The sequence below is a fragment of the Chelonia mydas genome, chromosome 6, assembly GCF_015237465.2.
Source record: "Chelonia mydas isolate rCheMyd1 chromosome 6, rCheMyd1.pri.v2, whole genome shotgun sequence".
Classification (NCBI taxonomy): domain Eukaryota; kingdom Metazoa; phylum Chordata; order Testudines; family Cheloniidae; genus Chelonia; species Chelonia mydas.
In genome coordinates this window covers 1,141,757-1,202,704 of record NC_051246.2, presented here as the reverse complement: position 1 = coordinate 1,202,704, position 60,948 = coordinate 1,141,757, and the positions used below count along the sequence as shown (strand labels likewise).

The following is a 60,948-nucleotide window of genomic DNA, read 5'->3' as shown; positions in this document are numbered from 1 at the left end:
AGCAGGACGCAGTGCCGAGCCTCATACACTTTGGACAGACAATATCAAGGTTTATTTGGATCCATTTCCTTGTTCACCGCTGCCTGGGGGCCACAAAGGGGCCAGACACTGATTCCCTGGTTCAAAGCATTAGCGCTTTACAGCCATTAAACCCCAAATGGTCATGGTCCCGTGTCAAAATCTACAAAGGCGACTCCCTTAAAGCCAACTCAGGGGCGTTTGGGTCTCTGCGCCCAGCTGCCCATTTCAAAGACCGATGGCGACGTTTTTTGCCTGGGTTTGTGTGAGTGCAGAGACACTGGGGGACCAGAGACCACATGTGAACCATTGGGACAGGGCGGGGGGACAGGGTCCTATATAAGCCAAAGCCCCCAACTCTGGGGGGAGCCGATATAATTGGGACATCTGGTCACCCTAGATATTTTTATATATAAGCAAATATGAATGTATTTCCCCACTAGGGGGCGCCAGCTCTGATCTGGCCCCAGGGCACGGTGGGACTGGCTGGCTGTGGGGGGCGGGGGAATGGGGAGCGGCCTTTCCCCTCTAGGGGACGCCGGCTCCCATCCAGGTGCAGGGAGCAGGCAAGGGCTCAGCAGGGAGCACCGTGGGGCAGGGACCTGGGGCCGGATCAGCTGGATCCCCCAACCTCCCCCCTTGCCGGGGGTCCCAGGCCCCCCAAATATTAACCCCCCTCCCACCGACATTTGTGTCCGACAGAGTCGGTGTCAATAAATCAGCAGCAATTTGGAACCAGCACAAATCCTCTCTTCCTTGTGTCTTTGGGACACTCGCCCCGCAGCCACCCCATAATGGGGGAAAAGCCTCCCTGCGCCCCCTTCCCACATGGGGGATACACCCCACGCCATCTCCTCTCCCACCATATGGGATACAACCCCCCACCTCCACACAAACCCACACTTCTGTGTGAGATGCACCAGGGTGAAGGACCCCACTCCCCTCCCAGAGCTAGGGAGAGAACCCAGGACTCCTGGGTCCCCCACCACTACCATCCATCTGCTCCCAGCACAGAATAACCCCAGCTCCTTAAATCAGCTTCCTTGTGCGTCCGTGTCTCTGCTAGGGACTGGGGCCCATGAGAGGTGGAGAAAGGGCTTAATATTGCTGTTAAATCCGGAGTCACCCCTGACTGCAATGGGGTCAAGGCCGGGTTCTGATCTCAGCTCCCCCAGGGTCAATCCGGAGTCACTCCTGACAGCAGCGGGGTCAGGGCCGGGTTCTGCTCTCAGCTCCCCCAGGGTCAATCTGGAGTCACACCCTGTTACTCCAGCCTTGCCAGAACCCTGAAGGTCAATAAAAGACCCCGGCATTTCACAGGCTGACAGCGTGGTCGGGCTGAAGGGGCCTCAGGAATCTCCCCGAAGACGTGTTGCTTCAGCCCTCCCGGGGTTTGCCCCAACGCTCATGGACTTTCACCGGGAGGTCAGAAGTTTTTCTGCCCCATTTCAGGATTTTTAACCCCCCCAAAAATCCCCGGGTTTCTCAGCACCCGGCCTGGCAACTGTTCTCCTCCTGGGCCGTGTCCCCCAGCGGCTCCTGGGCAGCGCCCCCACGCTTTGCCCGCAAGCAACAGAGATCGTGTTTGTCCGGAGCTGTATCTTGAGCCAACTTTCCTCCTTGTTGCTCGGCGCTCGGCAGGGAGGGACAGGGCCCGAGGCCGACCCAGCCTTCAACCTCCCTCCTCCCGGCGAAGGACAGCGGGGTCTGGCGCGTTAGCCCAGGGGTGGGACCCGGGGTCGAGGTGGGTTCGTTTGGGCTGCCTAGGGAGACGTCTCCCTTTGTCTGGGGAGCCCCCGGGCGTGGGTTTTGGCTGGGTTGCAGAGACAGGCCAGGGAAGTTGCCCGGTTTGGGCGAAGGGAAAATCCCCGGCGTGTGTGTTGCGAATGGGGCCCCGCCGCAGGGCCAGACTCCGGACAGCCGAACGAGGGTGGGAGCCGGCTGGGCGGGAAGAGTCGCCCACCCGGCTCCCAGAGCCAGCAGCCGTTGGGGGCTCCAAGCAGTTCCCCAGGGCGGCTCCTGGCTCGTTCGCGCCCCTCGCCCGGGTCTAACGGGTCTTCGTGTACCTGCGACCCCCGGGCCGAAGGTGTGATACTAACCCCGTCCCCATCCCAGACGAACCGGTGTTCAACCAGATCCGGGCTTCGGTACCCAGAGTTCCCACCTGCTCAGCCCCACGGCAAGGCCCCGCTCAGCACCCTTGGGCCGGGATCCAGCCGGCGGAGGTGGTGGGATCACCTGGGTCCCTCTCTGTGGCCCCCTCTCGTCAGATCAGGTGCCCCCTCCTTCTTTTGTCCCCCAGCTAGGCCCGGTGCCCAGCTCGGCAATTTGGGGTGGTGAGAACAGACCCATGCCTGACAGAATAAACAGCCCACAATGACGACGGCTGAGAATCCAAGATATCGGAGAGCAGCATTTCATGCTTTAGGGTTTTAATTAGCACCTCGCTAGCCCAAATAGGCTGCAATTAATCAGCAACTAATTATAGAAAAGCATTGGTATCACAGTGCCCTAAGGGGAGGGTACAAGGAGGTAAACACACCGCGATAGGGGTTACCTGTGGAACTTCCTACCACTTGATTTTGCTGCTTGTTAATTTCATGAGATCATATAACCCTCTCTCCCCTCGCTGCCCCCCAAACCCACCGACCCTCCCCCCAATCCCTCACCCCCCTCACTGCTAATTCATCAACTGCTACTTCTAGTAAGGAATTGGCTTCATGATCTCTGGACTGCAAGCTAAGAAGGGTAAATGGAGAAAAGCTGCCCTTAGCCTGGGGAACTCCCTGCCACTGGGATCCCGCCAGGGCGTTCTCACTCCTGGTTCCTCGGTTCGGCCCAGTGCATGGCGATGCCCGTGAGGGACGCCCCGCTGTAGTGCCCGGTGAGGAAGGCCAGGTACTCGGTGCAGGACAGGGGGACGGCGTTGAAGGAGTTGCCATACGGCTGGCCGAAGAAGAAGATGCGCCCCTTGTTGGTGGAGACGATGAGCTGGTAGATGTAGGTGTACTGTTTGCCCGAGACCTGCGTGATCCGCTCATCGTCGAGCAGGGTCACCTCGAGCTGCGCCTTGGTCTCGGCCCCGTACACCTGGCCCCACGTCGGCCCGAACTGGAGCTGGATGCTGGGGGGCAGGGGAGAGGGGTGAGAGCAGCCCCCCAATATCTGGGTAGAGCCCCCCAAAGCCACCAACCCTCCCCCCAATCCCTCTCTCCCCTCACTGCCCCCCAAACCCGCCGACCTTCCCCCCAATCCCTCTCTCCCCTCACTGCCCTCCAAAACCACCGACCCTCCCCCCAATCCCTCTCTCCCCTCGCTGCCCCACAAACCCGCCAACCTTCCCCCCAATCCCTCTCTCCCCTCGCTGCCCCCCAAAACCACCGACGCTCCCCCCAATCCCTCTCTCCCCTCGCTGCCCCACAAACCCGCCAACCTTCCCCCCAATCCCTCTCTCCCCTCGCTGCCCCCCAAACCCGTCGACCCTCCCCCCATCTCGCCCCCGCCACGCACCCACTGATGTAGCTGTTACAATGCTCCCAGATCCGTAAAGCCCTGATGGGGCCCCATCGGTCCGGCCCTGAGTAGGAAAACGGGGTCCCGGAGGCCGAGCCGAACTCCCCGGAATATGAGTGTCGGCGCTGGCCTGGAACGAGGGAGCAAGAGAAAGACAGAGTGAAACTGGATCAGAGCCAGATTCATACACTGAATCGGGAGGGGCTGCGGGTCGGGAGTGAGGGGCGCCGGCAGGGCGGGGGGCTGCGGGTCGGGAGCGAGGGGCGCCGGCAGGGCTGGCGGGGGGGCTGCGGGTCGGGAGTGAGGGGCGCCGGCAGCGTGGGGGGCTGCGGGTCGGGAGTGAGGGGCACCGGCAGGGCTGGCGGGGGGCTGCGGGTCGGGAGTGAGGGGCGCCAGCAGGGCTGGTGGGGGGGCTGCAGGTCGGGAGTGAGGGGCACCGGCAGGGCGGGGGGCTGCGGGTCGGGAGCGAGGGGCGCCGGCAGGGCTGGTGGGGGGCTGCGGGTCGGGAGCGAGGGGCACCGGCAGCGTGGGGGGCTGGTTCTACTTACGTCCCTGTTCCCCGGCCGACTGAGCCAGGAGCAGGAGGGTCACGCCGAGGATTTGCAGGAGCAGCATCCTGTGCGGGAGCCGGCGAGAGGCTGAGCGCCCCGCATCTCACCCCCGCCCTGGGGCCTGCAGCCCTCCCAGGGGTGCCCCAGGAGGTGTGCTCCCCACCCCCCGGGGTGGGTGCTGGTGGATGCCCGAGGCTGAGAAGGGGCCCGTTACACGGTGCCAGCTCCCGGCTGAGGCCAAAGCCAGGCGGGCGGCTGGGAACCGGGCAGGGAAAGGCCGGGCGGCTCCAGGACAGGGGCCGGGAACCGGGCAGGGAAAGGCCAGGGGGCTCCGGGACAGGGGCTGGGAACCAGGCAAGGAAAGGCCGGGCGGCTCCGGGACAGGGGCCGGGAACCGGGCAGGGAAAGGCCAGGGGGCTCCGGGACAGGGGCCGGGAACCGGGCAGGGAAAGGCCGGGAGGCTCCAGGACAGGGGCCGGGAACCGGGCAGGGAAAGGCCAGGGGGCTCCGGGACAGGGGCCGGGAACCGGGCAGGGAAAGGCCGGGCGGCTCCGGGACAGGGGCCGGGAACCGGGCAGGGAAAGGCCAGGGGGCTCCGGGACAGGGGCCGGGAACCGGGCAGGGAAAGGCCGGGCGGCTCCAGGACAGGGGCCGGGAACCGGGCAGGGAAAGGCCGGGCGGCTCCGGGACAGGGGCCAGGAACCGGGCAGGGAAAGGCCGGGCGGCTCCGGGACAGGGGCCAGGAACCAGGCAGGGAAAGGCCGGGCGGCTCCGGGACAGGGCAGCCTGCGGCTGCCGGCAAAAGGGTCCCCAAGCGCCCCCCACCCAGAGACGTGGCAGGGAGGGCGCCGGAGGCAGCCTGCACCCTGGGAGGGGGAACCCCCCACCCCCGCGAGCTGGCCAGAGGCTCCCCCCCCCGGCGGACTCACGCGAGCAGGGCGAAGAGCCGGGGACGAAACCCAGCGAGGGGCGAAGCCCTGGGGGCCGCCGAGCCGCTGGCACCAGGGGGGAGGGTGCGAGGAGCCCTGGGGCGGGAGCTGGGTACCCCTGTGTGCAGACGTGCCCAGGCGTGTGCCCACGGGGCGCTGCCCCCCAGTTATCACCGGCTCAGCGCCCGCCCACCACTGCCCCCAGCGCTGATACCCAACGCTTGCGCCAGACCCGGACGGATGGATATCAGTCCCTTGCAGTGTAACGGCCCCGCTGGCCCCTCGACCAACGGCCCAGCCGAGAGCCCCCCGACTTATCTCGGGGGAGGCTGCGAAATCAGCACTTGGGGGGGGGGCACAACCACGGCTAACAGGCTCCCTGCTGACACAGCAAATCCTGCACCTAGCACCTCTGCCCCGAACCCTGCACCCAGCGACCCGCCCCCAGGGACTGGTGCCCCCCACGTACCCCCAAACTCTGCACCCAGCGACCCACCACCCAGGACTGGTGCCCCCCCACGTACCCCCAAACTCTGCACCCAGCGACCCACCGCCCAGGACTGGTGCCCCCGCATGTAACCCGCAAACCCTGCACCCAGGGACCTGCCCCCGGGACTGTTGCCCCCACGTACCCCCAAACCCTGCACCCAGCAACCCGTCCCCAGGGACTGGTGCCCCAACGTATCCCCCAAACCCTGCACACGCTGCCCCTCCAGCCGGCTCTGATCCACCTGCCCAATGAGCCCACGAGACGGGGTTCAGTAGCGAACGCGCCCGGCCATGTTCACTGTGGACGAGGCGCGGAGCTAACGCCCCGGCTCCGTGGGTCCAGGTCCCACTAGCCCAGTGCTCACCAGCTGGCCTCCTGTGCCCCGAACATTCTGCCCCAGCCCTGAGCCCCCTCCCGGAGCCAGCACCCTGTACCCCCTCCACACCCATGCCCTCTCCTGCACCCCAACCTCCCCTGCATCCCATACCCCCTCCTGCACCCCGAACCCCCCCGCACCACAATCCCCAGCCCTGAGCCCCCTCCCAGAGCCAGCACCGTGTACCCCCTCCTGCACCCCATACTCCCTCCTGTACCCAAACCCCCAGCCCTGAGCCCCCTCCCAGAGCCAGCACCCCAAACCCTGCACCCAATCCCAGGCCGTGAGCCCCCTTCCAGAGCCAGCAACTCGAACTCCCTCCTGTACCCCAACCCCCAGCCCTGATTCCCCATCCCAGAGCCAGCACCCTGTACCCCCTCCTGCACCCTGAACCTCCCCTGCACCCCAACTCTCTGCCCCAGCCCGGAGCCCCCTCCTGCACCCAAACTCCCTCCCAGAGCCCAGACTCCTCACCCCCTCCTGCACCCCAATCCCCTGCCCCTGCCCTGCCCCCCTTCCCAGAACCAGCACCCTGTACCCCATCCTGCACCCTGAACCTCCCCTGCACCCCAACTCTCTGCCCCAGCCCGGAGCCCCCTCCTGCACCCAAACTCCCTCCCAGAGCCCAGACTCCTCACCCCCTCCTGCACCCCAATCCCCTGCCCCTGACCTGCCCCCCTTCCCGGAACCAGCACCCTGTATCCCTTCCTGCACCCCAACACTCTGTCCCAGCCCAGAGCCCCCTCCCAGAGCCAGCACCCCAACCCCCCCCGCACCCCAAGATAACACTGTTATCTGGCCACCTTACATTACCACCCATCCCTTCCTGCCCCATCTGTCCCTTGAGCCGCCTCTTCCCTGCTACGAGGGACGGGCAGACGTTATTGTCCAGTTGTGTCCATGCCGGGCGGTGGGCCCGGGGCTTTGACGGAGACCTGTCGCTTTACGGTCGCGCTTTGGGGGCCCTTCCCAATAATTAGCACACATGGATAATATGGGAGGTGCAGGGGTCCTGTATATGGGTAGATAGGTACAGTCTGTGCGTGCACCCATGACACCCCCTGAGCGCCAAGCCCTGCCATCCTTTCCCAGGCTCGGGGTGTCCTCTGGCCCTTGGGTGTCGCAGAGAGTGACACACCCTGCCGGGGCCCTCGCCTGGCCGTGGCGAGCTGCGGGCCGAGCCTGGGACAGCCATTGTTCCCGTCTGCCCCACAGCGCTCGGGGCGCACAAGGGAAACCAGGGCGGTGGAGCAGGGACGTTACACGCGAGGCCTGGATAGAAACCTCTTGTCACGAGTGGCGGGCTGATCCCCCCAGCGCACGGCAGGGTTCAGTGACCATCCTGCGACACCACCCTCGTAACTCCGTCTGCGTTCGCGGCACGCAGCTCTGGACAGAGAACTGACTTCCCGCCGATCACGGCCTCTCCCCCGGCGCCTTCCCAGGCCTGCTCTCTGTGCGAGGTCACGAGGCTCGGAAACGAGGACCGTGGGGGTTGCAGCTCGCTCCCCCAGGCGCAGAAGGTCACAATTACCTTTGCCTTAATGACGATCTTCCCCTGACGTTTGTTCTCTTTGCCTGAAAAGCCCCCGTGATTAATGAAAGACCCCTTCTGTTCACAATTGCACTGTTTGTCACGGCAGAAACAGATGGGCCCTGGCTGTGTAACTCAGACCTTGTCTCACCTTGGCAAAACCCATTGGTCCAAATACCATGGTGATGGTTACACCGGCCGGAAGGGTAAAAGAGAGCAGTACCGCATCTGCTTCGAAAGTACAAAATTGACTTTTGTTGCAAGAAGAGAAGCACCGTAAAATCGCCGTCACGTGACACGTACGACCTACGACGCGGGACAGACTTACACCTCAGAACAAATGGCCCCGGAAGCCTGGTTATAACGATACAAGATACAGCATCCAGAGCTTAATTCCTGAAACAATGTGTTTAAAAAAACCAGACAGGGAAGCACGAGGATTAAACATTGAAATAAGCAAGTTATTACCTTTTTAGTTAAAACTTTTAATAACGATTGCTAAAAAATCAGATGATTTGCCTGATTTGTTGTATTAATTTAGTAACCAAAGGCATTTCCCATGACTTTATATTAACTTTATTCTCAGCCCTTGCTAGATGGAAATAAGGGAAAGCCACGTTGCAGACATTCGTCAGTGGTTGGGATGAGAAGCAGAGTTTGCATTTCTGTTGTTCGTATCTTCACGACCGTGAGGAGTAACTCCAGCTCTTGCGTTCCGGGGAGGTTAAATTAATTAATTCACTGGAATGATTTAAAGTCAAGTTTTGATCTTGTTTTCTCTTTGCTTGTTGTTCTGTTCAGGGCTTTGTATCTTTGGGAGGTTCCTGTAAAAAGCCACCTGAGCCAAGCGAGATTAACTCCGTCAAGGGATCTTAAGGTCCAGGCAGCTGTGAGTTTGGCAAACTGAGAAAGGACACACGGGGAAACGTAGCCGGCAGGTATCAATAGTTGAGAAAGAAGGCTGGATTTTGAGCTCCGAGCGAGGAGTGCAGCTTTGTGGGTTCAAGCAGTTGGGAACCTGCACCCCGGGTTTCTATCCTGGCTCTGAGAGCGAAGTGGGGGGAGTTACCTGTTCTTGCCAAACCTGCATTTGTCCCCCCAGGGCCTGTCGCTGTCGTCTGCATGCCCAGTGGCTGGCGGGAGGGCCCTTGAACTGGTTTGGGGCAACTCCGTGTCTTCACGCATCCGTTCTCGGCGTGAACCGGCTCAGGCTCGGTTTTCACGTTGAAATTCTTTTTTCTTCACTCCCCTGCGTTCGAGTCCCAGCTCCCGTCTCTGATTGTGTTATCCACGACTTCTTCCTCCAGGCACGCACGTCTCCTGTTCTGACAGGCGCCCGCCCGGTCCAGCCGTCACCGGAGCCTGGCTTCTCCCGTACGGTGCTGGTTGAACGGCAGTGGCCCCTTTCATGTCTGAATTTTGCTCAGGCCACCTTTTCCCATTTCTCTCCCCACTCTTCAGGCACGGGGGGGCTACCTGAAGCCCGCTGGTCACCACCAATATTTATAACAGGGGATGGCCCAGCTCTGGTTTTGCAGATTTTTTATAGCTTTTTCCAGTGTTTTATTCTGTTCCCGGGCTTGCTGTCTCCGGGCTGCTTGCCCCCGGGCTAGGAGAGCAGCAGCCAGTCCCAGGCCTCTGGGGCTTCTCCTGCTTCTTTTAACTCTTTTTGTGTTTCTGTTACTTGCCCCGCCAGTTTTGTGGCGTGTTGTCTTTCCCATTTAACAGCCATGGGCATAGTTTGCAATATTGTGCATTTCTGACTCTTCTTTTTCAAGGCTACAGTCTCTGCCTTACAGATTCTGTTCCGTGTTTCTTCCCCGCTCTCTTTTTAAAATTCACATGGACCTCTTGTGCTGGCAACCCAGCGTGACATCCAAACCTTATCACACGTGAGGCTTTTCAGGATGGGGTTAAGGGGTTTTCCTAGCTCGTAGCTTTCTGCCCTGTTAGACCGCGATTCCGACAGAGGGCAGCTCGCTTAGGTGACAAAGTTGGGGATTTTGGTAGCGTTTTACATGAATAGCGTGGACGTGCCTCAGTTTCCCCATGCGCTGCATGTGTAACAAGGTGGTGGGAGAGGATGTGTTGTTGCAGAGGAACAGGTGTGACCTCGCCTGGCAGCCGGGATCCCCAGACAACGGCCTGGAGATGGGGAACCCCAACAACGGGTGACCTGGAGACTACGAGGCCAGCCCAGCTTGGCTGTCAGAGGGGTCTGGCCAGTGGAAGGACAAAGGGCTGCGGAGAGACCCCGGTGACCTGACCAGCCGGTTCCAGCCAGAGGGAAACAAAGGACGGAGGAGAGAGGGCCCCAGCGACCTGGTTACCTGGGACGGAGGACAAAGGACAGGGGAGGAGCTGTTGGGGCCGGTGAAATCGGATGCCCAGCTGGGAAGCAGGGGGGCTCAGGACTGGGGGGAGGGAGCAGCCGGAGCCCCCTGGATGCAGGGGAGACTTGGATGTGCTGGGCCGAGGGAGGCCAGGCCTGAGGGCCCTGAGGGTTTCCTGTGCTGGGTTCAGACTCTCAATAAACCCTCCTGTTTTACGCCGGCTGAGAGTCGCTCCGGTCTGGAGAACAGGGGGCATTATCCCCTCTGGGAGTGGAGGCCCCGGGGGCCCAGAGCGAGTGGACCCTCTGAGGGGGCCCACGGGCGAGAGGCAGGCCTGCTAAGGCTCAGAGAGGTCCGGCTCCAGGAGGTGAACGAGCTTATCCCCCGGGAGAGGGGATTCGTTTACCTCCCTGGCCCCCTCTTCCAAAGAACGAGGCCTCCCCCCATGAGTCAATTACCATGTCAGGCCAGGCCCCAGCTAAAAACAGACCAGATCGGGGCCAGCGCCCCCTAGAGGGGAAAAGCCCCATGTCCCGATCCCCACCCCGATCCAGCCAGTCCCACCCAGGAGCGGGTCGGGGCCAGCGCCCCCTAGAGGGGAAAGGCCCTGTGTCCCGATCCCCACCCCGATCCAGCCAGTCCCACCCAGGAGCGGGTCGGGGCCAGCGCCCCCTAGAGGGGAAAGGCCCCATGTCCCGATCCCCACCCCCGATCCAGCCAGTCCCACCCAGGAGCGGGTCGGGGCCAGCGCCCCCTAGAGGGGAAAGGCCCCATGTCCCGATCCCCACCCCCGATCCAGCCAGTCCCACCCAGGAGCGGGTCGGGGCCAGCGCCCCCTAGAGGGGAAAGGCCCCATGTCCCGATCCCCACCCCCGATCCAGCCAGTCCCACCCAGGAGCGGGTCGGGGCCAGCGCCCCCTAGAGGGGAAAGGCCCCATGTCCCGATCCCCACCCCCGATCCAGCCAGTCCCACCCAGTAGCGGGTCGGGGCCAGCGCCCCCTAGAGGGGAAAGGCCCCATGTCCCGATCCCCACCCCGATCCAGCCAGTCCCACCCAGGAGCGGGTCGGGGCCAGCGCCCCCTAGAGGGGAAAGGCCCCGTGTCCCGATCCCCACCCCGATCCAGTCAGTCCCACCCAGGAGCGGGTCGGGGCCAGCGCCCCCTAGAGGGGAAAGGCCCCGTGTCCCGATCCCCACCCCGATCCACCAGTCCCACCCAGGAGCGGGTCGGGGCCAGCGCCCCCTAGAGGGGAAAGGCCCCGTGTCCCGATCCCCACCCCGATCCAGTCAGTCCCACCCAGGAGCGGGTCGGGGCCAGCGCCCCCTAGAGGGGAAAGGCCCTGTGTCCCGATCCCCCCCCCCGATCCAGCCAGTCCCACCCAGGAGCGGGTCGGGGCCAGCGCCCCCTAGAGGGGAAAGGCCCCGTGTCCCGATCCCCACCCCGATCCAGTCAGTCCCACCCAGAAGCGGGTCGGGGCCAGCGCCCCCTAGAGGGGAAAGGCCCTGTGTCCCGATCCCCACCCCGATCCAGCCAGTCCCACCCAGGAGCGGGTCGGGGCCAGCGCCCCCTAGAGGGGAAAGGCCCCGTGTCCCGATCCCCACCCCGATCCAGCCAGTCCCACCCAGGAGCGGGTCGGGGCCAGCGCCCCCTAGAGGGGAAAGGCCCCGTGTCCCGATCCCCACCCCGATCCAGCCAGTCCCACCCAGGAGCGGGTCGGGGCCAGCGCCCCCTAGAGGGGAAAGGCCCCATGTCCCGATCCCAATATCTGCGGCCGATGGTTTCTTTTGTCGGCTCCTGCTGCCGCCTAGTGGCCGATGCAGTTCAACGCCCTGGTCCTGGCTCCCAGCCCCCCCACTTGCCTCCTAGAGCTGGGGAGAGAACCCAGGAGTCCTGATTCCCAGTCCCCCTGCTCTAACCCCTGGATCCCACTCCTCTCCCAAAGCCAGGGAGAGAACCCAGGAGTCCTGGCTCCCAGCCCCCTCGCCCCCACTCCATCCATCTAGCTAGCTAGCTCTCTCCCGCTCTCCATACGCCCTATCTGCCTGCTGACCTTTACGTGCCGGGCTAACACCGACCCCGAGGCAGGGAGATCCGTAGCCCACCCTGGGGAGGGGCTCGTCGGGACCCCGCACTCAGCGCCCGGCGGTGTTACTCCGACCCGCAGAACAGCCCCGTGGAGCTCGAAACTCGTCTCCGGCGCTCCCCGACAGCCACTGGCCCAGGAAAAGATGGTCTGCCCCACCTCAGCTCTCCCTTGGTGGGCAGGTACCCCGGGCGTCTCATGGCCCACGTTGGCCTGGTCCCGCACACCCCGCCCCGCCGACGCCCAGCGCCCCGGGGCACCGCGCAGGTGCTGGCGGCAGCTCGGGCTGAAGTGTCCGAATCAGGCTGTAGCGGGGGTTACTCCCCGGACCGGTCCTGGAGCATCCCAAGGAGGCGGAGCAGAGAGACGAGCGTCGTACCCAGGTACCAGCCTCGTGGGCGCCGTCCTGCGCTCAGTACCACGGCGGGCGTTGGGAACAAGGGGGTCTTGTCGGAACCGGAACCCCAACTGGCCAAAGCCCCAGGAAGTTCATAAGACATCACAAAATCTGAGGCTAACAAAAGTTTCTTTTCCAATTCGCCCGTGTCTGGCGCTCGTTTGAGAGCCGCGTGCGAAGGAACCTGGGGCCTGAGGGGCAAAAGAGGGGTAACGAGTGTTTTAAAGTGATCCATGTTTCAAAAAATCTTGTCACAAAAGCTCTTGTCGTCCATCCCCCCCTTCCTTTTGTAGCGTTTCGTTTCTGTGATCACAAATGGCTCTAAAGGTGGAATGAAAAACAGGGTGGATTTGATTTAAATCATGATTTAAATCACTAGTCAGGAAGACTCGATTTAATCATGGATTTCTACATAAAAGTGCATTCTTCTTGGTTGTTATAACCTTCATACATAGTAGTCACAGGTAGAAAGGAAAACTTCATTAAAATATTCCCAAACTGGGTCTCTCTTACGGCCTGCTGCCATTCTCGGTTTTCCCTTCTAGGGAGAGGATGGTCTGGTAGACCTCAAATCAATGAAGGCCACACTCAGAAAGACCTCAAGACTTCTGGAATATGCTGCTCAAACAGGTTCACTTCTGTTTCTGCTGCCCGGCCCTCCCTTCTCACCTTGATCTCCAGACTTCTCCTTGTCCAGATCGATGCCGCCCCCAACAATCTTCTAGTCACAGAACTTTTTGAAACGTTGCCCTTTTAGGGCGAGGTAAGGGATTGACTCCGGGTACACAAATTTGCAGAGGGACAATAAGGTTGAGGTCTGTTATCCTTCACCTCTCTATATTATTTATTTATTTCAAAACATTTTTGCTGTTAACAAGCACGTTACCTCTGGAGACACAAATCCCCAGTCTGAGAACTGCAAAACGAAGCCTCTCGGATGGTACCTTCTAGACTGAGCACTGGGTCCCATTGGGTCGATAGAAAGATGAACCTCAATAGTCCCTACAGAAGCTCCTGGATCCCCATAAGATTGGGGCCCTAATCCATGAACTGTTGGAACTCATTTACAAAACTTTTCTTAAACATGACATGAATATATTGTCTCAGACTGTAGAATTAGAAGTTATAATCCCTATTCCGTGAGCAGATATCCAAAGCAGTGGCTTGCCCACCAAATGCCAGCTCGATTCGTGCTGCCCGGGCGTGGAGTGTGATTTCAAATGCAAACCACCACGCGACAGCCCAGGCTTTGTGGGTTTTGTAATTGTTTCGTTTCTGCAAAGTGTTTTCCTGGCTTTTGCCAAAGTTTTTGTCGCTGACTTTGGGGTGATGGCAGGGTTTGTGTTGGCTTTGTGGCGGTGTTGCTTTTTGCCAGGTTTTTTCCTTGTCATTTTTGCAACGGTTTCTCCTTCTTTTGGCAACGTTTTTGCTGCTGATTTTGCATGGTTGCAATCTTTGCCTTTGCTGTCTTTGCAGTGTCTGGGGTTCAGCGGTTTTGCGACTTCTTCCTTGTCACTTTTGTGACGTCTTTGCTGTGAGGTTTTTGCGATGGTTTTTCCCGGTTCTTTCTGCAATGATTCGGTAGTTTTTACCGTTGTTGTCCTGGTTGTTTTCGCAACGGCCGTGGTGTTGTTTTCATGGGGTTTTGCAAAGGCGTTTCCTTGATGCCCTTGCTGTGGTTTTGCAGTGGCGGATTGCCTAGTTTGGTTTTGAGGTCACGGAGTTTCGTTATGGTCCTGGGCACATCAGGCAGCCCGGCCCAGCTATGGGGATGCCAGGCTGTCCTTGCAAAAGACAGTGGCCCAACACGTGGGCAGGGTCTGGAGAGAAGAGACCACACCTTTGGGCAAAAGGGCCGTCGGGGCGACGGGTTTCCCCCAAGCCGGGCTGTGCTTACAGATCTCACAACCCAGAGCGGCAAGTTCCCTTTTCTTTTGGCTGCGGCTGCAGTCGGGGCCGGATTCACCTCGGGCAAGTTGCGCTGTGCCCTGGGCACTGAGATTCGCACCCCCCCCGCGGGGGGGGAGGGGGGCACGATCGGCAGACCGGAAAACCGAGCGCCCGGTGTGTCTAGGCGCTCCGACGGCCAAGAGGCGACCGTGGCTGCGGGAACGGCTGCCGGGCCCAGAGCGGGGCTGGTCCGTAGCAGAGCGGGATTCGTTTGGGGGAACCGGGGCCGGGAACGTCCCCTAACCGAGCGCTCAGCTGTCAAACAGGACCTGCTCCCGCGACGGGGCCCGAGAGACGCGGCCTGGAGTCACGCTGAACCCTCACCCGGCGCGCGGCCGGAACCCGGCGGAGCCAGGGCAGGCCGGGGGCCGGGCCTCGGCACCGACTCCGGGGTGCCCCGGGGCTCAAACACCCATGGGGGGAAGATACTCAGCACCCCCCCCACAGCAGGCCAGTGACACTGCCCATCAGCCGCTTGGAGGAGGGTGGAGAGCAGGGAGCGGCAGGTGGGCGGGGCCTCGGGGGAGGGGGTGGAGTGGAGGCGGGCAGAGGTGGAGCGAGGGCGGAGCCTTGGGGAAGGGGCGGTGCAGGGGCGGGGTCTCAGGGGAAGGGGCGGAGCTGGGGCGGGGTCTCAGGGGGAAGGGGCAGTGCAGGGGATAGGGCCACAGTTCAAGCAATTGACTGTACAATTTACCAGTTTACTGACTGTGTATCTCCAGACATCCCCTTCCATCTACCCCCGTCTCTGTCTCTCTATCTCCCCCCATCCACCCCCTCTATCTCTCTCTCTATCTATCTATCCCCATCCACCCCCTCTGTCTATCTGTCTATCTATCTATCCCCATACACCCCCCATCTATCTATCTATCTATCTATCCCCATCCACCCCCTCTGTCTATCTATCTCTCTCTCTCTATCTATCTATCTATCTATCTATCTATCCCCATACACCCCCCATCTATCTATCTATCTATCTATCTATCTATCTATCTATCTATCTATCTATCTATCCCCATCCACCCCATCTATCTATCTATCTATCTATCCCCATCCACCCCATCTATCTATCTATCTATCTATCTATCTATCTATCTATCTGTCTATCTATCTATCCCCATACACCCCCCATCTATCTATCTATCTATCCCCATCCACCCCCTCTGTCTATCTATCTATCTATCTATCTATCTATCTCTCTCTCTCTCTCTCTATCTCCATCTTTCTCTCTATCTATCTATCCCCATCCACCCCCCCCCCCCTCTCTCTCTCTCTAACCCCATCCACCCCCCCCTCACGCCCCCCACCCCCTGCCCGATTTCTGTCCGGGGGATTTTTCCCAGCTGGGCGGAGTCTCCGTCCCCCCCCGCCCCCCCGCGCCGTTGCCTTTAACAAAGGACCAGCCGGAGCCGCCGCATCCTTGCGCCGCCCGCGCCGCCGGGCCTGGGGCCGCTCCCGGAGCCCATCGCGGGGGGACCCCCGCGCCCCCCCGCTGCCCCCCAGCCCTTCGCCCCCCCCCGCTGCGCCCCCCCACGCGTCCCCTCCCGCTGCGCCCCCAGCCCTGCACCCCCGCCCCGGGGCTCGGGGGGGATGGATGCGATTTAGGTACTGGGGGGGCCCTGTGCCCCCGATCCCGCCCTGCCCCCCCAGCCCAGCCGGGGTTGTTTACAGTAGGAGCTTAAAGTGCAGCCCCGCCAGCTTCTCTCCCCCGACACATCCAGCCCCCCAATAACCCGCCCAGAGCCCCCCGCTTCCCTGCCCCACGGACCCCAATTCCCTGCCCTCTAAATCCCGGCCCCGCAGCCCCCAATTCCCTGCCCCCCAAATCCCGGCCCCACAGCCCCCAATTCCCTGCCCCCCAATTCCCTTCCCCACAGCCCCCCAATTCCCAGCACCCCCAGTTCCCACCCCAGCCTCTCCTCATCCTGCCCACTCCTCCAGACACCTCGGTACTCCCAGCATCCCCCCCCACTCGCCCCATTAGGGTCTGCTTCTCATCCCATCCCCCCACCCCCCTAATCCTCCCCTCCAGCCTCCCGGCTCCAGCCCCCCACCCCTGCAGCACCTGCCCATCCCCCCGAACCCCACAGCTGCTCCCCAATGGCCTTCCAGGGCCCCAACCCCGCCCTCCAGACCCAGCTATGTAGCAATGTTCTGGGGGCACTGACAGGGCTGATCCAGCCCCCCCTGGCAGCTGGGCTGGGGGCGCCCCAGAAATTTTACTGCCCCGCTGGGGTGCAGGGGGGGTCGCCCCAACAGCAGCATCAGCCGGCGCTGGCCCAGACCCCGCCGGCACCGGCCCGAATGACGGTGGAACCCGAACCGGATCGGCCCATCGGCTACGGCGCCTTCGGAGTCGTGTGGTAAGAGCCGGGGGTTGGGGGGCGCAGGGCCGGGCTGGCAGGGGCTGGGGGTCGGGAGTGAGGGGCACCGGCAGAGCTGGGGGCGCAGGGCCGGGCTGGCAGGAGCTGGGGGTCGGGAGTGAGGGGCACCGGCAGAGCTGGGGGGGCAGGGCTGGGCTAGCAGGGGGCTGCGAGTCGGGAGTGAGGGGCACCGGCAGAGCTGGGGGGGGCAGGGCCGGACTGGCAGGGGGGCTGCAGGTCGGGAGTGAGGGGCACCGGCAGAGCTGGGGGGGGCAGGGGGCTGTGGGTCAGGAGTGAGGGGCACCGGCAGGGCTGGGGGGCAGGGCCGGGCTGGCAGGGGCTGCGGGTCGGGAGCGAGGGGCACCGGCAGAGCTGGGGGGGGCGGGGCTGGGCTGGCAGGGGCTGCGGGTCGGGAGCGAGGGGCACCAGCAGGGCTGGGGGGGCCGGGCCGGGGTTGGGGGGGCTGTGGGTCGGGAGTGGGGGGCACCAGCAGGGCTGGGGGGCAGGGCTGGGCTGGCAGGGGCTGTGGGTTGGGAGTGAGGGGCACCGGCAGGGCTGGGGGGGCTGCGGGTCGGGAGTGAGGGGCACCGGCAGAGCTGGGGGGGGCAGGGCCGGACTGGCAGGGGGGCTGCAGGTCGGGAGTGAGGGGCACCGGCAGAGCTGGGGGGCAGGGCTGGGCTGGCAGGGGGCTGCGGGTCGGGAGTGGGGGGCATCGGCAGGGCTGGGGGGCAGGGCTGGGCTGGCAGGGGCTGTGGGTCGGGAGTGAGGGGCACCGGCAGGGCTGGGGGGGCTGCGGGTCGGGAGTGAGGGGCATCGGCAGGGCTGGGGGGCAGGGCTGGGCTGGCAGGGGCTGTGGGTCGGGAGTGAGGGGCACCGGCAGAGCTGGGGGGGCTGCGGGTCGGGAGTGAGGGGCATCGGCAGGGCTGGGGGGGCAGGGCTGGGCTGGCAGGGGCTGTGGGTCGGGAGTGAGGGGCACCGCGTCCGTCTGTCTCCCCAGGTCGGTCACGGACCCCCGGGACGGGAAGCGGGTCGCGCTGAAGAAGATGCCGAATGTTTTCCAGAATCTCGTCTCCTGCAAACGGGTGTTTCGGGAACTCAAGATGCTCTGTTCCTTCAAACATGAGAACGTGAGGGGGGGGCGGGGGGCGGGGGGTTTGCCGGGGGCACCAGGATGGCAGGCGTGAGGGTTTAGGAGGGATGGGGCAGGGGTAGCAGTTGTGGGGGGCTGTGGGTTGGATTGAGGGGGGGTGTTTATGAAGCCCTATAATTTACCAGTTTACTGTATGGAGGATGCCGTGGGGCTGGGGGTTGCAGTGGGGCTGGGGGCTATGGGTCAGTGGGTGGGGCTGTGACAGAGGAGTGGGGGTTGCTGTATGGAGGATGCCGTGGGGCTGGGGGTTGCAGTGGGGGGCAGAGGGATGGGGCTGGGGGCTCTGGCTGGCCAGTCCCAGGGACGCCATGGGGCTGGCTCTGGGACCCTGTGGGGGTATCTGGGGGCTCCCCTCTTTTGTCTCACCCCCCCATCGGTGCCCCTCAGGTGCTGTCAGCGCTGGATATCCTGCAGCCCCCCCAGATCGACTGCTTCGAGGAGATGTATCCGCCCGCGTGGGGAGGGGCTGGGGGGAACCGTGGGGGGTTGCCCTGGGGGGTAACTGGCAGCAGTGGGAAGTGCCGGGGGCGGTTAGGGGTCCAGGGGGGTTATTGGGGGCAGAACTTGTAGCTACCTGCTGACAGAGGGGAGGCTGGGGGCAGGGAGCTGGGGGGCCAGGGGGGGATGGGAGCGGGAGGGCCATGGGGCTCTGCCCCCCGAGCTGCGCCCTTGACCCCGCGCCGGGCGGTAGCTACGTGCTCACGGAGCTGATGCAGAGCGACCTGCACAAGGTGATCGTGTCCCCCCAGCCGCTGAGCGCCGAGCACATCAAGGTCTTCCTCTACCAGATCCTGCGCGGTGAGACCCAGGGCCCCCCCAAACCTCCCCGGGCCCCCCCCAAACCTCCCTGGGCCCCCCCAAACCTTCCAGGGCCCCCCCAACCTCCCAGGGCACCCCAGGGCCCCCCCAACCTCCCAGGGTGCCCCAGGACCCTCCAAACCTCCCAGGGCACCCCCAACCTCCCAGGGCACCCCAGGGCCCCCCCAACCTCCCAGGGTGCCCCAGGACCCTCCAAACCTCCCAGGGCACCCCCAACCTCCCAGGGCACCCCAGGGCCCCCCCAACCTCCCAGGGTGCCCCAGGACCCTCCAAACCTCCTAGGGCCCCCCAAACCTCCCTGGGCCCACCAAAAACCCTCTAGACCCTCCACGGACCCCCAGAGCCTCCCAATCTCCCCAGGCCCCTTGAGCACCCCCCCAGGCTCACCCAATCCCCAGGGCCCCCCAGATATCCATCCTCAGCCACCCCAATACACCATCCCCAGTATACTCCAACCCCCCCGCCCCCCACCGGGCCACCCTGCCTCCCCCCATATGTCACCGGCCCCTTCTCGGCTCCTGCCCTCCTCCCCCGCTTATCTCGGCACTGGGGGGGAAGGGGGAAGGGAACCTGGGTGGGGTCCCTGAGCAGGGAGAAGGGCAGATTTCAGGGGTCCCCAACCCCCCCCCCACAACGCTGCCCCCCTCCCTGCAGGTCTGAAATATTTGCACTCGGCCGGCGTTCTCCATCGGGACATCAAGCCAGGAAACCTGCTGGTGAACAGCAACTGCGTCCTCAAGGTGAGAGATGCCCCCCAGCCTCTGGGATGGGACCCAGGCGTCCGGGACGGCTCCCAGAGACCGGGACAGGGGAAGGGACCCAGGCGTCCGGGACGGCTGCCAGACACCGGGACAGGGGAAGGGACGCAGGCGTCCGGGACGGCTCCCAGAGACCAGGACAGGGGAAGGGACCCAGGCGTCCAGGACGGCTCCCAGAGACCGGGACAGGGGATGGGACCCAGGCGTCCGGGACGGCTGCCAGACACTGGGACAGGGGAAGGGATGCAGGCGTCCGGGACGGCTCCCAGAGACCAGGACAGGGGAAGGGACCCAGGCGTCCGGGACGGCTCCCAGAGACCGGGACAGGGGAAGGGACGCAGGTGTCCGGGACGGCTCCCAGACACCGGGTCAGGGGAAGGGATGCAGGCGTCCGGGACGGCTCCCAGAGACCGGGACAGGGGAAGGGACGCAGGTGTCCGGGACGGCTCCCAGACACCGGGACAGGGGAAGGGACGCAGGCGTCCGGGACGGCTCCCAGAGACCGGGACAGGGGAAGGGACCCAGGCGTCCGGGACGGCTGCCAGGCACCGGGACAGGGGAAGGGACGCAGGCGTCCGGGACGGCTCCCAGAGACCAGGACAGGGGAAGGGACCCAGGCGTCCAGGACGGCTCCCAGAGACCGGGACAGGGGATGGGACCCAGGCGTCCGGGACGGCTGCCAGACACTGGGACAGGGGAAGGGATGCAGGCGTCCGGGACGGCTCCCAGAGACCAGGACAGGGGAAGGGACCCAGGCGTCCGGGACGGCTCCCAGAGACCGGGACAGGGGAAGGGACGCAGGTGTCCGGGACGGCTCCCAGACACCGGGTCAGGGGAAGGGATGCAGGCGTCCGGGACGGCTCCCAGAGACCGGGACAGGGGAAGGGACGCAGGTGTCCGGGACGGCTCCCAGACACCGGGTCAGGGGAAGGGATGCAGGCGTCCGGGACGGCTCCCAGAGACCGGGACAGGGGAAGGGACGCAGGTGTCCGGGACGGCTCCCAGACACCGGGACAGGGGAAGGGACGCAGGCGTCCGGGACGGCTCCCAGAGACCGGGACAGGGGAAGGGACCCAGGCGTCCGGGACGGCTGCCAGGCACCGGGACAGGGGAAGGGACGCAGGCGTCCGGGACGGCTCCCAGAGACCAGGACAGGGGAAGGGACCCAGGCGTCCGGGACGGCTCCCAGACACCGGGTCAGGGGAAGGGATGCAGGCGTCCGGGACGGCTCCCAGAGACCGGGACAGGGGAAGGGACGCAGGCGTCCGGGACGGCTCCCAGAGACCGGGACAGGGGAAGGGACGCAGGTGTCCGGGACGGCTCCCAGACACCGGGTCAGGGGAAGGGATGCAGGCGTCCGGGACGGCTCCCAGACACCGGGTCAGGGGAAGGGATGCAGGCGTCCGGGACGGCTCCCAGAGACCAGGACAGGGGAAGGGACCCAGGCGTCCGGGACGGCTGCCAGACACCGGGACAGGGGAAGGGACCCAGGCGTCCGGGACGGCTCCCAGACACCGGGACAGGAGAAGGGACCCAGGCGTCCGGGACGGCTGCCAGAGACCGGGACGGGAAGGGACCCAGGTGTCTGGGCCTGTTCCACTAGGGGGCCCTGCAGTGCTCCCCAGAAACTGGGATGGGCCGGGAACCCAGGCGTCCGGGTTGGGTTCCCCGCAGCGTTCCCGGGGGGACCCAGGCGTCCGGGCTCACCCCCCTCCCCGCGGCAGATCTGCGACTTCGGGCTGGCGCGGCTGGAGGAGCCGGACGAGGGGCAGCCCATGACGCAGGAGGTGGTGACCCAGTACTACCGGGCCCCCGAGATCCTCATGGGCACCCCCCACTACGGAGCCCCCGTCGACCTCTGGGCCGTCGGCTGCATCTTCGCCGAGCTGCTGAGCCGGCGGGTTCTCTTCCAGGCCCCCAGCCCCATCCAGCAGGTGGGGGGATTGGGGGGAGGGGATCTGGGGGGAGGGGAGAGGTGGAGGAGGGGATCTGGGGGGAGGGGAAGGAGTGAGAAGGGGATGGGGGGAGGGGAGAGGTGGGGGAGGGGATCTGGGGGGAGGGAAGGGAGTGGGGAGGGGATTGGGGGAGGGGAGAGGTGGGGGAGGGGATCTGGGGGGAGGGGAGAGGTGGAGGAGGGGATCTGGGGGGAGGGGAGGGAGTGGGGAGGGGATTGGGGGAGGGGAGAGGTGGGGGAGGGGATCTGGGGGGAGGGGAGAGGTGGTGGAGGGGAGGGAGTGGGGAGGGGATTGGGGGGAGCGGAGAGGTGAGGGAGGGGATCTGGGGGGAGGGGAGAGGTGGGGAGGGGATTGGGGAAGGGAGGGAGTGGGGAAGGGAATCGGGGGGAGAGGCTAGTGGGGGGTGGGTTGCATGGGGGGAGGCTCTCGCACCCCCCAATAACTCCCCTCCCTCCCCGCAGCTGGACCTGATCACCGACCTACTCGGCACCCCCCCCTCCCCACGCCCTGCGCTCGGCCTGCGAGGGGGCCCGGGCCCACGTGCTGCGGGGCGCCCACAAACCGGTGAGACCCCGGGGGGCCATGGGGGCTGGGGGGAAGGTATGGGGGGGCTGTGGGAAGTGGGGGGCTGGGATCAGGGTGGTGAGCTGAGGGGGATGTGGGGGGGCTGGGATCAGGGGGTGGGGCAGGGATGGGGGGCTGGGATGGGGGCTGGGCAGGGGATGCGGGGGGCTGGGACGGGGGCTGTGGGAAGCAGGGGGCTGGGCGGGGGAAGCGGGGGGCTGGGACGGGGGCTGTGGGAAGCAGGGGGCTGGGCAGGGGAAACTGGGGGCTGGGACGGGGGGCTGTGGGAAGCAGAGGGCTGGGCGGGGGAAGCAGGGGGCTGGGACGGGGGGCTGTGGGAAGCGGGGCGCTGGGCGGGGGAAGCAGGGGACTGGGACGGGGGGCTGTGGGAAGCAGAGGGCTGGGCGGGGGAAGCAGGGGGCTGGGACGGGGGGCTGTGGGAAGCGGGGGGCTGGGCGGGGGAAGCAGGGGGCTGGGACGGGGGGCTGTGGGAAGCGGGGGGCTGGGCGGGGGAAGCAGGGGACTGGGACGGGGGGCTGTGCGAAGCGGGGGGCTGGGCGGGGAGCCCCACTCAGGCTCCGCGTCCGTCCGTCCGTCCGTCCAGCCCGCGCTGTCCGTGCTGCACCTGCTGTCGGGGGAGGCGACCCACGAGGCCGTTCACCTGCTCTGCCGTCTGCTGGTCTTCGACCCCGTGAGTCGCCCGGACGCCAGGGTCCCGGGGAGCACTGGGGGCTCCCCGCCCTGACACTGGGGTCCCTGGGAGCGCTGGGGGTTGCCTGCCAGGACGCCGGGGCTCCTGGGAGTAATGGGGGTTCCCTGCCCGGACGCTGGGGTCCCTGGGAGTAGTGGGGGTTCCCCGCCTGGATGCGTGGGTCCCCGGGAGAGCTGGGGGTTGCCCGCCCGGACGCCGGGGCCCCTGGGAGCGCTGGGATTACCCCCCTCCCGGATGCCGGGGTCCCTGGGAGCACTGGGTTGCCCCCCCCCGGACGCCGGGGCCCCTAGGAGCGCTGGGGGTTCCCTGTCTGGACGCTGGGGTCCCTGGGAGTAGTGGGGGTTGCCCACCCAGACGCCTGGGTCCCTGGGAGTGCTGGGGGTTCCCCGCCCGGATGCCGGGGTCCCTGGGAGCACTGGGGGTTCCCCTCCCGGACTCCGGGGTCCCTGGGATTAATGGGGGTTCCCTGCCCGGACGCCGGGGCCCCGGGAGCGCTGGGGGCTCCCCGCCCGGACGCCGGGGTCCCCAGGAGCGCTGGGGGTTCCCTGCCCGGACGCCGGGGCCCCAGGAGCGCTGGGGGTGGCCCGCCCGGACGCCGGGGCCCCGGGAGCGCTGGGGGTCCCCCCGGACGCCGGGGTCCCACGCTGGCTCTCGGCAGGCCCGGCGGATCTCGGCGCGGGAGGCGCTGGCCCACCCGTACCTGCAGGAGGGTCGACTCCGCTTCCACACGACCATCTGCCGCTGCTGCCCCCGCCTGGCCTCGGGGCGCGTCTACGCCCCCGATTTGGAGCCCCCCGCGGCCCCCCGCTTCGACGACGCCGACGAGCGGGCCCTGCGCTCCGTCTGGCAGGCCAAAGGTGAGCCCCGCCGCCCCCCGTCGCCCCCCCGTCGCCCCCCGCGGTCCCCTGTCGCCCCCCGTCACCCCCCACAGCTCCCCGCCGGGCCCCACACTCTGCCCCCCGGCGGCCCCCCGCTTCGACGACGCCGACGAGCGGGCCCTGCGCGCCGTCTGGCAGGCCAAAGGTGAGCCCCGCCGCCCCCCGTCGCCCCCCCGTCGCCCTGCACGGCCCCCTGTCGCCCCCCATCACCCCCCACAGCCCCCCGCCGGGCCCCACACGCTGCCCCCTGCTTCGACGACGCCGACGAGCGGGCCCTGCGCTCCGTCTGGCAGGCCAAAGGTGAGCCCCGCCGCCCCCCGTCGCCCCCCCGTCGCCCCCCCGCGGTCCCCTGTCGCCCCCCGTCACCCCCCACAGCTCCCCGCCGGGCCCCACACGCTGCCCCCCGCGGCCCCCCGCTTCGATGACGCCGATGAGCGGGCCCTGCGCTCCGTCTGGCAGGCCAAAGGTGAGCCCCGTCGCCCCCCTGTCGCCCCACCGCCGGCCCCCACACGCTGCCCCCCACCGGGCCCCCCGCCGGGCCCCCGCGGCCCCCCGCTAGGCCCCACACACGGCCCCCCGCTTCGACGACGCCGACGAGCGGGCCCTGCGCTCCGTCTGGCAGGCCAAAGGTGAGCCCCGCCACCCCCCGTCGCCCCCCCGTCACCCCCCGCCGGGCCCCACACACTGCCCCCCGCGGCCCCCCGCTTCGACGACGCCGACGAGCGGGCCCTGCGCTCCGTCTGGCAGGCCAAAGGTGAGCCCCGCCGCGCCCCCATCGCCCCCCTGTCGCCCTCCACGGCCCCCTGTCGCCCCCCGTCATCCCCCACAGCCCCCCACCGGGCCCCACACTCTGCCCCCCATGGCCCCCCGCTTCGACGACGCCGACGAGCGGGCCCTGCGCGCCGTCTGGCAGGCCAAAGGTGACCCCTGAGGCCCCCCCTGTCGCCCTCACACGCTGCCCCCCGCCGGCCCCCTGCTGCACCCTGCTTCACATGCTGACCCCCCCGCCAGGCCCCCAGTTGCCCCCCCACACTGACCGTCCCCCACTGGGGACCCCCGTCGCCCCCACATGCTGACAAGCCGCCCGCCGCCCCTCCACCGCCCACACACACTGAGCCCCCCCAACGGGCCCCCACACTGCCCCCCCGCTGGGCACCCGCTGCCCCCCCGCCGTCCCCACACTCTGACCCCCCCACAGGGCCCCCCCTTGCCCCCCCACACTGACCCTCCCCCGCCAGGCCCCCATCGCCCCCACATGCTGCCCCTCCCCCACTGGGGACCCCCTTCACCCCCACACACTGACCCTTCCTGCCTGGGCCCCCTGCTGTCCCCCATCACCCCGCACACTGACCTACCCCGGGGCCCCCACAGCCCCCCTAAAACTGACCCTCATCCCCTGGGACCTCCTGCTGTGACCCCAAACCCCTAATACCCCTCCAAACCCCCCCCAAACACCAGCCCCCCTTGCATGAACCCCCATAGACTCCCTCTAGCTCCCACAGCCACCCTCCACCCCCACAAGGGACCCCCCCGGTTTGGATCTGTTCCCCACACCTCCTCTCCAGCCCCCCCAGTGAATTCCCCCCCTGTGGCCCCCCAGATCTGGAGCTGCCCCCCTCTTTTGCAGAGCTGGTTCACAGCTTCATCCTGGATCAGCAGAAGGGGACGCGGGTCCCGCTGTGCATCAACCCCAACTCGGCCGCCTTCAAAACCTTCATCCGGTGAGCGCCCCCCGCCCCACGGTGCCCCCCCCACCGGCCTGCGCCCCACGGCGCCCCCCCCACCGGCCTGTGCCCCACGGCGCCCCCCCACCGGCCTGCGCCCCACAGCGCCCCCCGCCCCATGGCGTCCCCCCACCGGCCTGCGCCCCACGGCGCCCCCCGCCCCACGGCGCCCCCCCCCCCACCGGCCTGCACCCTACGGCGCCCCCCCGCCACCGTCCACACCACAGCACCCCCCGCCCCACGGCGCCCACCCCACCGGCCTGTGCCCCACGGCGCCCCCCGCCCCACGGCGCCCCCCCCACCGGCCTGCGCCCTATGGCGCCCCCCCGCCACCGTCCGCACCACAGCACCCCCCGCCCCACGGCGCCCACCCCACCGGCCTGTGCCCCACGGCGCCCCCCGCCCCACGGCGCCCCTCCCACCGGCCTGTGCCCCACGGCGCCCCCCCGCCCCACGGCGCCCCTCCCACCGGCCTGCGCCCCACGGCGCTCCCCCCCCGCCACCGTCCGCACCACAGCGCCCCCCGGTGCCCCCCCACAGGCCTGCGCCCCACAGCACCTTCACCCCATCCCACAGCCAGCCCCCCACCCTGCTCCCCACAGCTCCCCCCCAGCCCCCCGTGCTGCATTCGGACGCTCGTTCCCCCGCAGGTCGACGGCCTGGCATTCGTCGAAAGTTTCGAAGAAGGACGAGAGATGAAGGCGGCTGGCGGCAGATTTGGGGTTCGGGGGTGGCCAGAAGGAAGGAGAAAGGGGGGGACGGAGCCAGCCGGCCTCGGCGGGACACACCCCGAATTGCCTGCTGAACTGGGGGGAAAAGACCAAGGGTCCTGGAGCTGAAACGAAAGGGACCCCTCGAGTCCGTGCCGCAACACGGCCGCCCCTAGCCCCCCCCCGAACCTCCCTGCACCCCCAAACCCCCTGAGTCTGCACTGGGAATACAGCCACCCCCTGAGGCCCCCCAAACCCCCTGAGTTTGCACTGGAAAAATGAACCCCACTGCACCCCCAAATTCCTTTGAGCCTGCACTGGAAACGAGACTCCCCGTCTCTTGCCTCAGCAACCCCAAATTCCCCTGTCTCTGCACTGGAAAGCTGAGCCCCCCAAACCACCCCACAGCACCCCCAAAGTCCTCGTAGTTTGCACTGTCAATGCCCCCACCCCCGAACCTGCCCTGCCCTCCTCGTTTCCCCTGCGTCTGCTCAGGAAACACGACACCCCCCCCGGCCCCCCAAAACGTCCCCCAAGCACCCCTGAATTTCTCTGAGTCTGCACTAGAAACAAACCTACCTTGAGCCCCAAATCCCTCCCACGCCCCACCCCCCAAGCTCCCCTGAGGCTGCACTGGAACCAGGAGCCCCCCAAAACCAGCCCTTTCCCCCCAAATTCCCAAGGCTGCACTGTGAATACAGCCCCCCTCCTTTCCCCTTAACGCTGCCCCAATTTCTCTGCGCCCTGCGCCCCCTCTTTCCCCAGCCCCACCCCAGCAACCCCCGGGGCCCCATTTCAGCCCCCAACCACTGACCTCCCCCCCAGGAGTTCCCCCCCCCACCAGCCAGCGCCCCACAGCGCCCCCCGCTGGGAGAGGCTGGGAATTTGTATGAATTCACTGCTCCCAAAATCTCCGCCCCCGCCCGCCCCCCGGCGCTGTGGCTGTTTCCGGCCCGGGTTTAATTTCGGGTTTCGGCGGCTCTGGGCTGCGGCTTCGCCCCGATTCTCCCCGCTGGTTTTTCCTTGCAAAGGGGGCGACCGAAAAGACCCTGGAAACTTGGGCCGCTCGGGCGCGGGGTTGGGGGTTTCGTAACTGAATCGAACCGGCCGGCTCGGCATTAAATTCTGCTGGCACGTTCGCGGCCGGGCTTTTCCTTCCAGGGCGCGGGCGAGACGCGGCTGCTTCTGGGGTGGGGCTCTGGTGATACAGGGGACCCCTCGCTCGGCGCCGGGACGTGGCCCCTCTGGGGCGGGGGGGGCTGGGCACATGGGGGACCCCTCGCCCGGCCCCGGGACGTGGCCCCTCTGGGGCGGGGGGGCTGGGCACACGGGGGACCCCTCGCCCAGCAACGGGACGTGGCCCCTCTGAGGCGGGGGGGGGCTGGGCACACGGGGTCCCCTCGCCCGGCGCCGGGACGTGGCCCCTCTGGGGCGGGGGGGGGCTGGGCACACGGGGTCCCCTCGCCCGGCGCCGGGACGTGGCCCCTCTGGGGCGGGGGGGCTGGGCACACGGGGGACTCCTCGCCCGGCGCTGGGACGTGGGCCCTCTGGGGCGGGGGGGGAAGGTTGGGCACACGGGGGAACCCTCGCCCGGCACCGGGACATGGCCCCTCTGGGGCTGGGGGGGGAGGGCACACGGGGGACCCCTCGCCCGGCACTGGGACCCCACTGTCCCGGAGTCCCAGGCCCGGTGCTGTGGGACTGCCAGGACTCGGGGGACTCGCTGTCCAGGGCAAGGGGCCTCCTGGGTCCGACCTCGGAGTGTCCAGCCCCCTGTTCACCCCGTGAGCTCCCTGCAGCCAGTCCCCCTGGACGGGCCCTGGGGCAGCCGGAGGGGCCCTGCCCCCCACTCGGCAGCCAGCGTGGGCCCAGCGGAGGCCAGAGCTCGTTAGCAGTGTGACGACGTGGGGGTTTTATTCACCTCGTTCTGTTGCACGTGAGTCTTACAGTCCTGCCCCAATACTGGGTGTGCCTCAGTTTCCCTGTGTGCTGCACCAGTGCTTCAGGGGTGGGACCTGGGGGTGTGATTTTGCTGGGGCCCCAGGGGCCGGTGAGGGTGCCCAGGTGTCTGCACCTGTGTGACCTGAGACCCAGGAGGGGGGTGCGACCAGGTGACACCTTTGGCCCGAAGCGAAGAGAAGGGGGAGGAGCAAAGGGGGGTGTCGGAGGTGGGGTGGCTGGGGGGCTGCGTGGGGGGACTGGAGTGGGGAGTCCAGGGCGTCTGGCCCAGGACTCCCCAAGACGGACGTGGCTGAAAGCCCCTGATTCCTGTGCTAACAAGCTCTGCCCTGCGCCGGGCTCCTGTCGACGAATAAACCCTCTGGGTCCCCAGTGGGCTGAGAGTCCCAGCTGCCTGCGGAGTCGGGGGGCAGGACCCTCTGGCCCCCCCAGGACCCCGCCTGGGTGGACTCGTGGGGGGCAGCGCCCAGAGGGGCAGAGGAGGCTGGAGGCTCCGAGGTCGGACCCAGGAAGGTGGAGCCGGGTGAGCTGTGTGTCCTGCAGACAGGCTGCTCCCCGAGAGGAGGCTCCCCCAGAGTCCTGCCCGGCTTCATGGGGAGCAGGTCCTGAGCATCGCCCCGGTAGTCGCCCGCCACCCCAATGAAAGCCTGGACTCTGGGGGGCAGGCCCGTCTCTGATCACCCCCACCTCGGCCGGCTCTGGCTTTAGGCAGCCGCCCCCCACCTTGTGGCCCAGGTACGACACCTCGGCCAGCCCCACCTGGCACTTGCCAGCTTTTACATCCTGGAGGTGACCCGGCCCCCTCTCTCCTGGGACACGTGGTCGTCCCAGGTCTGGCTAAAGACACAGATGTCATCGATATCCGCCACGGCCAAACTCTCCAGCCCCCTCAGGAGCTGGTCCGCCAGGCGCTGGAAGGTGGCCGGTGCCCCCGTTAGGCCGAAAGGCAGGGCCAGGAACTCGTAGAGCCCCAGGGGGTGATAGAAGCAGATTGCAGTCGGGCATCCGGATCCCCAGGTACTTGCCAGTAGCCCTTGGTGAGATCCATCGTCGTGAGATAACGACCCCACCCCCCAGCTCGTCTAGAAGCTCGTCAGGCCTAGGTGTGGGGTGGGCATCGAACTTGGTGATGGCCTTAGGCCTCCGGTGATCCACACAAAACCAGATCGACCCGTCCTCCTTGGGGATCAGCAGCACGGAGAGGCCCAAGGGTTGGGGGACGGCTGGATCACCCCTAAAGCCAACACGTCCTTGACCTTTCTCTCCAGGTCCTGGGCTGTTTTCCCAGTGACCCAAAATGGGGAGCATCTTACCGGGGGTGGGCTCCTGTCTCCAGCTGGTGGGCGGCCGGGTTAGGGAGCCCAGGCCGGTTGGAGAACAGCTGCTGGTAGGAACCCAGCGCCCCAGGGTCTCCGTCTGGGGGCAGGGGTGAGCTGGTCTGAGAGGGGAACTGATCCCGGCAAAGGGCTGGCCCCTGTCTCAGGGAACAGATCCACCCGGGGTCCTCTCCCTGCTCCCCCTCTGACCACGCACGGCCAGGACCAGCCTCTCCCGGTCCCAGTGCGGCTTCGTCAGGCGGGCCTGGCCCACCCGGTGGCTGTGAGCCCCGCTACACGGTCCACCTCGGTCAGCGGCTTGATGACCTCAAAGGGCCCGTCGCAGGGGGCCCGTGCTTTGTTCTGTCTCGCGGGGATGAGGAGCATCCCCTGGCCCCAGTGGTGCGGGCCCGCGCGGAGCGGTCGAACCCCCAGGCCTTCTGCTTCCCTTGGGCCCTGGCCGGGTTTCCCCCGGCCAAGCCCACGAGCTCCGCGAGCTTTGCCCGGAGAGTCAGGCCATGCCCCACCACTGATTCTCCATCGGGGGAGGCCTTCCCTCCCACTCGGCCCCCATCAGGTCCAGGGGGCCCCTCACTCCCCTCCCGAACACCAACTCGAACGGAGAGAACCCGGTTGATTCCCGGGGCACCTCCCGGTACGCGAACAGCAGGTGAGGTAAGTACTTGTCCCAATCCTGCGGGTGCTGGTTCATAAAGGTTTTCAGCATCATCTTTAGCGTCCCGTTAAACCTCTCCACCAGCCCATTGGACTGGGGGTGATACGCTGAGGCCCAGTCGTGCCGGACCCCACATTTCTCCCACAAGCACCGGAGCAGGGCCGACATGAAGTTGGAGCCTTGGTCTGTCAAGACTTCCCTGGGGAACCCCACTCGGCTGAAGATGGTCAGGAGCGCATCCGCCACGGTGTCTGCTTCAATGGAAGCTAAGGGCACTGCCTCGGGGTAGCGGGTGGCAAAATCTACCACCCGCAGAATGTATTTCTTCCCCGACCGGGTCGTCTTGCTGAGAGGCCCCACGATGTCCATGGCCACCTTCTGGAAAGGCTCCTCTATGATGGGCAAAGGTCTCAAGGCCGCTTTCCCCTTGTCCCGGGCCTTCCCCACCCTCTGACAGGGGTCACAGGATCGGCAATAATGCCGGACGGTGGTAAAGACCCCGGGCCAGTAAAAGTTCTGCAGCAACCTCTGCCGGGTGCGCCGGATTCCCTGGTGCCCTGCGAGGGGGATGTCATGGGCCAGGGACAGGAGCTTGCGGCGATACTTCTGGGGGACCACCAGCTGCCTCCTGATCCCACAGGACTCCCCTTCCCCTGGGGGAGCCCATTCTCGGTACAGGAACCCCTTCTCCCACAGGAACCTCTCCTGGCAGCCTCTCCTCATGGTCCGTCCCACACTGAGGTCGGCCAGGTCCCTGAGCTTCCGCAAGGAGGGATCTTTCCTCAACTCGGCCTGGAACTCAGCGGCTGGGGAAGGGATGGGGCCCGGTTCCCCCTCCGTGGCCAGGTCTGAGGCCGCAGCCTCTCTGAGCCGTGCCCCTCGGCGCTCTCTCCCCACCCGAGTAGGGTCTCGCACCTCCAGTGTGGTACCCTCCCCAGGGTCAGGTCGCAGTGCCCCTTGCCGGCTCTGGCTACGGGTCACAACCAGAGCGGTCTGGGGGTCGCTTGGCCAGTCCTCTAGGTCTCCCCCCATCAAAACCTCAGTGGGCAAATGGTGGTGCATCCCCACATCCTTGGGGCCCTCCTTGGCCCCCCATTTCAGGTGTACCCTTGCCACGGGCACCTTAAATGGGGTCCCGCCCACCCCCGTCAGGGTCAGGTAGGTGTTGGGCACCACCCGATCTGGGGCCACCACCTCGGGCCGGGCCAGCGTCACCTCCACGCCCATATCCCAGTATCCATTGACCTTCCTCCCATCCACCTCCAGGGGAACAAGGCACTCTCTCCGGAGGGACAGCCCCGCACCCACCCTGTAAACTGAGCACCCTGAGTTCGGAGCATCTGGCCCTCTGGCGGGGCTGGCCGGGGGTACTCTTCCCTCCGGAGCAGGTGGTAAGCTGGTAGCCCCCCTTGCCTGGGCCGTCTGCCCCTCGTCCAGCTGGGTCCCTACCCAGTTAACCCTGGGTAGGTTGGGTCTGCTCAGTTTGTCCCTGAGCCCGGGGCACTGGGCCCGTACGTGGCCTCTCTGGCCACAGTGATAGCAGCTCAGGTCACGTTGGTCCCCTCGAGCGGGTCGGAGGGGCCCGACACCAGGCGTTCCCCTTGGGAGGGGGTTCTCCCTAGTTCCCCGCTGGGAGGCCCCATGGTGACTCTCTCTCTGCATCGGGGGGGCCTGTTCTTTTGGGACTCCTCCCGGCTACCCCCCGACCGACTGTTCACAAACTCGTCGGCCAGCTGCCCTGCGTGCTGGGGGTTCGCGAGCTTTTTGTCCACCAGCCACAGCCTCAGGTCGGAAGGGCACTGTTCATACAGGTGCTCCAGTACGAACAGGTCAAGCAGGTCCTCTTTAGTTTGGGCCCCCGCTGTCCACTTGCGGGCATATCCCTGCATCCGGTTGACCAGTTGTAGGTAGGTGACCTCAGGCGTTTTACGCTGACCCCGGAACCTTCTCCGGTACATCTCGGGGGTCAGCCCAAACTCACGGAGCAGGGCCTGTTTGAACAGTTCGTAGTCCCCTGCCTCCGCCCCTGTCATTCGGCTGTAGACCTCCACGGCTTTGGGGTCCAGTAAGGGGGTGAGGAACTGGAGCCTGTCTGCAGGGTCAACCCTGTGCATCTCGCAGGCATTCTCAAAGGCCGTCAGGAAGCTATCGATGTCCTCCCCCTCCTTCCGCTGGGCCAGGAAGCACTTATCAAAGCTCCTTGCAGTCTTGGGTCCCCCCTCACTCCCCGCAGCCGGGGCCCCACTGCTCCTCAGCCTGGCCAGCTCCAGCTCATGCTGCCTTTGTTTCTCCTTCTCCTGACGCTCCCTCTCCTTCTCCTGACGCTCCCTCTCCTTCTCCTCCTGCTCATGTTGACGTTGTTTCTCCTTCTCCTCCTGCTCACGTTGACGCTCCCTCTCCTTCTCCTGACGCTCCCTCTCCTTCTCCTGACGCTCCCTCTCCTTCTCCTCCTGCTCATGTTGACGTTGTTTCTCCTCATGTTGACGTTGTTTTTCATGATCCTCCAGCTCCCTCATTTTCCTCTCCCTCTCCCATTCCAGCCGCACCCGCTCCAGGGACGGGGAGCTCCGCCGGGAGGATCCCCTGCTGGCTGCCGGGGTCAGGGGGCCCTCGGTATTCGCTGGGCTTCCCACAACCCCTCCCCCAGGCATAGGTAGGGAGGGTCTCGGGGTGTCCTGGGCAGCAGTCTGACCCCTCCCAGCCTGGTCAGGCCCCAGGGCCCACGCTGCATCCCCCGGGCGGCTTCCCTCAGGGACAGGGATCGGGTCATCCAAGCGATCCCTCTCCTCCAGCTGGGCAATCAGCTGTTCCTTGGTGGACCTCCCGATGCGCAGCCCCCTCTGCCTGCACAGCTCCACCAGGTCGCTCTTAAGGCGTTTAGCGTCCATCTCCCGGCTGGCCACTCGCAGGCCGGGCAGCTGTCCACGGTTTCCAGGAAAAGCCCCTCGTGTGCCAGTCCTTCTTGAGGTCACCACCTCTTTGCCAGGGTCGAGCTGCAGACTCCTCCGCCCCTGGGACCGCTCGCTGCAATCCCCCGGGGGACCCTGTTACTGCAAAAGTCCTTCTCTCTGGTCACACACTCCCAGGGGTTAACCGCCCCCTGAAACCGTCTCTCTCTGAATCTTCAGCACACCTGGTCCCCGTCAATCCCCCTTCGTTTTACTGTTCCCCAGTCACTTACTGCAGGAAGCGGCGTCCACGGGGTGCAGTAGATCCCACCGCTACCACCAGTTGTCACAGAGTGTGGGGGAGTCCAGGCCCTGCACCCCTCTTCCTGGGATTCACTGAGACTCTCAGCCAGCCAGTAAAACAGAAGGTTTATTGGACAACAGGAACACAGTCCAAAACAGAGCTTGTGGGTACACCCAGGACCCCTCAGTCAAGTCCTTCTGGGGGAGCAGGGAGCTCAGACCCCAGCCCTGGGGTTCCCTGTGTTCCTCCACCCAGCCCCAACCTGAAACTAAACCCACCCAGCAGGTTCCCTGCTGCAGCCTCCGTCCACATTCCCGGGCAGAGGTGTCACCCCCTCCTGGCTCAGGTGACAGGCTCTCAGGTCTCCCCTCCCCAGGGCACAGTCCCAGGGCAACACTCCCCCGTCCCGGCTGCGTCACATCCTCACAGGCGGTGAACTCCCAGCCAAGCTGGGCGCAAGTTCGAGACAGGAAGTGCCAGAGATGCTGGAGCCCTGGCGGACCGAAGGCGACCGAAGGGAGGGGCCTGAACTGGGAGCAGGCCAGGACGCCTGGGTCCCCGCAGGGCTCTGAGGACAGGGTACCCCCCTCCGAGCCCCTCCCCAGCCACAGAAGCCGTTTCCATCACGTCAGTCGCGCTGGCGGCCCGGGGCAGGAAACGCTGCGTCACGCCATCGACCACATCCCCCCCCAGCCGCGCCCGGCTCCCGACGCGGCCCCGGCCAGCCATGGGGCACCGCCCGGCCCAGCCCGCGGGCCCTCGCCACTCCCCACGAGCCGCTCGCACACCGGGCACCCACCGCTCCCGGCCCTGACGTGAGTAGCCCATGGCCCATCCCCCGCTTCGGAGCCGGCGGCCCCCCCAGAGGGGACAGGCCCCGCGTCCCAACCCCCGCACCCCCGAGTCCCCTGCCCTGGGGCCAGATCAGAGCCGGGCCCCCCCGCCCCAGAGGGGACAGGCCCCCCATCCCATCCCCCACACCCCCGAGTCCCCTGCCCTGGGGCCAGATCAGAGCCGGGCCCCCCCGCCCCAGAGGGGACAGGCCCCGCGTCCCATCCCCCGCACCCCCGAGTCCCCTGCCCTGGGGCCAGATCAGAGCCGGGCCCCCCCGCCCCAGAGGGGACAGGCCCCGCGTCCCATCCCCCACACCCCCGAGTCCCCTGCCCTGGGGCCAGATCAGAGCCGGGCCCCCCCCGCCAGAGGGGACAGGCCCCGTGTCCCATCCCCCGCACCCCCGAGTCCCCTGCCCTGGGGCTAGATCAGAGCCGGGCCCCCCCCCCCGAGGGGACAGGCCCCCCATCCCATCCCCCGCACCCCCGAGTCCCCTGCCCTGGGGCCAGATCAGAGCCGGGCCCCCCCCGCCAGAGGGGACAGGCCCCGTGTCCCATCCCCCGCACCCCCGAGTCCCCTGCCCTGGCGCCAGATCAGAGCCGGGCCCCCCCGCCCCAGAGGGGACAGGCCCCGCGTCCCATCCCCCGCACCCCCGAGTCCCCTGCCCTGGGGATCAGAGCCGCCCCCCCCCAGAGGGGACAGGCCCCGCGTCCCATCCCCCGCACCCCCGAGTCCCCTGCCCTGGGGCCAGATCAGAGCCGGGCCCCCCCCCCCCCCAAAGAGGGGACAGGCCCCGCGTCCCATCCCCCGCACCCCCGAGTCCCCTGCCCTGGGGCCAGATCAGAGCCGGGCCCCCCCCCAGAGGGGACAGGCCCTGGGTCCCCCCCCCCACCCGCAGCCAGTCCTGGGTCAGAGCTGGGACCTCCCCCCCCCCCGCATGAACCCCCATGTATCTCCCCATCTCTCTCTCTCTCTCTCTCTGCAGCCGATCGCCGACGATGCCCCCGTCTCTGCCCCCCGCCCCCCCCGCTCCCGCCCCCTTCGCCGCCCCCCGCCCCGCCCTGCGCCCCCTGCCTGGCGGCCATGCTGGCGCTGGCCGGGGTGGCCGGCCTCTTCGCGGTGCTCTCGGCCCTGCTGGGCGAGCGGCTCTTCCGGGCCGCCCGGGCCCGGGGGGTGCCCAGCGTGTGGCGCCGGGGCGGGGCGCTGTGGATCGAGCCGGCGGCCCCGCCCCAGCCGGACGGAGCCCCCCCGGCGGAGGCGGGCGAGCTGTGGATCCCGCGCCCCACGCCCGGCGCCGAGGACTGGTACCGGGGGCCGGCCGGCAGCACCGCGGCCTTGTGGGACGCCGAGGCGCCGGCCTGGGGGGCCCAGCCCCACGTCACCCTGCAGGACATCTCCGACTTCTTCCGGCGAGGAGGGGGCGGCCTGGGGAGGGGGCTGTGAGCACCGGCACGGGGGGGGGGTTGCCTCCTCATGCCCCCCCCCGTGGCCCCCAGAAGCAGCATTCGCCCCATGGATGGTGGGGCTGAGCTGAGATTTTGGGGGGACACCTTGAAAACTCTGGGGCGCCCCAAAAGCCCGCTGAGGACCCCCCCCCCCATTGTCCCCTGGCACGGGGCTCTGTTTGCCCCATCCACTGTTACTTCTCTCCTGCCAGGGGGCTCAGCCGGGCCTGCACCCCCCTGACCTCCCCCACCCGCCATGGGGCACAGAGGAGCCGCTCTGTGAGACACTGGGAATTTCGGCCAGCGGCCGGTTCACGGGGCTACGGACAAGTGCAGAAGTGGCCGAAGCTCCTGGCTCCGTTAACAACCCCTGGGGGGGGCGGGGGGCTCTGTGTGTCCCCCATTCACCCCCCGCCTGGTTTGCAGCGGCTGCCCAGAGCACGGCCTGGGGGCTTGGCCGGGCCCGATGTTCGGTGGCCGGCGTGTGGCACAAACGGGCCGGCACCGACTCGCGCAATAAAGAGTCTCAATGTTGACTGGACGGCTGGGTCTGAGATTTGTGCCAAGACACAAACCCTGTCCCCGGGGGGAGAGGCCCCCTGCCCCATTCCCTCCCCTCCCCGAGCCGGTCAGTCCCCTGACCCGGGGCCGGATGGGAGCCGGCGCCCCCTAGAGGGGACAGGCCCCCTGCCCCATTCCCTCCCCTCCCCGAGCCGGTCAGTCCCCTGACCCGGGGCCGGATGGGAGCCGGCGCCCCCTAGAGGGGACAGGCCCCCTGCCCCATTCCCTGCCCCCCCCGAGCCAGCCGGTCCCCTGACCCGGGGCCGGATGGGAGCCAGCGCCCCCTAGAGGGGACAGGCCCCTGCCCCATTCCCTGCCCCCCCCGAGCCGGTCAGTCCCCTGACCCGGGGCCGGATGGGAACCGGCGCCCCCTAGGGGGGACAGGCCCCATGTCCCGTTGCCCATTCAACAGCCCCCCTATTTCCTCTCCCAAAGACCCCACCCCACTCCCAGCCGACTCCTCTGAATTTCTGGGCCCAAATCCCCGCAGGTCCCTTTTCTGCCACCCCCCTTCCACCCACTCCCCAAATAGGGAACTGAGCTCATCATTTCTCTCATAGCTGCTCCAGGGCCCCACTTCCTTCCAGGTCTTTCACCATTTCCTCTCCTCCTCTTCACTCTTTCTCGTTCACTCGTTCCTGCACAGTCCTGCAGCAGAGGAGCTGCCACGTGCTGGTCCTGGGCTCAGACCCCCCCACACACACCCCAGCCCCAGCTGCAGCTACGAGCTGGCCCCAGCTCTCCAGCCACAAGGTATGATGGGGGCAACTGGTGTGTGCGGTGGGATCAGTTAGAGAAAGAGCTCGCTGTGTGGGAATGTGGGGGGGAGGAATTAGAGTGGGGGGTTAGGCAGGGGACTGGTAGTTGGCTACATAGCAATGGGCTGCAGGTCAGGAGTGAGGGGCACTGGCAGGGCTGCGGGGGGGGCAAGGCTGGGCTGGCAGGGGGCTGCGGGTCGGGAGTGAGGGGCACCGGCAGGGCGGGGCTAGCGGGGGGCTGCGGGTCGGCAGTGAGGGTACCGGCAGGGCGGGGGGGCTGCGGGTCGGGAGTGAGGGGCACCGGCAGGGCTGGGGGGGGCTGTGGGTCGGGAGTGAGGGGCACCGGCAGGGCGGGGGGCTGCGGGTCAGGAGTGAGGGGCACCGGCAGGGCTGGGGGCTGCGGGTCGGGAGTGAGCGGCACCGGCAGGGCGGGGGGCTGCAGGTCGGGAGTGAGGGGCACCGGCAGGGCGGGGGGCTGCAGGTCGGGAGTGAGGGGCACCGGCAGGGCGGGGGGCTGCAGGTCGGGAGTGAGGGGCACCGGCAGGGCTGGGGCAGGAGCCCAGGGCTCGGCGCCAGCTGGGTGGGGCCGGCTGTTCTGGAAACTGTCGGGCTCTTTCCGAGGTTTCTGTGGTGTGGGTCGGGCGCTGATATTTCAGCAGGTGCAGCCCAGCCGTTGGGTGAGCTGGGGGCAGGGTGGAAAATTCGGGGGGGCATTTTGGGGCATCAGCCCCATAGGGTGAAATTCACTTGGCTCCCCCCCCCACACACACACACACACGCACCCGGCACAGCCCTGCCGGTGCCCCTCACTCCCGACCCGCAGCCCCCTGCCAGGCCCGCCCTGCCCCCCCCCAGCTCTGCCGGTGCCCTCACTCCCGACCCGCAGCCCCCTGCTAGCCCAGCCCTGCCCCCCCAGCCCTGCCGGTGCCCCTCACTCCCGACCCGCAGCCCCCTGCCAGCCCCGCCCTGCCCCCCCCCAGCTCTGCCGGTGCCCCTCACTCCCGACCCCCAGCCCCCTGCCAGCCCAGCCCTGCCCCCCCAGCTCTGCTGGTGCCCCTCACTCCCGACCCGCAGCCCCCTGCCAGCCCCGCCCTGCCCCCCCCAGCTCTGCCGGTGCCCCTCACTCCCGACCCGCAGCCCCCTGCCAGCCCAGCCCTGCCCCCCTCACTCTGCCGGTGCCCCTCACTCCCGACCCGCAGCCCCCTGCCAGCCCAGCCCTGCCCCCCTCACTCTGCCGGTGCCCCTCACTCCCGACCCGCAGCCCCCTGCCAGCCCAGCCCTGCCCCCCCCAGCTCTGCCGGTGCCCCTCACTCCCGACCCGCAGCCCCCTGCCAGCCCCGCCCTGCCCCCCCCCAGCTCTGCCGGTGCCCCTCACTCCCGACCCGCAGCCCCCTGCCAGCCCCGCCCTGCCCCCCAGCTCTGCCGGTGGTGCTCTCTGCATCTGGGGGGTTTCAGTTCTGCCTTTTATGTTTCATTCTAAATCTGGCTCGAGGTGCAGCCTGGGATAAATACGGACCCAAGAAATTGGAGGGACGCTCCCCAGCGCTCCCCGCTGGGAGAGGCCCTTAAACTCGCCCACTTTCTCTTCCACTCCCAGGCTGGTGTGTGTCCGTCCGGCGCGTCTTCGGGCCCCTCTCTGCTCCGGACCCGTCCCTTGAGCCCTGGCGCAGGACACCATGGCGGTATCGGGGGCCTGGCCCCAGCCGAAAATCCCGGCTACGCTCCTGCTTCTCCTGGTAGCTGCAGCCTGTGCAGAGACGGCACCCGAAAGGAAGGGGAACGACAGCTCAGCCACCCATGAGACAAGGCAGCTGGAAACTGCCTCGCCTTCGGCCGCATTCGCCAGCCACAGCCCCGGCCTCTCTGCCGAATTAGCCAGCCACAGCCCCGGCCCCTCTGCCGAATTAGCCAGCCACAGCCCCGGCCCCTCTGCCGAATTAGCCAGCAACGGCACCGGCCCCTCTGCCAAATTTGCCGTGCATCCACTCACCACGGCACAGCTGATAACGCCCACCACCCCGACGCTGGCAACGGAGGAGCCGGTTGGCTCGGTGTCTCCATCTGCCCTTCCCGCTGTGGAGGCCACCGTGTCATCTGGCCCAGCCGGGGCGACGGCAGCGGGTGGAGAAAAGTCCGACATGTATCTGAATCGAGAAGAACTGAAGGGGCAAGTGGGCACGGTACCAGGGAGCCCAAGTCCGCGGCAGGAGAACCAGACAGTGCCAGGCAGGAGCGGGCAGAGCAAGAGCGCCCCCACGGAGCCCGCCAAGCCAGAGGACGCCGATCGGGGCGGACACAACCGGACCGTGCCAGCCAGCCCCGACAGGACCGGACACAACCGGACCGTGCCAGCCAGCCCCGACAGGACCGGACACAACCGGACCGTGCCAGCCAGCGCCGATCGGGGCGGACACAACCGGACCGTGCCAGCCAGCCCCGACAGGACCGGACACAACCGGACCGTGCCAGCCAGCCCCGACAGGACCATACCAGCCAGCGCCGATCCGACCGGCCACAACCGGACCGTGCCAGCCAGCCCCGACAGGACCATACCAGCCAGCGCCGATCCGACCGGACACCCCGGGGAGGACCAGACCACCCCCAAACTCTCACCCTCTGCCCTACCCTCCACCCCGCCTGTCAAGAATCAGGAGCCCGAGTTCAAGGCCTTGATTACGACGCCAGCCGCTCCAGCCCCCATCCCGCACCCGGTGCCCGTGGGCCTGGTCGTGCCGCTCGTCATCGTGGCCGTCCTGCTGCTGGCCCTGCTCCTCCTGGTGCTGCATTGTCGGCGCCAGAGTCGCTCCGGCTCCACCAGCTTCAGCACCGGGCGGGCGGGGCCCAGCGCGTGGGCGGGGCCGGTGAGCCTGCCGGAGGAGCGGGGCGAGGGGCAGGCCGGGGACGGGGGGCAGCCGGCCGGGCCGGGCGAAGCCAGGCGGCCCACGCTCACCACGTTCTTCGGGAAGCGCCACTCCCGGGTGTCCTCGGTGGCCATGGAGGACGTGGCCAGGGCGAAGGGCGAGGGGCCCCTTTCGGAGCCCCTGCTGGCCGCGGGGGAGCAGGGGAGCGAGCCCGCGACACAGGGGGCAGGGGAAGCCAATGGGACAGTGCCCGTGATGCCCGGACCCCCCTCGCCCCCCCCGGACCCCCCTGCCAACGGGGAATTCCCCCTGCCCCCCCCCATGGAGCAGGAAGCCATGCCCCCTGTGTAAGCCCCACCCCCAATCGCCTGCCCCGCCCACGGCGCCCCCCTGCTGGAATAGCCAGGAGCTCCCCCCACAGCCAGCATCCCCCCCTCCTCCCCACAGCGCCCCCTGCTGGGCGAGGCCAGGCTGGAGTAGCCGGGAGCTCCCCCCACAGCTGGCATCCCCCCTCCTCCCCACAGCGCCCCCTGCTGGGCAAGGCCAGGCTGGAGTAGCCGGGAGCTCCCCCCACAGCCGGCATCCCCCCTCCTCCCCACAGCACCCCCTGCTGGGCGAGGCCGGGGCTGGAATAGCCTGGAGCTCCCCCCACAGCCAGCACCCTGCCCCCTCCCCACAGCACCCCCTGCTGGGCGAGGCCGGGGCTGTTTCCGTCTGCCCACCCAGACAATGGCGGATTCCTTGTCTCTCTTGCTCAAGTCTTTCTTTGTTTCTTTTGCAAGATTTTCTGCTGTCCCTAGCCACAAATTTCCTGTTTATGATTCACTCTTTGAGTCCATTTGAATTCAGAGTGAAGGGTTTAGGGTGTGAACAGAATAGAACCCAGGAGTCCTGGCTCCCAGCCCCACCCCCCTCCCATCCCCTGGTGTAACCCACAAGACGGCGCTCCCCTCCCGGAGCGGGAATAGAAACCAGCAGGGCAGCCCGGGAGTGGAGCTGGGGGGGCCCAGGGCCGGGCTCGCGGGGGGCTGCGGGTCGGGAGTGAGGGGCACCGGCAGAGCTGGGGGTGTGATTGTGGTTCAGGGCAGGATGCTCATGTCTCTTGGCTCGTCACAATTTCCTTTTGACTCACTCTGAGGACTTGGGTAATTAACGGCTGAATTTGCTACAGGAAGGATGGCTCTGTGGGTGCCCCTCACTCCCGACCCGCAGCCCCCTGCCATCCCAGCCCTCACCCCCCAGCTCTGCCGGTGCCCCCCGCTCCCGACCCGCAGCCCCCTGCCATCCCAGCCCTCACCCCCCAGCTCTGCCGGTGCCCCCCGCTCCCGACCCGCAGCCCCCGGCTAGCCCAGCCCTGGGCTCCCCCGAGCTCTGCTCGGTCCCTGGGACACTTGCCTGTACATTTGATAGCACTTGGGAGGAGCTGCTCCCATTTCTGCAGAGTTTTATATTTTTGTGTATTTAATAAAGCGGTTTGTAGCTCCGTCACCGGCTGAGAGGGGAATTGTAACAGCAAAAGGCAACTGTCCAACGTTGGAGATTCACAGGGTCTAGGGCTAGAAGGGGACCCCGGGGAGCATCCGCTCCGGCCACAGGACGCCCCACATTAATGCCGGGGGAGCTCGGGCAGGGCAGTTCGAGAACGGCCCCCGCTGGGCGAACGCACCGCAGCCTGGGTGGGCTGTTCCCGCTGTGATATGGGGGTCGCTTGGCGGGAGTGGGCCCGGGGAGCTGCGTCCGGGACACGAGCGGCATGGGCACCTCCGCAGGGATGCCATGCGGGCGCTAGGCCGGGGGGGTCCCCATGACAGCCCCGGGATGTGGCTCAGGGGATGGGGTGTTCGGGGGCTTTCCCTTCACCCCCTGCCCTGGTTCTTCTCACGCAGACAGAGCAGAAGAGCAGAAGTCCGGCGCGCAGCCAAGGTGCTGTTTAGTGGGGTTAGTTCCAAGCAAACAAACCCAGAGGTCTCCACGCCGGCAGAGTCTGTTCCCCAGCGTCCCCCTTCCCGGCTCCGACACTGCCGAGCGTTTACCCCGCGTCCCCCTTCCCGGCCCCGACACTGCTGAGCGTTTACCCCGCGCCCCCCTTCCCGGCCCCGACACTGCCGAGCGGTTACCCCGCGTCCCCCTTCCCGGCTCCGACACTGCCGAGCGTTTACCCCGCGTCCCCCTTCCCGGCTCCGACACTGCCGAGCGGTTACCCCGCGTTCCCCTTCCTGGCCCCGACACTGCCGAGCGGTTACCCCGCGCCCCCCTTCCCGGCTCCGACACTGCCGAGCGGTTACCCCGCGCCCCCCTTCCCGGCTCCGACACTGCCGAGCGTTTACCCCGCGTCCCCCTTCCCGGCCCCGACACTGCCGAGCGGTTACCCCGCACCCCCCTTCCCGGCCCTGACACTGCCGAGCGGTTACCCCGCGCCCCCCTTCCCGGCTCCGACACTGCCGAGCGGTTACCCCGCGCCCCCCTTCCCGGCTCCGACACTGCCGAGCGGTTACCCCGCGTCCCCCTTCCCGGCCCCGACACTGCCGAGCGTTTACCCCGCGCCCCCCTTCCCGGCTCCGACACTGCCGAGCGTTTACCCCGCGCCCCCCTTCCCGGCCCCGACACTGCCGAGCGGTTACCCCGCGCCCCCCTTCCCGGCCCCGACACTGCCGAGCGGTTACCCCGCGTCCCCCTTCCTGGCCCCGACACTGCCGAGCGGTTACCCTGCGCCCCCCTTCCCGGCCCCGACACTGCCGAGCGGTTACCCCGCGTCCCTCTTCTGGCTCCGACACTGCAGAGCATTTACCCCGCGTCCCCCTCCCCTGCTCCGACGCCCCTCGCCCCTCCTGACTGGTTGCTTGACCATGGCTTCAGGGAGGAGCCAGGCAGCCTCCCGGTGTATGCTCCAAACCTTTTATTAAAGCGAATGTTCGCAATGAAGTTCACACAAGTTAAGAAGGCAGGCGCTGTACGGCGGGGGTCAGGCTGGAGTGAGGAGAGATTCCAGAGTATCCGTTCCCAGGTTCCCAGAGACAGACCTAGCCCATAACCAGCACAGACCCAGACCGGGGTGTGGGAGTCTTTAAGGTGTCAGTGGGTAGGTGATCTCGGGTGCGCCACCCAGGGACCGTAGTTCGAGTCCAAGTCAGGGCTGGTGCAGCGAATGGGTACGTGGGGGGGTGGGGAGGAAGTGGGTTATTTCCCTGACCGGCGGTCTCGTTTACTCATCCTAGTACTGACACCTGCATTCTGCCCAGCAACTCGTCAGCTTCACCTCTTATCTCTTTCCACCCCACCTGGCTGCGGGCAGACGTCCCACCCCGCTCTTTGGGCTTTGGTCACACACGTTAGGAAGGATATAAGAGTGTTAACGATCAGACCCAAAAGGCTCTCGCAGGCTAACACCCAGGCCTAGATACTAACGGGGGGCCGGGAGGAAAGGGGCAGGTGGGAGACTCCCAAAGGATTTGACAGCTGCGGGAAGGAGAGCACGGGAGCGGGTCCGGTGTGGCTCTGTGGGGTAACGCGGGAGTGGCCGGCCCCAGGCCCCGCACAGAACCGCCGGGGGTGAGTTACAAACCGGAGGGGAGGGGGAGACCGGGGATGGCGATGCGCATGGCGAAGCCGCGTGAGAGGCACCGCAGGGGAGAGAACGATGGGGACACGGCCTGTCCGTCGGTCCAGATGGTACCTGGGGAACGTCACACTGTTCTCGGGGTGTTCTCCCTCCTATCTCAGCTGGTTCAGACCGTCTGCCTTCTTAGCCTGCTGCCCCATGGACTGATCTCGTTTGACACGCTCTGTTTTCAGCCGAATAACTGATTCATAGAATCATAGAATCTCAGGGTTGGAAGGGACCTCAGGAGGTCATCTAGTCCAACCCCCTGCTCAAAGCAGGACCAATCCCCAATTTTTGCCCCAGATCCCTAAATGGCCCCCTCAAGGATTGAACTCACAACCCTGGGTTTAACAGGCCAATGCTCAAACCACTGAGCTATCCCTCCCCGCCGAGCTATCCCTCCCCCCTGATTTCTGATTTCCTTCCCTAATTCTATCTTCCAAAAACGAGTGTGTCCCTCCCCGGCCCCTCTCCATGGGTTACTTACTCACCTCATGCCAGGCCTCAGCCATAGCCCACACGGAGAAGTCGCCTGCTACCGCCTGGCAGGACCCAGACCCTCTTTCGGGGAGAGGGAGGGTCCCAGAAGAGCCTGAGCTGCCCAGGCCTCGGGACGCAGCGTGGGTTGTCCTGGGGGCCCCCGCGGTGGAGCGAGACGTAACCCAGCCCTTACCTGTGCCATCCAGGCTGGCTATAGGGTAAGCTTCTCGACCCCAGAGGACTCTGGGGAGTCTCCTCTCGGGGAGCAGCCTGTCTGCAGGACACACAGCTCACCCGGCTCCACCTTCCTGGGTCTGACCTCGGAGCATTCAGCCTCCTCTGCCCCTCCCTGCGCTTCCCACAGCCAGTCCGCCCAGGCGGGGTCCTGGGGAAGCCAGAGGGTCCTGCCCCCCAACTCCGCAGTCAGACGGGACTCTCAGCCAGCCAGTAAAACAGAAGGTTTATTAGACGACAGGAACATGGTCTAACACAGAGCTTGTAGGTGAAGAGAACAGGACCCCGCAGTCAGGTCCATTTTGGGGGGCAGGGAGGCCAGAGCCCCATCTGAGCCTCCCTCCATTTCCCCAGCCAGCTCCAAACTGAAACTCTCCTGCCCCTCCTCTGGCCTGTCTCTCTCTCCTGGGCCAGGAGGCCACCTGACCTCTTTGTTCCCCAACCCCTTCAGTCGGCAGGGGAGGTGCCGAGGCCATCAGTCGCCATGAGACAGGGTGTCGGCCATTTTCTGTGCCGACATCATCACACTGGCCCTCTAGGGATCTGCAACAATCACACCCCCTTATCCCATCACCTGGATACTTAAGAAATGAATAGGGGAAACTGAGGCACCCACCCAGTATTCAGAGAGAACATTAAAAACAGTTCCACTTCGTCACAATGGTGTAACACCATCAGCCTCACCGGGGCCGATGCCCTCTCGGAGTGTCATAGCCCACGCTCACCGCTGCCTGGGGGGCTACGAGCAGCCCTCGGTGAGGGGGTCTCCAGGCTCCCCCTCTCGGCCGCTGAAAGCTCTCTGAGAGACTGCGCTGAATGGGACATGGACTGGAGTCTGCCAAGCCAGTGACCGCGCCCCAAACAGGGCGACTTCATAGAATGATAGAATCATAGAATACCAGAGTTGGAAGGGACCTCTGGAGGCCATCTAGTCTAACCCCCTACCCAGAGCAGGACCGATCCCAACTAAATCATCCCAGCCAGGGCTTTGTCAAGCCTGACCTTAAAAACTTCTAAGGAAGGAGATTCTACCACCTCCCTAGGTAACGCATTCCAGTGTTTCACCACCCTCTTAGTGAAAAAGTTTTTCCTAATATCCAACCTAAATCTCCCCCACTGCAACTTGAGACCATTACTCCTTGTCCTGTCATCTGCTACCACTGAGAACAGTCTAGAGCCATCCTCTTTGGAACCCCCTTTCAGGTAGTTGAAAGCAGCTATCAAATCCCCCTCATTCTTCTCTGCCGCAGACTAAACAATCCCAGCTCCCTCAGCCTCTCCTCATAACTCATGTGTTCCAGACCCCTAATCATTTTTGTTGCCCTCCGCTGGACTCTCTCCAATTTTTCCACATCCTTCTTGTAGTGTGGGGCCCAAAACTGGACTCAGTACTCCAGATGAGGCCTCACCAGTGTCGAATAGAGGGGAACGATCACGTCCCTCGATCTGCTGGCAATGCCCCTACTTATACACCCCAAAATGCCATTGGCCTTCTTGGCAACAAGGACACACTGTTGACTCATATCCAGCTTCTCATCCACTATCACTCCTAGGTCCTTCTCTGCAGAACTCCTGCCGAGCCATTCGGTCCCTAGTCTGTTACGGTGCATGGGATTCTTCCGTCCTAAGTGTAGGACTCTGCACTTGTCCTTGTTGAACCTCATCAGATTTCTTTTGGCCCAATCCTCCAATTTGTCTAGGTCCCTCTGTATCCTATCCCTACCCTCCAGCGTATCTACCTCTCCTCCCAGTTTAGTGTCATCCACAAACTTGCTGAGGGTGCAATCCACACCATCCTCCAGATCATTTATGAAGATATTGAACAAAACCGGCCCCAGGACCGACCCTTGGGGCACTCCACTTGACACCGGCTGCCAAGTAGACATGGAGCCATTGATCACTACCCGTTGAGCCCGACAATCTAGCCAACTTTCTACCCACCTTGTAGTGCATCCATCCAGCCCACATTTCTTTAACTTGCTGACAAGAATACTGTGGGAAACCGTGTCAAAAGCTTTGCTAAAGTCAAGGAATAACATGTCCACTGCTTTCCCTTCATCCACAGAACCAGTTATCTCGTTATAGAAGGCAATTAGATTAGTCAGGCATGACTTTCCCTTGGTGAATCCATGCTGACTGTTCCTGATCACTTTCCTCTCGTCTAAGTGCTTCAGGATTGATTCCTTGAGGACCTGCTCCAGGATTTTTCCAGGGACTGAGGTGAGGCTGACTGGCCTGTAGTTCCCAGGATCCTCCTGCTTCCCTTTTTTAAAGATGGGCACTACATTAGCCTTTTTCCAGTCATCAGGGACCTCCCCGGATCGCCATGAGTTTTCAAAGATAATGGCCAATGGCTCTGCAATCACATCCGCCAACTCCTTTAGCACTCTCGGATGCAACGCATCCGGCCCCATTTGGACTTGTGCTCGTCCAGCTTTTCTAAATAGTCCCGAACCACTTCTTTCTCCACAGAGGGCTGGTCACCTCCTCCCCATGCTCTGCTGCCCAGTGCCGTAGTCTGGGAGCCGACCTTGTTCGTGAAGACAGAGGCAAAAAAAGCATTGAGTACAATGCTCCAGAGGGGCAGGAAGGGGCTCAGGGGAAAGCATAACTTGGGGTAGCTCAATAACTGGCTGGACAAACCCCGTGGGCCCAGGATCAGGAGCCGGTGGTGTGGGTGGGCCTGGGTCCCTCCCCCTGGCCATCCTGCTCCTCTGTGAGCACAAAGCCCCCCGGGAGTGACCAGAGAACTCAAGAGGGATTAAGGCCCATCCCGCACAACTTGGCCGGGGACCCCCCTAGGACGATGAGGCCGGCAGAGATTGAGAGGCCACCACCCGGCCACGAGGCCAGCTGGTTGTCGGGCTGTCCCACTAGACCGCCCGCAAGGCATAAGCGGAGCTCCCCAATTCACTGGCCTCACCGCCGTCCAGCCCTCCCCTTGGCACGAGGCCAGCAGACGCAGCTGGAGTAAAACCAAACAGCCGTTTATTTAACGGACCCTGAGTTAGAGACTGAAACTGAAGGCAAGTAAAAGCATTTGGAAACACGAGGTTACCGGTCACAGGAAAACACGAGATCTTGCTGGGACGCTGGGCTCCGTATGGTTTTATGAAAATATGCTAATGAGTGTGAGTATTATGTAACTGGAATATGCTTCACACAGAAGGTCTCTTGTAGGGTATCATCACAAAGGTCATGATCTACTGAGTGTGGTCATCCTGTTTGTATAAATGTATCACTCTTGTATCTGAAACTAGAAATATACAATATAACTCTGAGGGCCTGTTGTAGTTATGCAAAGTGTGGGCCATTAAGGGTGGTCTGGAATCTTGATGGCTCCCATCAGCCAGGACAATTGGTTGTAAATGGCTCTGTTTACCTGCAAGCCTCCTGTGAGTCAGGCTGGGAAGAATGAAGGCTTGTGGTCTCACAGAACATGTGACCATGTCACCTGGTACTGGAATCCATCTTAAACCTGGGGCTTTTCCAGGTTAGAAGGAGGGGTGGGGACCCAGAGAGACAAAAGATTTCCGCCTTATGCCAAAGCTATAAAAAGGGGTGGAACAGAATAAAGGGGGTCGCAGACATGAGAAATCCCCTAGTTACCACCTGAGCTGGAACAAACAAGGGCTGTACCAGGGGAAAGGATGGGCCCAGACTAGGAATGAGTATGGTCTGTGAAAGAAGCTTATTGGAACATCTCTGAGGGTGAGATTTTATCTGTAATCAGTTTCTTAATGTATTAGGCTTAGACTTGCATGTTTTGTTTTACTTTGCTTGGTAACTTACTTTGTTCTGTCTGTTATTACTTGGAACCATTTAAATCCTACTTTTTATACTTAATAAAATCACTTTGCTTTATTAATAAACCCAAAGTAAGTAATTAATACCTGGGGGAGAAAACAGCTGTGCATCTCTCTATCAGTGTTCTAGAGGGTGGACAATTTATGAGTTTACCCTGTATAAGTTTTACACAGAGTAAAACATATTTATTTGGGGGTTGGATCCCATTGGGAGCTGGGTATGTGGGTGTTGGAGACAGGAGCACTTTCTAAGCTGTTTTCAGTTAAGTCTGCAGCTCTGGGGCGTGGTTCAGACCCTGGGTCTGGGTTGCAGCAGGCTGGTGTGTCTGGCTCGACAAGGCAGGGTTCTGGAGTCCCAAGCTGCCAGGGAAAATGGGGTCAGAGGTAGTCTCAGCAAATTAGGTGACAGCCCCAAGCGGGTCTCTGTGACCGAACCCGTCACACCTGCCTTGGCTCACACGTTCCTGCCCTGCCTACCCGGGGATTTCTGACCCAACGATGAGTTCTCACAGCACTCATCCAGTCCTGAGAGCTGGGACCCACCCTTTGGGACACCCCACACTGGCAGAGTCATTCCTGGAAAGGGGCACTGCTTGGGCCAACTTTTCTGCTCTTCAAGGGGTCTCCTCTTATTGTTTCTTAGCCCAAGGGGCCCCTCTTGGGGTTTTCTGGTTGTCAATATCCAGCCTGCAAACAGATGTCCATTGTTGTCAGTGTTGGTGGGGTCAGCTCTCCGCCTCCCTGGGTGATAGGTGTCAGTCCCCTTGGAACACGGTAGCCTCCGCGTTACATGGCTCTGCAGTTGTTCCTCGTACAAACATCTCTCAATAACGGTGACAATCAGCCAGTTCACTGCTTGCTTCAGGGCCCCCACCCGACCTGCTTTGGTGAGACACTGAGAAACCGGTGGGACGCAGATGTATGGTCCTGGCCAGGGCAAGTCTGGGTCGTGCCTGGTTCTGTCTGTGGAGATCTCACCATCTTTTCTCCTTCCACTGCCTTGGCTGGGAATCTGCCAGCTCTGTGGCTTGTGCTGTTGTGAGCAGGGTCCCAGGGGGGCCACACTGAGGCTACTCAATCAGGTCAAACTGCAAGGAATGGGGCAGACAGTCCCTAAAGCTGGTGGTTATTCTAATTCTTAGATTCATCAAGCCAGCAACAAAACAGCTTCCACAATACCTTCCTGGTTACCCAGAAGCCAAAAACACAGTTCCCTTGAAACAATCCAGCCTTGGGCTCCCACCCGGACAGCCAAATCAAATATGAAGGTTCTACCAATCCCAAAGGATCAGATACATTATCTACCAGGTTAATGAATATTCCAGATCTTACCCAAATACAAGCTACAGACAGTTCTTAATAACTAAACTAAAATTTATTTAAAAAGGAAAGAGAGAGAGAGAGAGTATGGTTAAAAGATCGTCAGACACACAGACATGAGTCCAGTTCTGAGATCAGTTTCATTGCAGAGATGGTGAGCTTTGGAGTTGCAAAGAGTTCTTAGAATTAGTCCAAAGGTTCAGTCCAAAGTTTCATACCAGGGGGATCCAAATTCAATTGGAGATCCCAAGCTTGCTCCTCAGTGCTTCCCCTGATAAAGCACCAACAGATTTGAGATCAAAAGGATCAGGACCCAAGAGACCTTGATACAGTTCCAGGCGTTCTCTTGACAGCTTGTGTGAACGATAGGCAATCGTGGAGACTTTGAAGTAGACCTATTTCCAAAGCAACACCGGTGGGACGAAGTGGAGGGTTTATTCATCTTGTTATGTTGCATGTGAGTCTTACTGTCCGATACTAATATTACATGGATTAACATAAGCAATTGCTTGTTTTCCACCATTTGCAGGTGATCTGCTATATACTTCAAAGAGAGATCAATACAGTGATATCACTATAGTTATAGTTCATTTAAATGTTAAGATCTCCTTTGGGTCTCTGAATTAGCAGAATACAGCATAGACAGGAACCGTTTGGTTACACTGTCAACCTCTAACAATATATATGTGTGGTGTTCTCCTGGTGTTATCTGGACCGGAGATTGGCTAGGTCACTCCAGTCCCCGACTCTGGGAGCCAGCCTTACCCTGCTCTGCTGTGAGAACCCCGGCTCCTGGGCTGTTCACACCCAGCCTCTAGCATGTCAGCTGCTCCCAGCCACTTGAGTGAGCACTTTTGGCCAGCCACAGCTTGGATTGTGCAACCGAATGACACTAGCCAATATCTCCGGTCCCAGACACAATCCTAGGAACCTCAGTCTTGCAGTGTCCAGTTATGCCCGCTGGACGCTGCAAGCTTATATGAGTTCATCAGTTTAACAAAGAAAATGATATGTACCAGGCTTGTTATCCCAAGGGGAGTCTCTGACACTCTTCAAACCAAACGCACTGCTTCAGGTAGGATAAACAAACAGATTTATTAACTACAAAGATAGATTTTAAGTGATTATAAGTCAAAGCACAACGAGTTGGATTTGGTCAAATGAAATAAAAGCAAAATGCATCCTAAGCTGATCTTAGCACTCTCAGTGTCCTTACAAACTTACATGCTTCTCACCACAGGCTGGCTGGTTGCCTTCAGCCAGGCTCTCCCCTTTGATCAGCACTTCAGTCACTTGGTGGTGGTGTCTGTAGATGGAGGTGCAAGAGAGAGAGCATGCCAAAGGTCTCTCTCCCTTTGTGACGAAGTTGGGGATTTTGGTAGCGTTTTACATGAATAGCGTGGACGTGCCTCAGTTTCCCCATGCGCTGCATGTGTAACAAGGTGGTGGGAGAGGGTGTGTTGTTGCAGAGGAACAGGTGTGACCTCGCCTGGCAGCCAGGATCCCCAGACAACGGCCTGGAGATGGGGAACCCCAACAACGGGTGACCTGGAGACTACGAGGCCAGCCCAGCTTGGCCCTCAGAGGGGTCTGGCCAGTGGAAGGACAAAGGGCTGCGGAGAAACCCCGGTGACCTGACCAGCCGGTTCCAGCCAGAGGGGAACAAAGGACAGAGGAGAGAGGGCCCCAGCGACCTGGTTACCTGGGACGGAGGACAAAGGACAGGGGAGGAGCTGTTGGGGCCGGTGAAATCGGATGCCCAGCTGGGAAGCAGGGGGGCTCGGGACTGGGGGGAGGGAGCAGCCGGAGCCCCCTGGATGCAGGGGAGACTTGGATGTGCTGGGCTGAGGGAGGCCAGGCCTGAGGGCCCTGAGAGTTTCCTGTGCTGGGTTCAGACTCTCAATAAACCCTCCTGTTTTACGCTGGCTGAGAGTCGCTCCGGTCTGGAGAACAGGGGGGCATTATCCCCTCTGGGAGTGGAGGCCCCGGGGGCCCAGAGCAAGGGGACTCCATGAGGGGGCCCACGGGCGAGAGACAGGCGTGCTAAGGCTCAGAGAGGTGCGGCTCCAGGAGACAGAGGGGCTTATCCCCTGGGAGAGGGTGGACCCCCGAGAAGGGCTGTCTCACTGAAGGGGGTTCCCCCCAGGGACCTTATGGGACCAAGAGTGGGCCCGAGTCCTGTGAGTCCTTGGCACCCTTTTATCATGTTCTTTCTTCCCTCTTGGCCTTGCCCGCTCCCTTCAGGGTCAGGTGAGCATTATCTCATCATAGTCCCAACCTGACCAAGGGAAGGGGGGTGACTCACTCGAGAGTCCAACAGATCCTTTGTTGTTGCCTAGGCCAGTGTCCTTTGTTCCTGTGAGGCTGGGCTGGGTTTGTCCCATCCATGCCCTGCTGAGGTGTGAACTGCCTCTCTGTCCATGAATGGCTATTAGCCAGGATGGGTAAGGAATGGCGTCCCTCGCCTCTGTTGGTCAGAGGGTGGAGATGGATGGCAGGAGAGAGATCACTTGATCATTACCTGTTAGGTTCACTCCCTCTGGGGCACCTGGCATTGGCCATTGTCGATAGACAGGACACTGGGCTGGATGGACCATTGGTCTGACCCAGAGTCTCCATTCTTATGTTCTTACGCTCCTGGAGAGTTTTGCCCAGCCTTGTTTTAAGCCATGAGGACACATTTTCAGCCTCAGAACTACACACATGAAATTACAACCTACGACATCACTATAGCAACCATGCTCAGGGCATCATGAGCCTTCCGAAGACCCCCGACATGACAAGCTTTGCACTGGATCCCACACAATCATATTATAAGGATGAACATGGGGGTGCAGGGTGTTCCCCCGAGGTACAGAGCGTCACACCTCCCCGCTTAGTTTACTGCAAGAGGGTTAGTCACTGACTAGCTCGAAGGCAGTTTGGGTTACAGTTCTCTTGGCATCCAGCCATCAAGGCCATGGGGCGGTGTGCCTCAGTTTCCCCCAGTCACACACAACAAACCAGGTTTGTTATGGTTTCTCTGCTGTGATCAGCTTTAAATCTGTTTACAGGTATTAACTGAGAACTGGCCTTACCATAAGATTTAACATCAGTAACAAAATTCTTATCCCAAAACTTAACATGAAGACCAACGTTTTGTATCACAGATGGGTGTTTACAAGTATCTTGGCGATCCCGCGCTGTGACACTCTGTATCTCCGGGGAACACCCTGTGCCAGCCGCTGCTTGGATTGTGCAACCGAATGACACTAATGTACGTGCCCGAGGCTGTGCGTGAACAGCCCGGGAGTGGGGGTTCTCACCGCAGAGCAGGGTGAGGCTGGTTCCCAGAGTCGCGGCCTGGAGTGACCCAGCAGATCACCGGTCCAGATAACACCAGGGGAACGTCACACACGCCCTCTGTTCAGATAGCATAGGCTGAAGTTAGTTTGTTCATTACCCAGGGTGTCCTTTGGCTCTCTCCCATGTAACCAGTCACTGGCTTTTCTTTCCCTCCAGTGTTCCCCTCTGCCTGGGCTCTTCATTTCATCATGTCTCTGGAATTTTGGTGCCTCAGGGTCTGGCAAGGTCGGTGTTCAGGGGGATCCTGCACATTGGCCGGCCCTTTGGGGAGCTGTCTCCCAACCCCAGGACTGTACATATGCAAAAAATCCAGTTCCCTTTTTGGGGTTACCCAGTGTTTCCCCCTCCCAGCACTGAGTCCTTCCCTGCCCCCTAGAGGGCTGTGACCCCTGCTCTCTAGGCTAGGTGTGTTTACCCTTTGATCAGCATCACCTTTTCCCGGCAGCTTTCCCATAACTACTCCCTGTCTCTCACCAGCCTGGGGGAAAACACCCCCCGCTCTGTCAGATGGGCCATTTGTATTCTGGCAAACTGACACCCGGCAATTTCCTGGTCCCAACTGCTCTGTTATCACAGACGTTGGAGCTGCATCTTGATGGAAAGAGACACAGTTACTTTCCAAACCCTTATCAGAACTAGCATTATGAAAACCTGGGGCCTGGAGCGGGGTGCCCTCCGCCACCCCTTTCTCTGTCCCAGCTGTGTGACGGCTCCCCACCAGGAGGTCAGGCACACAGTTCCCTTTCCAACCCTGGCTCACGGGCTGAGTGCCTGGGGGTACGGATGCTGACTTACCCATTCTGTCCTGGGCGTCCTCTCCCAAGTGACCAGCGAGGAGCCATTCCTGTACCCCACTGTTCCTTCCCCAGTTTGCTCCTCTGGGCCCCCTCCTAAGACACATTCCTCTGTGCTCCCTGAGAGGAGGTCCGTCCCTTGTCCATCTGCAAAATCCTGCCAGCTGTCAACTCCGTAGCGTAGCTGGGGGGAGCGGGGCAGCTGGAACGCACCCGGCGGCGCTCCGGGTCTTCGGCAGCACTTCGGCATCCGGTCCCACATTCTCTCCGGTCTTCAGCAGCATTGTTGGGGGGGGTCCTTTAGTCCTGTGATACAGAGTCACAGGAATCCTCACCCACCTCCGGGGTTTCTGAGATCCCCTGCCCCTTCTCTGGGCTCTCCTCTGGGCCACATTGCTCTCTGCTCCCGAGCCGGGTCTGTCTCTGGTTCAGCTGCGACCTGCTGGCAGCTAACAGCCTGGACAGTTCTCTCCCTGGCAGGCATTACACCCCCCTCCCTTCCCTATGTGGTGTTACCTCCAGCCGCAGGGCAGGAGCTGGTCTCAACCACCCTCCCACCTGGACGCATGTGACTTCCCCCAGCTTCAGAAGACTCAAGGAGACTCTCTCCCATTCTCTCAGCAGTTACTGAGACCTTCCCCTTTCCCTCGGGGGTCCCAGCATAACACTCCCTCCTGCCGCAGGCAAATACTTTAACCTGAGCTACACGGAAAAAATCATGACCAAGGAGCAGGTGGACTAGGAGGTGTTCCATCACCCTCATGGTCAAAACACTTTCCACACCACATGGATTTTAGCTAGTGGAAAGAGGAATCTGCTTTCGCCCACCCCCACAATCTCTGCCATTTGGCCAGGCACCATACTGGCCTTTGGGACCCCACTCTGCTTAACCAGAGAGATCTGGGCCCCTGTATCCCTCTGCCCCAAGCGTCCCCTGCCATGAATTTCGACAACCTTAACATGCTCCATGTCTGGTTCTGCAGAGGCTAACCTCACAAAACGAATATTATGGGTTTCAATTGCTTGGGGGGTTTCTGTGTTGAGGACAGCAGAACTAACATGACCTATTGCTTTGTAGATAAATCTCTGCATTAAGCATCTTCGCATAACTGTGTGTCATCTTCATATGACTTTGTATTACGCCTCTTCATATAACCTTATATTAAGTCTTTCCATATATAACCTCTATTTTCATACAACTTTGTATCAAGTCCTTTGATATAGGAACATTGTATTGAGCCTTCGTATAATGTTATAGCCCCTAAGGATAGTTAAGGTAGAAGGAAAATGTCTTTTTGCTAGGAATAGAATAAGATCTCCCCCCTTTTCATCAATTGCCCTGTTGAATGAATGAGGTGTGAATGAGTAAGGCGTGGAAGGCAGCAACTCCAGACAGCTGCAACCGTTGGAGAGGGGATGAAAGCCGGACCCAAGAACAATAAAACTTGTCAAGTGGGCTCACTAAAGAAGAGCAGACATATTGACGGCCTTGGGGGGTTAGAAGCGAGCACCTTCTATTGGGAACACCCTCTTTGAAAATAAAAGTGGCCGCATTGGGACAACACCCAGAAGGAAGCACCACAAAGGACCAATGGACACAGACACAGATTTTGTATCTGGGATAGATTTGCATGAGAGGGAAGCTGCTATAAATGTGAGGTGTCTTGCAGAAGACCCCGGGTCTCGTCTTGTCAACATGGGAGCATCGATCCGGATCGGCAGAAGCTCGGCTCCACCCCTCCCCCATCTAACTCACCTGGCCAGTGAAGTTAAGGGGAGCAGCTAGTTGGTAACAACAAGACAGAGTGTGCTTGTGTGTGTGTGTGTGTGTGTGTGTGTGTGTGTGTGTGTGTGTGTGTGTGTGTGTGTGTGTGTGTGAGTGTAATAAAGATCATATGCATAGGATACAGTGTTGATTGATACATGTATTACCAATAAATGTGGCATGTCGCCTTATCCCCCCAACAAGATCCTGTGCAGGACTTCATGATACATACATACAAATAGGATGACCACACTCAGTAGAGTATAAGCTTTGTAATGATACCCTACAAGAGAACTTTTGCATAAAGCATATTCCAGTTACATTATATTCACACTCATTGGCATATTTTCATAAAATCATATGGAGTGCAACGTCACACCTCCATCTTGCAGTGTCCAGTTATGCCCTCTGGACGCTGAAAGCTCATATGAGTTCATCAATTTAACAAAGAAATTGATATGTACCAGGCTTGTTATCCCAAGGGGAGTCTCTGACACTCTTCAAACCAGACGCACTGCTTCAGGTAGGATAAACAAACAGATTTATTAACTACAAAGATAGATTTTAAGTGATTATAAGTCAAAGCACAACAAGTCAGATTTGGCCAAATGAAATAAAAGCAAAACGCATTCTAAGTTGATCTTAACACTTTCAGTGCCATTACAAACTTAGATGCTTCTCACCACAGGCTGGCTGGTTGCCTTCAGCCAGGCTCTCCCCTTTGATCAGCACTTCAGTGGCTTGGTGGTGGTGTCTGTAGATGGAGGTGGAAGAGAGAGGAGGAGTATGGCAAATGTCTCTCCCTTTTATCATGTCCTTTCTTCCCTCTTGGCTTTGCCCCCCCTTCAGAGTCAGGTGAGCATTATCTCATCAGAGTCCCAAACTGACCAAGGGAAGGGGGGTGACTCACTCAAGAGTTCAACAGATCCTTTGTTGTTGCCTAGGCCAGTGTCCTTTGCTCCTGTAAGTCTGGGCTGGGTTTGTCCGATACATGCCTCGATGAGGTGTAAACTGCCTGTCTGCTTCTGGAGAGTTTTGCCTGGGCTTTTTTTAAGCCATGAGGACACATTTTCAGCCTCATAACTATATACGTAAAATGACTACCTATAACATTACTATACTAACAATGCTCAGTGCATCATGAACCTCCCGAAGACACCCAACATTACAAACTTTGCACTGGATACCACATAATTGTATTATAAGGATGAACACGGGGATGCAGGGTGTTTCCCCAAGGTACAGAGCATCACAATATGTAAACACACAAAACGCAAACATTATCTACCAATATGTCCCTAACGGTTGAATTTGGGTCATTAATCCTGCAAGATGTTTAACCCTTTCTGGCCATGTGTCAAAGCTGCCTTCCCAGTTTTGACACCTTTATCGTGCCTTCGCCCTGTTGTGGGTGACTCTTTCTTCATGGCTGGCACTGTCCCACCTCCCACTTCTCGACGGGGCAGCAGCAGTAGTGTTCTCTTTCGCAGGAAGGTTTCGAACCTGGTGCAGGAACGGAGCCAGTGGCTCAAGCCTCCTCACCTTTTGTTCTTGGAGTTCATGAAAATTAAGAAGGAACCTGGGCAACTGATGGTCCATCCTTAGCAGGAAAGCGTCCCCCAGGAGGAAGTCCCAAAAAAGTTTGGTGGAGGTCAGCACGGCCAGCAGCTGTCTCCTAGTCACGCACGGAGCTCAGGAGCCAGCAGGCAACTGCAATTACTTTCCTTGTCCCCATAGGGCTAAGCCCAGGCAGCGTCAAGGTCAAATTTTCTGTGTCAGTACTGCACGAGAGCTGAGGATCTGGGTGCAATACTGGGACATGCATGAGCTTCTACTTTAGCTCCACAGAGGCTTCTTGGCATGAGGGCAGTTAAGCCCCATGTCCGCCCCTCCTCTGCCAGCTTGTGTGGTGGCCGTGAGATTGCGGAACAATCAGCGGTGGCTCTCTCTCCGGTTGTATGATGGCAGGCCCAATGCAACTCTGCACCTCAGTGATGGGTGATGGCATGGGTCAGGGTCAGATGTCTTCCACCTGGTCAGGATCTGTCCCTGTGTCCCCCTTGTGACCACACAGCCTAGGTAATTTACTTCACCCCAGAACAAAATTGCATTTTCCTGGTTTCACCCCATGATGTTGCTGGGATGGCCTCTCCAGCAGAGCTCCCAGCTCCCACTGGGGCTCCTCACGCAGCCTCCTGGTGAGGACGGTGTTGTTGAGAGACACCAGGCGGGATGTCCCGGCTGATGCAATGCCCGTTGGCCTTTGGAACAATCCAGGGGCATCACAGACTCCAAAAGGCATGACGCTAAATGTGAAATGTCTGGTGGTGAACGTCATCTTCTTCTGTCGGTTCCGTGGGGTGCACCCAGGGCAGGGCACAGACCCAACAGGACTTTGCCAGTGAGTCCAGGGTGTCACTAGTCCCTGGGAGGGGATACACGGTTCTCACGGTAACGTCGCTCTCTTGTCAATAGCCCTCACAGACCATATCCCTCCCTCTTCCTCCCTGGCCAAGCCTACAGGCGCAGCCCCTGGGCTCCCAGAGGGCAGATGGTGCATCTTTCAGCCCCAGGCATGGCACATGACATGGGGTCCCCTTGTCACGTTGGCAGCTCTCACACGGGGAAACAGCTTCTCAGGCCTTTGCCCATGGCCCAGCAATTCCAGTCAACCTCATAAGGGTGCTTCCAGCCCTTCCATGGGGTCTCCCTTCCCACTCACCCCCCCGCAATACCCATCTCACTTCTCGGGGGCAGTGTCACATCCCTCTCCACGGGGCCCTTACACACCCCTGCCTTGTCCCCAGTGTGGGCCATGGCACACAGCGCAGAGGGGTAGCACCTCGGTGCCAGCCAGCGAAGGGCTCACGCTGTGTCAGCAGCCCTGACTGACTCTATGCACCTCCTGCCCCACGTTCACAGTATTTATTCATAAACAGAGTCTTGTGAGGGACCAGATGAAAGCTGGCGACACGCTGCTTATTAATATCATTGTGCAACATACATATTAACAGGAAGGGAGGGATTCCCTAGCCCTGCAGATATTATACCTTCAAGCCTGTAAGCAAATGAGGGTGAAACAGGTTTCTTCGAGACCAGAGGGAAGGGAGCTCTCTCTGTAGGTAGCCTGAGCCTTGCGAGCCCAACACAACGGGAGATCCGGCCACAGGCGAAGGGAACAGGAAAGACAAGTTAGCACCGGGAGGAGAACTCACCCTGGCGCCAGTTCCCCGGGGAACAAGCAGCCAAGGTGAAGTTCAAAGGGGCGCCGGAGAATAACCCAGGATCCATACCACACCTTGGCAGACAGGGGCCATTCATAATCTTCTGGGATCCCCACGCAGATGAGAGCCAGCCTGTTCTGCAGAAAGACGCTGCTTTCAGCAAGAGCGGCAGCCAGCTAAACCACATTCTCGCCTCCAGGAAGCGTGTCTGACCAGGGCCGGGTTCATTTTTCTGGGCCTGGCGTGAAACACATTTGTTGGCCCCCCCCTTGTGCCCAGGCTTAAAAATCAGGTCCAAGCCCGCCTCGAACCCAAATGGGCCTTTTCCAGGGGAAAAAAGTTGGGGTCCTAGCCCCCCAGGTTAGCCCCCCCTCCTGAGTACCTCATGCCCCTAGGGAAAAACGAATCCTGCTTTGGGGGGGAAGATGCTGGTTCTGTGTCTCAGCGATTCAGGACCGTGCAGGCGGCAGGAGCAGAGGGAGCGATCGCTCTGGCTCGGAGCAGGGCGGAGATTTCGTTGCCATTCGGGGCTGGGCTGAGACAAAGGTCTTTGCGCAGAGATGGGCCGGTCAGTTCGGGAGCGTGTGTGTGTGTGCCTGGCCCCTGCTCGGGGAATCAGACCCGCGCGCTACGTGTGATGGACTGGAATTAATGAATCCCCTCGTTAGGGTCATGGAGCAGCCACGCCGGTGTCATTGCTGCTTCTCCTCCTCATGCTTATTCTCTGTGATTTAGGAGCACGCGCGGGCACTCACTTCCCTCGGGAGGCAGTGCAATCTAGTCATCGCAGATGGGCGACACTCAGAACCAGGACTCCTGGGTTCTCTCCCCAGCTCTGCCAAGGGAATGGGGCTAGTGGGTTAGAGCAGGGTGGGCAGGGAGCCAGGACTCCTGGGTTCTATCCCTGGCTCTGGGAGGGGAGTGGGGGCTAGTGGTTACAATGGGGAAGGGCTGGGAGTCCCCTCCATTGACCCTTTCCAGCTGAACATCTCTTTCCCCCAAGTCTGCTCAGCTCCCCACAAAGCCACCCCACTGCTCAGAAACCCCATTGTCCCCTCCCCTACTTCCCAGCGTGATGGATCTGCAAAGCAAGGGCCTACATCTCCCTTCAGCCCCTCCCCACTGCACATCCCCCTTCCCCTGCCCAGAGGAAAGGTCCTGAGCCAGGGGGTGGCCGGGCTCTATGGGGGCGAGCTGTGGGGCACGGGAGCGATGCCCTGGGAAGCTTGGGCAGCACGACACGTGGAACAAGCTGCGCCCGCCAGACATCGCAGCTGGTGCTGCTCTGCGTGGGGTTTGTGGGGGAGCAGCAGTGGCTGGCCTGGGGGCCCAAGGAGAACCACTAACCAAGCCTGCATGGGGAACCCACAAGCACTTACTTGCAGGAGTGGAGACTGGACTGGGCAGGGCACCTCCAGGCACTAGGCTTTGTGGCCTTCTGCAGGGTGGGTGGGGAACCGCCGACTTACCAGCCCGCCGCAGAGCGGCAGGGAAAGGCGGGCCCCGGCCCTGGGGAGCCCGAAACGGTCACCAGGGGCCCCGAGGGGAGCGGTCGGCCGCGGCTGAGAGGAGCGAGCAGTAGGTGAGGAGGAGAGGCCGGGGGGCGGAGAGGGGCCAGGGGGGCAGGGCAGGGCGGGAGAAGCCCTGGGCCGGCCGGCTGCGAGGATGGAGCCGTGGGTCAGAGGCTGGAGAGGAGTTGGCAGCTGGGGGTGCAGCACAAGTGAAGCAGGCCAGGCTGGGCCCCCTTTTGAGTGTGGGCCCGGCTCCCGGGCGCTGTTGTAAACCCGGTTCTGGGTCCGACTTGTGTTTGCGACCGGTTCTGCTCCCGTTCTCCGCTCTCCCGTCAGCGGCTGCCCCCTGCGAACAGACGGAGGCTGGTTTCGATGGATTTGCGCGCCGGGTTGGTAGAAAGGACCCGCTCCTGGGTCGTAAGCCCACCTGGTGCTTGCTGGGAGTGTCCGGCGACAGGGACTGGACACTGCTGGGGAGTTGGGGCACTGGGGTGCCCCTTGCGCTAACCCTGATAGGCAAAGGCCAGGCTGGGGGAGCCCTGAGGGGTTGGTCCGGGGGTCTACTGGGCGGGAGTGTCTGGGGCTGAGCGTCGGGTTCTGCAGGGACGGGACAGGAGCTGGGGGCCACGGGACAGCCTCCGCCTCCACTCGGGCTGCCCGCAGCGCCCCGACGCCTCGCAGGGCCGGGCCGAGAGCGTCCCGCGTGTCCCCGATCAGTCCAGCCGCCCTGTTTCAGCCCTGGAAGGCCTGTGCAAAGAGGTGGGGGCCCTGGCCCGCCTCCCGCCTCGGCCTCAGATTCCCAGCCCTGGTTCGGACCCTCGGCTTCCACCCCCGAACTCCGGTCCTGACCCCTGGCGTCGGCACTAGGACTCTGACCCGGGTCCCCGAATTCAGGCTACCGCTCTTCGCCTCCGACCCCAGTTCTGAGCCCCGCCCGGGCCCCAGGACTCGGCACCGGCCCGGACCCACCACCCTGACTGCCCAAGCCCCGGTGGTGACAAACAGGGGCTCCTGGAGGCTCCTTCCGCGGCCCAACGCCAGGTGGCCAGAGTGATCGCTGTTTGCCATGTCCCCATCACAGCCAGCGGGGGCTGGTCTGCAGCCTGGACCCACCCCCCACTGAAAGGTCTCGACGTCGTCTCCTCCCATCGGCGGTCGGTGGCTTCCCACATCTCCCTCCCTCCATCTGTTCGCTGTGGGTCACGGCGCCTCCCCCTTCCGCCACCAGCTGGTTAACGGCCCGCTCAACACGCCCTCCAGCCGCTCGTCCCATTCCCAGCCCAGGCAGCTGGGCCCCCTTGCTCTGCACCCCCTATACCCAGGTCGCTCTTCCAGCTGCACGGGGCACACGTTAGTCTCTGGCCAGCGTTTGCTAAGCAGCGCACAGGAATGCCATAACACCACCCCCCCCCGGCCCCCCAGTATCGCAGCATCTCCCCTTTCCTGTCTCCAGAGGCTGAAGGCT

The 60,948-nt window shown here is 63.2% G+C and overlaps 4 protein-coding genes across 12 annotated transcripts; 3 read left to right on the top strand and 1 right to left on the bottom strand.

The window, feature by feature from the left end:
- Window positions 1-2,717: 2,717 nt before the first annotated feature.
- LOC119566238 (zymogen granule membrane protein 16-like) lies at window positions 2,718-4,146 on the bottom strand. The gene is made up of 3 exons (XM_037898640.2): window positions 4,080-4,146; window positions 3,529-3,661; window positions 2,718-3,142 (listed from the first exon to the last, which is right to left on the bottom strand). The coding sequence occupies exons 1-3, from the start codon at window positions 4,144-4,146 to the stop codon at window positions 2,833-2,835; spliced, it is 510 nt and encodes a 169-aa protein (XP_037754568.1). The 3' UTR covers window positions 2,718-2,832.
- Window positions 4,147-15,609: 11,463 nt separating this feature from the next.
- LOC119566508 (serine/threonine-protein kinase NLK2-like) lies at window positions 15,610-25,938 on the top strand. Its single transcript, XM_037901465.2, is given in 12 exon segments — window positions 15,610-16,534; window positions 17,532-17,661; window positions 18,072-18,127; window positions 18,376-18,482; window positions 19,158-19,243; window positions 20,986-21,195; window positions 21,678-21,707; window positions 21,709-21,780; window positions 22,385-22,471; window positions 23,151-23,349; window positions 24,998-25,091; window positions 25,745-25,938. Coding segments are annotated over 12 exon segments (1,383 nt in total). The 5' UTR covers window positions 15,610-16,271; the 3' UTR covers window positions 25,794-25,938.
- Window positions 25,939-33,429: 7,491 nt separating this feature from the next.
- Window positions 33,430-35,759, top strand: C6H16orf54 (chromosome 6 C16orf54 homolog). The gene is made up of 2 exons (XM_043548224.1): window positions 33,430-33,487; window positions 34,764-35,759. Exons 1-2 carry the CDS (start codon window positions 33,430-33,432, stop codon window positions 35,219-35,221), a joined length of 516 nt encoding a protein of 171 aa, XP_043404159.1. The 3' UTR covers window positions 35,222-35,759.
- Window positions 35,760-35,996: 237 nt separating this feature from the next.
- On the top strand, window positions 35,997-40,714 carry SPN (sialophorin). Of its 9 annotated transcripts, none has more exons than XM_043549257.1 (3): window positions 35,997-36,537; window positions 38,140-38,383; window positions 38,417-40,714. In XM_043549257.1, the coding sequence occupies exons 2-3, from the start codon at window positions 38,219-38,221 to the stop codon at window positions 39,752-39,754; spliced, it is 1,503 nt and encodes a 500-aa protein (XP_043405192.1). In that variant the 5' UTR covers window positions 35,997-36,537; window positions 38,140-38,218; the 3' UTR covers window positions 39,755-40,714. The 9 variants fall into 9 exon arrangements, with proteins under 9 accessions (XP_043405192.1, XP_043405195.1, XP_043405194.1 ...); XM_043549260.1 differs by having other exon boundaries at window positions 38,140-38,403; window positions 38,470-40,714; XM_043549259.1 differs by having other exon boundaries at window positions 38,140-38,449; window positions 38,516-40,714.
- Window positions 40,715-60,948: the final 20,234 nt, after the last annotated feature.

What these genes read in the sequence shown, in the direction of transcription:
- LOC119566238 (XM_037898640.2), bottom strand. Translation starts at nt 4,146, where the DNA reads ATGCTGCTCCTGCAAATCCTCGGCGTGACCCTCCTGCTCCTGGCTCAG. An exon ending in GTCGGCCGGGGAACAGGGAC is followed by an intron (nt 3,662 to 4,079) that starts GTAAGTAGAACC and finishes CCCTCGTTCCAG; the next exon opens with GCCAGCGCCGACACTCATAT. An exon ending in TGTAACAGCTACATCAGTGG is followed by an intron (nt 3,143 to 3,528) that starts GTGCGTGGCGGG and finishes CCTGCCCCCCAG; the next exon opens with CATCCAGCTCCAGTTCGGGC.
- C6H16orf54 (XM_043548224.1), top strand. Translation starts at nt 33,430, where the DNA reads ATGCTGGAGCCCTGGCGGACCGAAGGCGACCGAAGGGAGGGGCCTGAA. An exon ending in GGGGCCTGAACTGGGAGCAG is followed by an intron (nt 33,488 to 34,763) that starts GCCAGGACGCCT and finishes CTCTCTCTGCAG; the next exon opens with CCGATCGCCGACGATGCCCC.
- SPN (XM_043549256.1), top strand. Translation starts at nt 38,219, where the DNA reads ATGGCGGTATCGGGGGCCTGGCCCCAGCCGAAAATCCCGGCTACGCTC.